Raw genomic sequence first — 72,089 nt, forward strand, 5'->3', positions numbered from 1 at the left:
TCCACAGAAGCTTTCTATCTACTTTATCGAAAGCCTGCGATAGGTCGATGAAAGCTGCGTATACCGTCGGAGCCCCTTGTTTAATTTTTGCCTTCAGGATGTTTAGTATAAAGATGTTAACCGTCGTGCTTCCGTTCTTCTTGAAACCGACTTGAAAGGGATCTCTGCAGGGAGCCGAAAGCGCCCAGCGGCGGAAACGGTCCAGCAGTATGGAGGCAAAGAGTTTTCCCATAATATCCAGCAACGCAATGGGCCGATAGTCGCTTGGTTCTTCTCGGCTTCCTTTTTTGTAGATAGGTATTACTATGGCTTTGGTCCAGGATAGCGGGATTTTCTTGCTGTCAGCACAGTGTTTGAACAGAAGGCTAACGAAGGGAACCCATTCCTTGATATGAGTTTTAAGATCCAAGTTTGAAAGGCCATCGGGGCCCAGGGCTCTAGAGGATTTCAACTTCTGAATGGCCCTGGATATGTCTGCTTTGTCGGATAGATCGGCCCAAGGTGACTGCGTCGGCTCTACTCGGAGGTTTCTTGTAGAGTGCGGGCACGCAAACAGTGCTGTAAAGAATTGAACCCAGGCTGTTTCCGCCACTGCATTAATCATGTTGTTGTCTGTGTTGCTCTGAAAGTGATTTATCAAATTCCAAAAGTCAGCAGTTTTTTTTTAAATGATAACTCTTAGCATTTTTTCTGCGTCGTTTTGATAAATGGCTGCTCTCCTTGATCTTATCCAAGCGTTATAGATTTTCTTGTGGTGATCCCAGACGTCCCACGCTGCCCGTGTATTTTCAGAAGTTGCTCTGCGTTTTTGTTTTCTTAACTCCTTCTTTTTCGCTGCTATGAATTTATCATAGTTATGAGTGAAAGCTGGAGCGATGGTCTTCCCTGGCCCCGACTTGGTTCTATGTTCAATCAGAAGAGGAAGGTAGTTCGGCCTCTGTACCTTTGCGGAAGTGTTAGAAGTATTTGCTGTCTCCGCATAGTGCTGCGTAAAAGACCGCACATTAGCCGCGGTGAGGCGAAGCCTGGTCTGTTGAAAATTTGTCTCGATTGATGGGGAATACTGGTTACACATCTTGACATCTGCTGACCATTCCAGAGTGAGCATTTATGATCACTTGCCTCGGTTTTCACCACCTGGTAATGGCGAGTTTCAGCGATTAAGGCTTGCGAGACAAAGATGTAGTCTAGAGTGGCCATCGACTGGCCTCTTTCCCAAGTTGGGATATGAATGTCTTTGCCCAGAATCCAAGACGCATTGTGGAGCCCTCTGGCAGCCATAAGGTTCATCCATGCTTTGCCTCTGTGTTCTGCTTGGGTCGTGGGAGCATCCGCAAGAGCTTGTTGGTTAGGGTGGATGCAGTTAGCATTAAGGTCTCCACAAATTATTGCAAAGGGGGAGTTCCATTCCAGCATGATTTCATCCATGGTTTCTGCCATGGCTTGGCAGAAGTCTGTTACTGTTGTTCTTTGCAGATTCCAGTATGTAGTTATTAAGGCTAAAGGGTGGTTGGTACGGCTTTTACTGTTTTGACGCGTAGTATCACCTTCATAGTTCCACTCTATAAGGACTGCCAGAACCCCCATACGACTTTTTCATGGTCCTGATGCTTCTCAGGTTCTGCCCTGAACGGACCGCAATTAAAAGACCGGCGGACGGGCGGCCTAGCATGCCCTTGATAGCTGGCGAGATCTCGATTTTGTAGCCGTCCATAGATGGTTTTTCTTGGAGCCAGGTCTCTTGAAGACAGAAAATGTCAAATGATGATAGAACTACAGAAATGGGTTCCACTAAATGGGAGTGTCCTCTCGTATTCCAAGATGCCAGCGTCAAAGTCTTTTGGACACACAAATCGCCGGTCTCGGAAGATGGTTGCTATCTTGGGCGTTTAACACTCAGGGCGCCCTTGATCCAATTCCAGGGACCCCCTGATAGCGATGGTTTTTCCAAGATCTCAGATGTATCTTTGCTGTGCCTGGTTGGTGAGACTTGCCGATGTTTTCTTTGGGTGTCATTTCTTGTAGCCGGTGAATAGGCTCTGGTGGAGTGTCTCAAGCCGTATGGACGCAATTTGTCCATACGTCGTTTGGGCAGGGTATTCCTGTTCTTCTCATAATGGTCTCTTCTATTGGAGAAGTCCGATGCTACTGCCGCATATGTTCGAGCATGATGATCTGTTCGTCGAGATGGTTCCGGAGAGCAGGCATACTTATCTGTCCAGCGAGTTACTTCCGGTGAACGGCGTGTATGTTGATTTTGGCCCCTAGATTGTTTGGTTTTGACCGCTGAGTCGAAGAAATGCGCTTTTAGGACTTCTCTCCGTGCCGAAAGGTTATGGGCCGGAGTTCGGGGTTTGTGACTACTAGTAGCGACCCTGTCTTCTGTCTTAGTAGTGGTGTTTTCCGGATCTATTATTTCTGTTAGCAAAAACCCCATGGATTTTAATTCGTCTCCTGCCTTTTTGGAAAGGTCCTGTAATGGTGCAGCGTGTATGAACAGATAGGCCTTGGCCTTGCTGTCGGAATGGTAAGGCTGAATCCATTTGAAGTCAGCGGATTTCAATTTCTTTAGACAGTCTGTCGAAGATTTAATTTTCAAAATTGTTCTTCTATATAAGATCATGTAATTGTCTTTACTCGAAATTTTTTCGATTTTGAACATGCGGATCTGAAGTTTCCTGTTCACATCTGCCTCTCGAGATTGAACATGGTTGTGTGGGTTGTTCTGATGAACTTCCGGAGATCTGTTTTGACGATTTGTCTTTGCTGAGGTGTCCCTTGGGGCCGGTGAATGAGACACGATTTCCTGCGAGGACGCTCTCTCGGATGTTGAAATACCTCTAGAGTGAGCTTTCCGTGGCGGGGTAGTTAAGACGCTAGGCCGTTTCTGAGCTTCTATAGACTTGAAGTCTGGGGCTGCTGGTGATTCGTCAGGATCAACGTCGATGTTTACTAAAAGGCTTGAGTCCAAGAAGTCTTCTGCTGATTTAGGCGACTGAGTTAGGTCAGTAATGGCGAGAGCCAAATTACCCCTGTCAGACGGTGTGCTTCGTTCTGGAAGAACCTGGGAGGCTGTCCCGTTTGACTCTGGTTGTTTGTAAAAGGGGCTGAGCATTCAACCGTATCGTCTCTTCTTTCCTGTTTATTTTTAGTGTTTTTTTTTCTAATGTTTTTTTCCCCTCAGGCAGAGGGAGCCTCTGACCCAAACCTGATCCCCCCGTCAATACTTCTTTCGGCTCTTTTGCTTCTTTCGCCATGGCTCTGTTTGACAGGGTTGTCGTTGAAGGTTTGCTACGGAACAGAGATGCAAGGTCCTTCCTGTCTGTAAATACAGAGGTCTGTGTGGATTTGTAGCCCACCGCGTCCCATGAGGAACAAGGCCCGGGAGTCTGTGGCGATTCCCTTTTTTGATATTGAATATCATATTTTAAATCAATGGCGGTGATGAAGCCCTCCAGGAAGGTCAGCTTGGCTTGAATAATAGCTAGGGCGGCAGTGTTGTCTTTTAATGTGTCCCCCAGGGCCTCATAGAGTTTACAGAACGGTGCCAATGCTATTGTAATGGCAGACATGATCGTTGTCATGTCCTTCCTCACGGTGGGTGATTCTTTGTGGCTCGAGGATTCGACTTCAGAAGGTCTTCCATTTCTGACTGGTGTGGATTTCAGTTCTGTCGATGTTTAGTTGGCGATTGAGTGTCTGTGTCTCAAAGTAGGTTCCTGTGACGAAGAGGCCGATTTTGGTGTGTTCAAATGGGCTGAGGCCCACGCTTGTGCAGACATCCCTCTTTGAGGTGGGTAGACTTTGGGCTTTAGAAGATCCAAGATCTCTGAAACTCCATTCCGAAGAGGTCTATCTTCCGGTGAAGGGGAGTGCGGCCCTATAGACGGCGGGATGGTAAAGTTGGAAGCCACTAAACGCGGTTGCAGAGATGTGGGTTGAACTGAAGTGGAAGTCATTGAGGTTTGTGGCAGCGGTGTGTACGTCAGTTGGACCGCTGTTGTAGGAAGCCGAGTGTCCGGCGCCTGGGCTGCCTCTGGCTCAGCTATCAATGAGCTCGGTGCTGTCGCCCCTGCTGTTTTCCGACACTTAGGGGCTGGAGGGGTTTGCTCCAAGGCTTCGAGAATCTCAGCATCCGATGGTTCAGAGTCGATAAATACTTTTCATTTCACCTGTGTCTTGAAGAAGTTCAAAAGGGCGTTTGACAACATAGGGGTAGAGAGGAAACTTTTCCCCGAGGGATTTTTTTTCTGGGCTATAGGAGAACCCATAGCGTTCTTTCTTTTAGGAACCGCCTGATTTTGTTGTGGTTTGCTGGCAGGTAAGCTTTTTCTAATAAGGCCTTGAGACGGGACATTTCTCTGGATTGCCTTCCCTTTTTTTTTGTATAGAGGTCTCTTTATGTTAGACTGTAGGGGCAACTTAGGACTCCCCCTGGATGAAGCGGAGAGGTCCGAGATAGAGTCTGAATCAGAGGAGGCTTCTGCAGAGCCTCTCATCATTTGGGGGAGCGGGTGGACCACTCTGTCCTGCTCGTTGATCCTAGAAGAAGGCGGGACCATGGGTGTATCAACCGTAGGAAGATGTGTTAGTTCCTCAAAAGGTGAGGGCAAAGTTGCCGGAACTGCAGAGGACAGCCGAGGTAGAGTTTTCCTTAAGTCATTGGCTTCTATGGACGAGGCCTCCACAGGAACGTGGATCATGGCCGTGATGGTTTGTGTGGGTGGAACTTCTAAAAGTGCTGTTGGTTGGGCGCACCTCCCAGGGGAGGTTCCATCCTGTAATCGCGGCTGCATCTGGGGATACAATTCCGGAGGGTTTATCGCATCCGGCTTGGCACAGGTCAAAGCCGACTGAGGTATTGGTCCAACAGATCTGCCTGCCCGGGCCACTTTCTTCAGGTCTTCCCCCAGGGGTCCTCCGACCCTCACGGAGGTTAGACCACTCGCCGAGGCGGTGTCGAGGCATGTGGCGCTGGCTAACGGCAAAATGTGTTGACCACGGCTGACAGCGGAGCAGGTTAAATGGTCTCTGGGGCCTGTAGCAGTGGCCTGTGACAAAGGCCCATTGAAGACACATTTGGATGCTGTAGAATTTAATGTAGAGGAAACTCCTCCGGAAAGCGTCATCAAGTTAGCCGCATTTGTTCCACTGAGGCCAGTTTGCCCCATGACCAGGTTAGTGATCAAGCTGTGCATCCCTTGGCCTGGGTTAGACAGTGAAGCAGTCAAAACGGCCACCGGCATATCTGTAGTAGGAAACGTAGATGGACCAGCCTGCGTTAGGATTCGATTTTTTTTTGCATCACTTCAGAGAAGGCACTTTTCCGGGTCTTCTTCCATCTCCGAAGGGCGCCAAAGAGAAACGAGAGGTAAGGATGGGCGCGGGAAGGGGGGGAAGAGAGGGTCGAGGGAAGGAAGAGTGCCGCAGGAAGCGGCGATGAGTGAGGGTGAACGAAGGCGGGAGAAAGGGGAAGGGGGGGAGAGGGTCGGGAGAAGGAAGAGTGCCGAAGGAAGCGGAGGTGAATGAAGGTGAACGGAGGCAGGAGAACGGGGAAGGGAGGGGTAGGAAGGGGGGGCAGATGAGCACGGGCCGCCTCAGACAAGGGGGGACACTGTTTCCCCCGTGCTGGAGACAGAACACTAGGACCGTTCAAATAAGACGAGGAGCAGTGGCGTGCAGGCGAGCGGGCGGGCAGGCTCAAAAAGTCACGGTAAGAGTCAAGGGGAAGCGGTGCGTGAAACTGCCTACCTCCTCGCTAGTGTCGACTGACGGCCTCCGCCTCCCTCTTTTTGACCTGCAGCGGACTGCTGCAGACTGGACTCTGCTCACGGACTCCGCGCGTGCTTCGCGCTTTTCAAGGGTTTTTAAGGAAAATTGTGCTTATTTCCTTAAAGGCACACTGAACAAAAAGCAAAGTTTGTGGGTCATAGCTGCAGCTCCTCACTCCTTCTCTCACTGCTGCAGACTGGACTCTGCTCACGGACTCCACGCGCGCTCCGCGCTTTCCAAGGGTTTTTAAGGAAAATTGTGCTTATTTCCTTAAAGGCACACTGAACAAAAAGCAAAGTTCGTGGGTCGTAGCTGCAGCTCCTCACCCCTTCTCTCACTGCTGCAGACTGGACTCTGCTCACGGACTCTGAACTACAAATTAGATGGTAGGCACCCCTAAGATCTAATTTTGTGAATAATACTGCACCTCTTACTGCTTCCAGGATATCCGAGATGAGAGACAATGGGTAGCGGTGCTTGAGAGTACACTGATTAAGGCCACAGTAATCTAGACATGGTCTAAGCTCCTGGGTATCTTTCTTGAGAATGAAAAATAACGAAGCGCCCGCCGGGGACTTGGATGGTCGTATGGTGCCATGTTCCAAGTTAGTATCCAGGTATTCTCAGAGGGCCCTTTTTTCAGGTTCTGATAAAATAAACATTCTCCCGAAAGGGATCACTGCTGAAGGCTCAGTATCGATGGCACAACCCTCAGATCTGTGAGGAAGAAGAACTTGAACTATGGCAGTCGAAAATACATCTGTGTAAGCCTGATAGGCCCTGGGAATTCAGATGATGTTAGAGACAGTGACTGGACTCTGCTGGATTTCTTGCAAGTTTTCAGAGGACTTTGGTAAGGAATCCAAGAATAAGCAGTGGGACATACAGTGTTCAGAACCAAGAAACAAGAGCCTGCTGCCCAATTGATGTAGGGGTTATGCTTCTGTAACCAGGGCATGCCTAGAACCATCGGATAGTGGGCAGATCTTATGATGTCAAATTTGATCCTCTCTTGATGGTGATTTATAGAGAGTTGGATCTCTTAAGTTTGAAGGGTTAAGGGTCCTGAAGATAGGGGTCTTCCATCAATTGCCTCTACTGGTTACATCGTCTCTCGAGTTTCATGTGGAGTGTTGTGAGTAGTGACCCAATCGTGATCTATGAATATACCCATGGCTCCGCAATCCACTAATGCCAGAATGGGGTAAGATTCTTTCTTGGAAGGTGATAGAAAGGCCTGAAGAAGCACGAGCTTGTTTGGTCCAGGATAGTTCAAGGAAGGAATTTATGTGGAGCAGACATCATTCTCCCGAAACTGTGCCCCATCTAGGATCGGGAGCTGGCGTTTCCCGAATGCCGTGGAGGAGCAATAGGGCACTCTCTGACTTGATGTTTATAAGAGGCACAATACATGCAGAGACCAGTGTGAATACGGCGCATCCTTTCTTGTGGGGTAATGGGTCCACGGAATGCCCCAGTTGCATGGGTTCTGGATCTGAGGTCGGAGAAACTGCGGGTTCTGGGCTAGAAGGGTGGTCTATGACAGCTTTTTGGAATGATGATTTCGACTTCTTTTTCTCCGCCTTTCTTTCCTGGATTTGAAAATCAATTTGCAAGGAAAGGTCCAAGAGGGCCTGGAAGGAATTAGGGCGGGCTACCCTGGCTAGCTCGTCCTTTATTTCTTCATTTAAGCCTCTGCGAAAGAGAGTGAAGCTAGACTCTTGGGACCAATCAGCTTCCTTCATAAGTTTTTTGAAACGGGTGACATAGGTAAGCATATCATGGGATCCTTGTCAAAAATCAAGTAGACGTTCCTGAGCGCTGTAAACCTGCTCAGGATGATCAAACATGGCCTTTAGGGCTTCCACGAATCCATTGTAATCATCCAGGAGGGCGTCACCCGAATTGACTAGGGGAGTTGCCCAGGTTAATGCGTTGCCAGTGAGGTGTGATATCATAAACCCCACCTTTGCTCTAGGGGTGGAAAAGTAGTAGGGCTTGAAGGTGAAATGCACCAAGCATGAATCAAGGAAGGCACAAAAGGTCTTTGGATAGCCGTCATATTTGTCCACCACTCCTTCCAATAACACACTTTCCTTGGTAGCAGAATCACAAGACAATACCAGCTGCTTTAAGGCAGCGTTCTCAGCCTTAAGGTTTTGAACTTCTGTGGTGAGTTCCTGCATGCCTCGCATGAGGTCTTCAACCGCAGCTTCCATCCCTGTATCCGTATCGATTTTTAGGCGTCTCAATCTGTCTCAAGTCTCTCCCCTTCTCACCTGTCTTTCCTGTTTGCTTGCGACCTCCTTTTGTGACTTCCTCCGCACGGTCTGGGATTTATATAAGCCCGCGCGCGGGTCTTCGGATTCCAGCATGCTTCGTTCACATTGTCCAGGAGGGAACCAGGAAGGAACAATGTCCGCGAGCGGAGGCACAGAACCCGTGGCTCGAGCGCAGGCGAAAATCCAGGAAAGTTCGGTAATTTTGAGGGATGAAAGGAAAAGGAGGAGGAATCAAGGAACCGGGAATAGAGAGATCAGGAAAAAAGCCCCGAGCGAACTCCGGTAGCACACGTCCAGCTACGGTGAGCAGTAGCGTTGAGACACGCAGAGCCGCAGGGGCATGTCTGTTTTGTAAAATGTAGAGCATGTAACGCAGAGACTGGCAAGCAGCATTTCGCATCAAGCGGACATGTTGGGAGGATTACTGAGTTCAATCCCCTATGTGTCAGGGACCACAAAGTCCAGATGGGACGAAGATGGCGGTTCATGACAACCAACTCCCCAGAAGACTATCCCACCTCCCACCACCAACTTCCCGGCATGGACAATCAGGATCACTGTTGGGGCCTCTTCACCCCCTGCCGGCCCAGGTGATCTCGGGTACAGTAGTTGCTGCGACTGTCGTCATAACTTGCCCTGCTTTGAACCCTCTATGGGCGTGGTGAAGGTGGGTGGAATGGACCCCGCTACAATGTTCCGCTGCCACTGCAATTAATTTCCCTGCAAAAGGCAGAGACTCCCTCTGTCATCACACGGACACATTTGGGGGAGTGTGTGGCTCACTGCATGTTGGTCTTTCATTTGTGTTTAGGGGGGCAGGACGTCCATGCTGGGATAGATGTGGACGGACATGCATGCTTGGGGTCCTTCATAGCCCAGCATCCCCTCCCCGGGTGGCAGTCGCATGGTGGGGTTTGGTGGGTTGGCTTGTTCCATGGCACTGTCATGGCTCTAGGGGGAGCTGCTGTGCAGCTGGCAGGGATGTTCTGTGGTGCACAGAGATTGACAGGCTGGGAACATGTCTGTGTGTGGGACGTGTGATTCCCTGTGGCTTGTCTGCCATGCCCTCATGGGGCAGGCCTACTGGGTCCGCTGCATACTAGGGTGACTGCTACATGGTGCCAAAGTTGCTCATGCACCTCAATCCCGCTGGAACAGGGTGTGCCGGTAGGGGTGAGGTGTACATGCCATTTGTTTGGTTCACTTGCCTGCCCTTCCTGCTGCTGTGACGCTCAGTGGTGCCCTTGGGGCCCTGCCCCATGGCTGCTCTGGGGGTGGCTGATGGGCTGCCCCATCACTCTGTCCTGTCTGCATGCCCATCTTTGGGATCTGCTGGACATGTGTCCCTGTCCACTGACACTTCTTATACTGGGTTGTCATTTGTGCATGCATTCGGGGGTTCCCTCACTTCAAGCCTCCTGGCTGCTTGTTCCCGCATCTGCAAGGCTGACTCCCTCTATCCCCTTAAGGTTCAGCACCGTATTGCATTTTTCCTCCCATGCAGTGAGGACCAGTGGCTCGGCAGTGCCTCCTTCTGTCACTACGGACTCCCAGCGGTGTTAGGACAGCAGTCCCTGCATCCTTACCCTCAGGTCGTTCAACCCTTTTACTGGCAGTCTTCACCATAACGGGGTACACTGGCAACTGCTGTGATCGTCTGGGCAATGTTGTGCCATATTTCTGTCCTCCACTGCCTACTGGTCTTTCTTTGCCTGACTCCATACAGCTCCTCACAAAGGGCCACTACCTCATCTGTGAGAAGAACAGGCTCACCCTCGCTAAATTTGGGTTTTCTGAGGCAATGTTCGTCACCCTGGCCTCTTAGCCTCTCCTGAAACATGTTTGATGTTTTGCAATGCTGGGTGGCTGCAGGAAGTGGAGATATTGTTTAATGGATTGTGTTTTTCAAAATGGCCACTGTGATGCTTCCCGTTCTGGTGGTGATGCAATTTCCGCCAGTGCTAATAGCGCCGGGAATGCCGGCAGTACCGCTATTAGCGCTGGTTTTCCAGCAGTAGCCCTTATTTTGGTGCAATTACCATCATGCGCTAATAGTGTTACCGTCGGAGTCGGGGTGGCGCGTGCACCCCAGGTTGTTATGTGGCGCAGATCCCGTGACACGACCCAGTGGTAACGCTATTTGAGCTTGACAGGAATTGTGCCAATTTAATGCCAAACTTGTTATGAGGCCCACGGTAACAGAAACGTGTACAAGTGTTTGTTACTCAGCACAATGTGTCAAACATTTCTTTTAAGGTTTTTTTCTTCAGTACGTATCCTTTCAGATTATCATTATTATTATTATTATTATTATTATTATTATTATTATTATTATTATTATTATTATTATTATTATTATTATTATATTTATTGAGCACAGACCTAGTTTTGAGAAGAAACAGAACGCTTTACAGAGGTATACAATAATACAGATACATAACGGAGTGCTTCACAGAGGTATACGACAGTACGGTTGCATAACGGAGCACCTTTCAGAGGTTACATCAAAACAGATATACAGTGGGGGGGGTGTGATACAGAGGGCACAGAGGAGGGCTACAGCTGTACAGGGTAGCAGGGAGGAGAAGGGTGGGTATAGTCTAGCAAATCAGGAGGCAGGAGGTGCAATGTGCTGGTCTAGGTGTTGACGCAGAGAGATTCCTTTACGAGGTGGGTCTTGAGTTTTTTCTGAATTGCAGGAGCGTGGGGGCGAGACTGCTGCTGACAGGAAGCAGGTTCCATAATCTTGGGGCGTAAGCAGAGAAGGCTTGTTTTATGGTCCTTTCCTTTCATATGTTCCGTGGGGGTGCTGTGGGCGTTGCAGTGTGCAATTTGGTTTTAATAATCCATACTTGAGGCAATTGAAATTGTCCTCAACATCAAGTCCAGACCGTGCCAACAACGTGATGCCTGGTTGGATGCTTTGGTGCTTTCCATAAATCCCGAACCCTTGGGGCTGAAAAACTTGATGCATATTGCTGCCCTATTTTAGATCTTGCCCTGGCACTTCTCGAATCATTTCTAGAGTGTGGTGATAATACTACACTCAGTCCAGGCAAGCTTGTGATCCTATTTTTAACTTCATAAGTCAAGACCCCCATCACAGCAGTAGCCCCCGCTGAGGAAAACTCTGACGCTGGCCTCAGTATATCTCATGGAATATAGCAGGAATATGAGACAAAATGCTAGATGAGGAGTGGTTAAGCTTTATTAAACAATTAGATATAATTTTCCTTCAGGAAACATGGATGATGGATGAACCCATAATGACAGACTATACCGGTTTCTTCACTCCGGCTAAAAAAAGTAACAAGGGCTATTCAATGGGGCGGCCTGGTAACATGGATCTTTTCATCAACACCATTCATTATCATGAGGGTCTCGACTGACCATGATCAAACAATGGCCCTCCAATTGAAGGGACAGGGATGTGATTTAAGCCTGAGATTAATAAACATCTATTTACCTCTGAGAGGAAGCCCCACTATTGATGGAGAGTTGCTCATTTTATTTGAACAGTTAATAACTTTTTTTTATTTTGGTTGGCTGAAAAAAAGAATTCAACCTTTCAAAAATTCATGACATACAAAAACATATTCACATACAATTTCATCATATGTTACATCATTCATATAGACTATTACAACGGTGTTGTTTTGTTAAAACAATCATTGAATAAAAAAAAACTTGAAGAATAAATATGGCAAAATAAACACCATCTACGTAATAGGCTATTCACAAATTGCATTGCTGTCACATGTATTTGAAATAGATGTTGGCAAAAAAAGCATGTCAAGGAACTGTACCAAAGCAATTTTAACCGACATTCTGTTAGTAGAAAAAAGTCATCACACGTGTAAGTGAAAATCAAAACCAAGAAGTTACTAAAAAACAAGGCCCGTTCTGTCTTTAGTGCGACACACTCTACCACCAAGTGTTGTAACGTTTCTGTGAGCTCAGGTTCCTTACAGAAACAGCAGAAGATCATTCCATTTGAAATTATACCTCTCCTGACAAGTATTTCATTCGTAGGACACAGATTAATTCTCAATCTCATATACTGAAATACACTAAATAGTCTGCCATCTGACCCAGTTTCTTGTAACCAAAAATTAGTACATTAAAATCGCTATAGGTGATGCATTTCTCTCGTGTGCATACCCAATCATGGCTTTGAAGTTTCATCTTGAACTTGTCAGGGTTATCTAATAATTCATCAATTGACAAATCAGCGGAAACAATAATGTCTAACAAAGTGTTACGCCAGACAATTGGGAATTCATCCTTTGAGGCCAATATGTAGCAGGCTAGAGTAGATAGTATAGTGAAGCATTCAACACCCAACATGCATTTTCTAAAAAAGGCACACAAGTGCACAGCTAAGGATGTGAGGCCAAGTTTGAATCTAATTCTGGCCATCGGGACACAGTTAGGTAATCTCAAGATGGCCCTCCAAAATCGAGCCTCAATTCTCTCACATTTTATTGGATTCCAAGGCAACATTGGTCCTACACCATAAAGAATGGTAGGAACCACTTTTTGTTGGTAAAACAATATTATATGGGAATAGGAGAATTTACCAAATGTATGTGCTAGAATCTTGGCTTGTGAGATTAAGCTTTGTAGTTTCAATTCAACCGATGTAAGAAAAGTTGAGCTGGCAGTGTGACCACTAAACATTACTCCCAAATATTTGTATTGTTCTACAACCATTAAGTTGGATTGGTATAGTTTCCATGAAAAAGTATTTGGCTTATTCCCTGGTTTTGCTCCATATATTACGATCTGCTTTTTTTCGATGTTAATCAGCAGATTGTTTTCATTAGTGTATTCTTCCAATTTAGTTAGAAGATTTTGCAATCCTTGTGGTGTCTGTGATAGCAAGACCAGGTCGTCTGCGTAAAGTAACCAAGCCAACTTTTGTGAACCAAGGTTGGGCGCATCTGCTAGGGCTTCATCTAATCTCCACCCAATATCTCTCAAAAATAAGTTGAACGAAGTGGACACCAAAATGCATCCCTGCCGTAGGCCACGGTGTGTTTGAAAAGTTCTGGACAACAGGCCCTGCAGGGTGAGACACACCTGCATGGAAGTATTGGTATGTAGTAGTTTTATTAAAGTTAGGAGTGTAGGGGGGCACTTGTAGTCACTTAGTTTGGTAAACAATTTCTGTCTATCAACTGAATCGAAGGCCACATGAAAGTCTACAAATGTCATGTAAATTGTCTGTTTCCGCTCTGCCCCTTTTGCTCTGACCATGTTTAGCGCTATGATGTTAGGAATAGTACCCAGACCCCCCACAAATACCTCCTGAATGGGATCTCTGTTTTTAGAATCTGAGGTCCATTGATTGAGTTGTTTCAACACAATGCAACTCTAAATCTTCCCTGGTGCATCAAGCAGAGCTATTGGTCTCTAGCTCTGGGGTTTGGAGCGGTCTCCTTTTTTATAGATAGGAATCACAATTGAGTGCTTCCAAGAGGAGGATAGCTGTTGTGTGATGTTTATATAAGTAAAGATCTTAAACAGGATTTCAGCCCAATGTTGTGGATGCTGTTTCAATGTAAAACTAGAGAGACCATCGGGTCCCAGGGCTCTCGATTTGCTCACCTTGTTTATATATTTAAGAATGTCGTATTTGTCAAAATCTACTTTAAGGGGTTGAGATTCCTCAACTTCTGATAAGGAGACCAGGCTACTTGGTTTGGCAAAAAGTTGTTTGAAATTTGTCACACACTGTAGTTCAGATACTCCATTTACCTGGACACTGAGTTGAGACACTGCACCAGCCTGGTTTGGAGTCTCCCACATACGAGCCATATTTTTAGTTTGTATCAGTTCCAACATCCTCTCCCCAACTTGTTGGTACAAGAGAGCCTTATGGGCTCTCATCCAATTTTTGGGATTGGTTTTGATTTTAACTAGAGCATGCGCCCTTACATTTGGTGGCAGCAGCTTGGCTTGTCTCTTGCTTGCACGTAAACATGCTTTTCTTCTCTGAATTTCAGAATTGAACTTGTGAAGTGGCTTTTTCTTATGCGATGTAGAAGATGTGTGATTATGGAACAATAACATTAGATTGTGATAGTTAGTAACGCCTCTGTTAGGATTGCACTTGGATTTTCAAAGAACTGTACCTAATGCAGAGTTAAGATGTTCCAAGGTGTGTTTTGACCATTTTATAGGATTTAGGGCATTGTTTACTTGAATCTCTCCCTTTCCTTGCAATTGTTGTAAGGTAGAATTGCCATTGCTTGCGAGCCAAATCAGCCTAAGCATGTTATGATCGCTTTGTATAGTAGGTATTACTTGGAATTCAATTATCTTAGAAAACAATTTGGCATCTACATAAAGAAAGTCAATGATTGCTTTTGCTTTCCCTGTTTTCCACGTATGTTTGGGTGGAATATCATTTAGACATACTCCATTGACCATATGTAAACCGCAAGATTTTGTGAAGTTTGACCATTGCAACATTCGAGCCTGATTCTGGTTAGTGACAGGATCTAGACAATGGGCCTCATTACACGGAAGGCCTTGGTGGAAAGGGGAATTACCGCCCCATTCCAAGGTTGGCGGGGCGGGAATTCCCCCTTCCACCACTGCCCTTCCCCATTCCCATTTTTGCCCCATAGGGCATAATGGGAATGGGGAAGGTGCTAATTACGGCACCACAATTTTGCGGTGCCGTAATTAGCACCAAGGTCCCTTAGCGGGTTGGTTTTTAACGCCTGCAAAAAGCAGGCGTTAAAGCACCAACCCGCTAAGGGACCTCGTAGCGAGGCGGTAATGGTTAACGGTCACCGTTACCATTAACGGTGACTGTTAACCATTACCGCCTTCCGTGTAATGAGGCCCAATGTAAGTTCAAATCACCAGCAACTATAATGTGTGACACATCAGATGAGAATGCTATTTGATCGGAAACATCATTTAGATTGTTAAAGATTACTTCAACAGAGATCGTTCTAGGGTTCCAGTACAAATTTACTATTGCATAGCTAGTCTGGTGATCTACAATCTTTGTTAGTTGAATGTGCGCATTTGGAGATAGCCAGGAAGAAATGGTTACATTTGAGTTGGTCTTAACATCTTTCAAGAGGCCCGATGTTGGCCGTCCGTTCAGACCCCTCGATGCTGGTATTAACAATACTTCATGATTATCCAAAATGGGGACATTGGTCAGCCATGTTTCTTGGAGAACCACCATATCGTAACTCTCAATGCCACTGTTGGTATTATTTAACAAATGCACAAAACCACAAGTGTTCCAGCAAGCCAATACAATAACCTTTTGGCTTACAGGTAAAGTTAACTATTGTTCTTGGCACAATTACAACCACATGCATTTTGATCTTGCGGCCTTTGGTTTATAAGAGATTTGTGGTTCAAACTTAAGCAGACTGGGCCAGTTGGGAGATTTTTATGTGAGTCTATATTATATCCAAAAGCAGGGCCAGCAAGTACAACAAATCCCATTTCAAAGAGCTGTTGGTTGGCTCGCCAAATTGTGTTTAATACAACTCTTGATCTCAACCATAATTTTACCAGAGTCAATGTTTTATCATTGAGAAATTCAACCTGGTCAATATCCGCGCACCCTATATCTTCTAAGTCCGGGACATCAGAGAATAGTTCTATTATACTCTGGTGATTTAGGTCATACTGTCTGAATGGGGCCTGTCTGCAGACAATGACAATCGAAAAAGGACAACCACTAGATGGAATGATCTTCTTCTCCATATCCACCTCTTTGGGTTTTTACACAATGGGCACTTGTTTAGGTTTATTCAACATTAGTGCTTTCAATATGCCATCTACCTCCCTGGCCATGCCTGTCACATAGCCTGTCACGGAGCTTGGTGTGGGGTGATAGCATTCATTGGGAATATTGTTGGAGACTGCTGTTGCTGAATTGCTAGAGGAGAGCAAACCCAACTCAGCTTGACCACAGGCACCATTGAAATCACCAATTCTCATTGTTTGAGAATACATGTCCCGTGCATTAATTGGTATACAATTCATATTTTTGGGAGCTGAGGATTTGTCCAACTTTTCTACGGCTTTAGCAGATTCCGAAAGTTTAGGCAATTTTTGAGTATTATCAAGTAGTATAGTTCTTAACCCTGCCATATAGGCATCTACTTCTTTTCGTATTTCCTTTCTACGTGCATCCAAGGCAACATTGTCCTTGTTTGTTATTGCTGTGATTTTTTTAATTGGGTTTGCTTTCGGGTCAGAATTTAAAGCAACCGAAGACGAACCTTGCATGCTGTCAGCAGCTTTCACAAGGTCATCCAATGGAGCATAGGATGCTATCACTTGTTGGGTATCAATTATTGATCTGTTATTGTGAGCCAAGTTCAAAGATGCATATTTCTTAGCCACCACACTTGCAGCTAATGTCATACCTTTTCTGTGTGGAAGTTTTACATCTTTAAAAAATTGTTTAATAGCTGAGCTAGTGACGATTTTAATTGCTTTCATCTTCTTTGATTTCTTTTCGCAAACAGGATTTTTCCCCATTTTTAAAGACTGTGACGTCTTGTTGTTTTCACTGTGTTTAGAAAAAATGGTGAAAGCCCGTTTCTCAGCTATGAGAACTTTCAACTCCTTAACATTTACCAATGGTACATTCGAAACAGTAACTTTGTTATTTGGAACACCAATGACAATGGACAAAGTATTGAGAGTTGGTGTGATATTACAACCAGGTTCATGTTTTTTCTGCCAGTCCAAAATGTTGGCCAACTGTGTTGCTTGGAGATATATTTTTGTCTCCAGAGACTCAAATAATTTGACAAGTGTGTTTATTGTTAGGTTTAAAGCATTAAGCGTAATTTGAATAAGAGAGGTTGTGGGTTCCCTTGTTGAAGGCTGACTCCCAAGGTCTCTTCTTCGCGAAGTAGCTGCTATATAAAATGCTTCTAAGTCGGATTCCACCGGAGTGAGGTCTCGAAAAAGCTCTGGGGAGCACGACAGTTTGCCAGAGCTTTGCTGCAGAAAAGAGTCTGACTCATTTGACTCCAGGTCAATGACTGCTATATCCTTGGGAGCAAGTGGTAAATTTGCGTCATTAGAGTCAAGATCACCAATTTGGCTAATAGAATCACCTTGTAGAATGGTATTGTCAGAGAGATATGCATTGGACAGCTTTTTGAGGGGGACGCCACAAGAGTTGTAAGTGCCCATGATTTGAATGGGTTCTCGGAGATTTGTTTTTCCATATGCAATTGTTTTTATGTCAGTATCAAGAGAGCCAACGATGATCAAGGCAGAGGCCCTTTCCTCAGTGCTGAGCTGCTTAGTTGATATATCTTAGCAAAAAGAACGTATATCAGCATTCAGGATTGGTTTGCCATTACCCAATTTTTTGGATTTAGTCACCCGAGGCACAGGAGTAGAAGCAATGTGCACTGAATTTTGCTGATTAGTTTGAAATTCTATATGCTTGCGCTTTAGCCCCATTTGTTGGGCTCTTCCCATCGCCGGCATGTCAGAACAGAGGGTATATACTACCCGATTCATAGTGAGTCAAGGATACAAAGGTCTTTGGCAAGGTCACAGTTTTAAAAGCAGCACAAAGATCAAGTCACAAGGAGCAGCAAATAAGAGGCTGCCTAAGTACAACAGCAAATTTTAGCTTTGAAATAACTCTCCGTTGCAAGAATGGTGTCAAAATTCCATCCAGGTAAAACCTCGGCTAAAACTTCACAGTGTTTGTATACATTTCCTGAACGGACTTGAATTCTGCTGAGGCGGTATCCACCAGGGCTGCCCAGATCAAAGACTCGAGGCCTGCAGTCTCCAGGTGCTGTGGTGAAAGTTAAACCTGGCGAAGAACAGGATTTGGGTGCCGACTCAGTATATACCGTACAAGGAGCTTTCCGATTGTCGCCTGAAGTATAGAACAAGATGTTGCTTAAAAGCTGTGCTTTATATATTCCTAGGCGTGACGTGTGGGAGAGGTTGCTTTGAACATAACGAGCAGACTTTTGTAGCTCTTACCTTGGTCTTAATGGATGTCTGTGCAGCCCCCACAAAGGAGCGTCAAGCTCCCAGTAAACAGCCAAACAGCCGTGATGTGCGAGCACCCTTCACTTGTGCGGGCTTAACGCTGCAAGAGTGATGCAGAGTCCGTTTTAAGCTTCCTCTTCCTGAAGAGGTGGAGCCATGGCTCTTAAGGGCGCAGTGTGTATTTCCATTTCGTAGAGCAGAAATGAAAGCAGAATTCGCCACACGAGTAAGAACAGTCAAATAGCCGTAATGTGCAAGCGCCCTTCTCTTGTGGGACAGGGTTCTGACTTAAGCCTGAGATTAATAAACATCTATTTACCTCTGAGAGGAAGCCACACTATTGATGGAGAGTTGCTCCTTTTATTTGAACAGTTAATACCTACGGAGCATGGGGAACATTGTTTTTTTAGGGCGACCTAGATGCTGAACTGGGGGCACTGCCTGACCCAGGGGATGAGAGCAGACATCTGGAAGAATCATGTGGGATCCACGGTGGTCTTACCCTTAACCTCAAATCTGATGAACAAGGATGTGCTTTTGAGTTCCCTCTTAAGGTAACATGCTCTAATAGAACTCAATGGCAGGTGGGTCCTCGTCAATTATTGAATACAGTGTAGTCGACTGCTATCTATTTTCCCAAATAGTGCTATTTGAAATGTTAAATCGGGCTGAAAGTGATCACTTTCCATTGATACTGAAGGTGCAATACTTATATACGGCAAATAATGTGTTAGAATCCCAAGCACTGAGTGATGGCACCAGTCAAGTAAAATAATTGGCCTTGTTGGAATTTGAAGGCATTATGCACTCTTGAAGCACTTCAATTGTGTATAAGCGCTTTACAAATAAACAATTACAATTACAATGTATATTGTGGAAAGCCTCAACAAGCATATTCTAGGTGAGGCACCGATAGGTAGATTTGTGGTCTCATCTTTCGACATGCTTACAGAAAGCATTAATTTGCAAAGGGAATCTAACAATAGCAAATCATTCCTGTATTCCAACCTAGTTAGGGATGTCCTGTGGTTTGACAGAGAGTGAAGGTGGATAAAGAGCCTAATCTTTAATTTAAGCATTGAAAGGATCATCCATTCATGAACTAAAAGAAACAGAAGCATGACATAAAACAGTGAGATCACTTGAAGTCAGCAGTCTAATCAATGGCAAACAAGTCTGGAAGATGGTGGCCAGGGGATTTGTGGACCAGGGTAAAAGTAGGACTGACCAAATTACACTAGAGAAGTGGCGTTCCCACTTCGAAGGAGTTTTCTTTGATGCAGTCCAGATGGCCTTGGAAACCAATCAGGATCTAAGTCCCAAAAAAATGAGATTCAGTCTTGAGCAGATTGTTTTTGTCCCTGAAAACCCTTGCTTCTGGGAAAGCTGCTGGCTCTGATGGAATGCATTCAGATATCATCAAGGGTTTATTGAATTGGTGGCTTCCAATCCCTTCTAAGCTCTTCAACTCAATTAGTCAGTGTGGCGATTCTCCTTGCACATGGGTGCAAAGCATTACTGTCCCAATTTTTACGAAAGGGGACAATAACGACCCTAACTGTTACAGACCATTTTTTCCTGTTTGACATACCGGGCAAGGTTTTCTCAAAATGCCTGTTATCTAGAAAAGAGGAATGGGCAACTTATTTGAAGTTGTTAAAATTGTCCCAAATAGGATACAGAAGCGAGTATTCCACTATTGGTCACCGTTTTCTTCTGAACACACTGATACATATTGTGCAATCAGAGATGGGAAGCTATACATGGCTTTTATTGATCTAAAAAAGGATTTCAATTCAATCCCAAGGCATATGCTATGGACAAAAATAGGTGCAATAATGTTACCGACTGGGCTTCTGAATCAATTACAACTTTGTTACAAGGGCATATATGCGTCTGTGGGTCACCAGGTACAGGATCACTGTCCAGAATGTTTCTAACAAATGAGTAAAATGGGGCTGTGTTCTTGCCCCGCTCGTATTTATTCCTTTCCTCTCAGATTTCAATCCCGAGGTGCTGGGAGCTAGAGTTAATTCCCCATCATTGCATGGTACTGCCTTTGGAGCACTCCAGTATGCTGACGATACAGCATTGTAGGATTTGTTTCCAGTAGGGTTGCAAGGCGGCCTTTCTTACACTGCAGAGTACTTCTCTGTCCATGGCCTGAAATTGAATATGAGGGGCCGAAATGAATTATCTTGGGCACTTAATGGCTAAAAAATCAAGGTTGTTGAGTCATACTGCTACCGTGGTTTATTTATCGCCAAGAATGGCAAGTGGTCCAGACATATAACAGCCACAGCAATGAAGGCTGCCCCTAGGCTAGAGGGGTTGCTCAGGTTTTATTATATGTATGGTGGCCACATGTTGGATAAATGCCACCATGTTTAAAAAACAAAGGTACGCACACTGCTGTTAAATCAGAGCGAGATGGGGAGGTCATTCAAACTGCTTAGCCTTTGAGAAGATTCAAAATAGAACGCTCAAGAAACTAGTTGGACTCCACCAGGGTGTCAGCAACATTGCACTGTGATTAGAACTTGGGATCTCTAGTAAGAAATTTCAGGCAAAACTTAGACTCACCTGTTATTTCTTGAAAACTTGCCTGGGACATTCGGAAAATCCTAATTTGAAGAAGGTGACAGGGGAAATTGAAGGGTCCCTTGCATCCACCCAATATGTTTGATATAGAGAGGGTTGCAAACTGATGTATTCTAGGGGTATTTCATATAGGAATTCCTCTAATTATCACCCCCTGCTCGGCTTGGTGTCAACAGTGAAACAGAGAGCAATAAGGATGAACTGGGAGAAGAGCATGAGGACAGTAGGGTTATTTTCCTTGCTGGCCCTCTAGGCTGGTTTACATGTCACTCTGTGTGGTGGTAAAATATGTCTTAATAAATCCCCTGATTGGAGGGGACTGGTGCTGCTGGCCATATTGAACTTGCTCCCCTAAAACATAGGAGGATGTGGGAAAAACATGGGCGAGACAGGAATTGTCATTGTAATGTTGGAAGGGTGGAGAACTTGGGCCATTTTGTATTGCTTTGTTGTTGTTATTCTGATTTACGTAAGGAATTTTTAAATCAGTATTTTAAGGGTTTTAATATTACGTTTTATCGAGATGCACTCTTTTTAATAATGAACTGCAATGACACCAATTTCCTGGTCAGTTTATACAATTTTGTTTCAAGAACTCTTTTAAGGCAGGCTATGGCAGTATGCACTCTTAATTTTACTTTTGGGCTTTTATGTGTGATGATTGTTTGTTATTGTTATTTTTTTTTTAATGGAGAAATCCAAATTTAATAACTTGACTCAAATGGTCGTCTCTTACCTGGAAGTTGCTTCAGGCAGCCTTTGAGGCCTTGCTGGGCCACCTAAATTGAACAGGCAAAGAGGTGCTGGAGGAGCCCAAGTGAGGTGCCCTGGGGAGGAGCACTTTGCCATGGCCCTTGGTCGGCTGCCCAGCTAAGGCTGGCCTGAGACTCACTGCTAGGAGTACTTCCTCAGGAGAGGGCCGATCGAGGATAGGGTGAGTGGGGGTGGGCGGAGACATGGGCTGGGGGACAGAAGAAAGGAAGAGGGATGCCGAGAGATGACGCTGAAAAAAACAAACGGCAAGCTGGAACCAAGGTGACTGCTTACCACGGTGGAATCCGGTCAAGGGAGCTGGAAAGCGAGGCGAGTTGTGCTCAATGAAAACAGTCATTAATAATTTTGCATTTATATAGTGCTACGAACCCTCAGGTATCTGAGCGCTGCTTATTATTACCCACGGTGTGTGGTGCTCATTTATCGACCTTGGAAGGATGAAAGGCTGAGTTTGGCCCTGCGCAGATGTCAAAGCGAGCGCTCTACTCGCTGTGCCACCTGACCGGCCACTTGATTGCCTGAAAAAGTTGTGTAAATTGTGTCCTATTTTTAAGTGTAACAAAAGCCTCATTTACTCCACTTTTTGCAGACCGGTGCCATGTGTTCACATCCATTATTTGTGCTATGAGAATGCTTCAGGCTGTTCAGGCTTCCACACTGAAAGGGCAAAGACCAATGATGGTATACCCTAAAATATGTGTGCTTTTTTATCATTCCAGGGTCCACCTGCACCTACTACCTTCTCCATGTCATGCCTCTCCGCTAATATAGTCCCATTACCTATTTTTGCCTCACTCTGACCTGCTGGATCAATGAGGCTCTTTCTTCTACCATGAGTATCATTCTGTTGCCCTGATTACTCTATGGAGCTCATTTTGCTCCAAAGAGTAATTTGGCGGCTTGGAGCAGGTACGTGTAGACATGCACATAGACGGCTCCCCACTGCCAAATGTTGGTCATTTGCATAGCAGAGTGCAAATGTGCAGAGCAAAAGCCTTTTGCCCTGCACATTTGCACTGCACATTTGCCCTGCTCTGTAGAAATGTGTAAAAGCTGCCTGCCATGCTCGCATGGCAGATAGCGTTTACAATTACAAAAAAAACGCTGCCTACCTTGTGCATAAGGTAGGCAGTGTTTCATTGTAAACCCTGCGCGCCATGTGAGAATGGCAGGCAGTGTTTACAATGGATCCTTATGGAGTCTGTCTGCTTTATGCTGGCTCATGGAGCCGGAGGGCTCAATAGGGATCCCCTGCATTTGTATGGTGAAGAGGAAGGGTGGTGGCAGAAACTCAAGTTGCATTCCACCCCTCGTCCCTAACTTACCAATGAACCAAATGGGGTGTGACGCTCCTAGGTGTTTAATGCCGTACCCTTTCCTTGTCGGCGTGAGTAATATGAAAAGCTAAGCAGATTCCTTCTGTGTCTTAAGTCCCTCCTTTCTTGCCCCACCTGACTTCATCTTCCGGCTTTATGTCCCAATCCTCTTTTCGCCTTTGAAGTTTGCAGAAGATCCTTTGTCACAGTCACTTCCTGGGCAGGACAAAGCCTGATATGTAGTGGACATTTCTCATCTCTGAAAGGATGGTGTGCTAAAGACTCTTGTTGAGACTCAAACTCGGGATATAGGCCGGTAGAGAGAAACTCCCAGAACCCCCCCTTACGTATACGTATGTAGTCACTTAGTCAAACATCTTTATCGGAATATCAGTGACCACGTTAGTTTGCAGTTTTTATTTCAGCAATCTTTTAACTACTCTGACATCTTTCTGTATTTCCACAATTTTCTCTCGTTTCTCTTGAGCAGACTCAGCCTCCAAACGCCATTTATGTCGCGACTACTCTTATCGCTGTAATTACGCATGTCAAGAATGCCTTGATTTGTCATTGTGGCCGATTAAACGTTACAAAACCCCTGGTAAATCCATTACTGCCAAACAAGTGGTGGCAAGGGTATTATCGCCACTTTTTTAAATTTTTTTACCACAGCGCCAATCTTGTAATGAGGCCCAGTGTCTGTTTTGACCATACTCGTATTGCTTTTATAAAACTGAAAATCTCGGTTCCCAATATAAACAGAACACATCAGCTAGGAAGTTAGATGCGAGTTTCATTTCCTCATTAACAATGAGCTATGGCGTATGCAGCACAAGGACACCTGTGGACTTTATAACTGAGATGTACCTAACGATAAAACTAACATGCAACTCAGCATTTCCGTGTTAAATCCATTTTCAAACAAATCGGTTCAGTGAAAGCGCTGTTCTGTTTATTAATGTTAAACAAAGATGACGCTGGTCCCTAACCTCGTTGAATATTAACTGTCCTTGATTTTATCGTGCAGAAATATTGTTACAATGATTGCTAATCCAATTTTCTACTCTATGTGGAGGAAACAGACGCGGGGAAGTCAGCTATAAACAGTCTATCTTCCGATATGCATGCTCCTTTTTTAATCATGAGCAAGTGCTGGAACAAATATTTGAATCCAAACAAAATATTAACATGTGCAATAAAATAGATAATGACGAGAAATGTGCTGTTCAGCATGTTTCTGAGAAGAGCATGTACGCAATGGGGCCTGAGATTTTCTGACTAATCAAATAGGCAGCAGCTGGTAAATTCCCAAGGCCTGATGTGCAGGTACAGAAAGGAGTATGCGCTCCTGCCAGCTCTCACTCGAACACACTCTCGCTCTCTTTCACTCTCTCTCGCTCTCTCTCTGTCTTGTGCTCGTTCTCTCCATCTCTCTCACTTTGTTTCTGTAAATTTCTCTTAATTGTTCTCTTTTGTATTATTCTTTAGGCCTTATTGCGATATTGACAGCAATTCTGTTAGAATTACCAACAAAATCGCTTACCGATACCGAAATCTTGTCCTACCAAATTACTGACTGATTATGAGTTGCAGTATGGCAATCTTACTCCTCACAGGAATCAATGGGCATATGGTAGGCAGTGTTTCATTGTAAACCCTGCCTGCCAATGCGAGAATGGCAGGCAGTGTTTACAATGGATCCTTATGGAGTCTGCCTGCTTTATGCTGGCTCATAGAGCCAGAGGGCTCAATAGGGATCCCCTGCATTTGTATGGTGAAGAGGAAGGGTGGCGGCAGAAACTCAAGTTGCATTCTACCCCTCGTCCCCAATATACCAATGAATCAAAATGGGGCGTGACGCTCCTAGGTGTTCAAGGTCGTACCCTTTCCTTACCGGCGTCAGTAATATGAAAAGCTAAACAGATTCCTTTTGTGTCTTATGTCCCTCCTTTCTTGCCCGACCTGACTTCATCTTCCGCCTTTTATGTCACAATCTTCTTTTCGCCTTTTTGGCAGATTTACAATATCTCTACCCAATGTTTGCTCTCTCGCGCTCTCTCTTTCGCTCTATCGGTCTTTCTCTCTCTCTTTTTCTCGACCTCTCTTTTACTCCTAAACTCCCTTTTTCACACTATTACTCTCATGCTTCGTCTCCCTCCCTGCCTTCAATTATTTTTATATCACTGACTCTCTGCCTCTTCCTATACTATATTTCTGTCAAAGGCTCTCATTAGGAATGAGCCGGTCTGGAAAAAAGTGCCGGTAACAACAGTTACCGGCACCTTTTCCGGACCAGCTCACTCTGTCTCTACCGGTAGGGGCTGCAAACTACTGGCAGGCCTGACCTGCTGGTAGTTCAGGCCCCTACCAGCAGAAAAATCACTGAAGCACCGGCATTGTTACTTACGATGCCGGTGCTTCAGTCTTCACATTCCCATGGAGTCCTATGAGACTCCACGGTAATGGGAACTTACCGTTCCTCCCCCGTCCGTAATGTACCGGTATTATCATGATATTGAGCAGCGAAAACAGTAAGTCAAGGTTGCCGATAGGCCACTGGTGCTACTTGCGCCATACTGGCAACTTCCTAATAAGGGCCAAAGTGTCTCCATGAATATCGCTGTATCTCTAAATAGCTCACCTTCTTACTGTGCCTCCATGTCTGTTTGAATCCCTTTCTTTTGAATTCTTCTCACCAGTGCATTATGAAGCAAGGATTAGCATAAATCATTGAGAAGGGACAAAACATTGTAGAAGTAAACAGAGACATCACTGGTGGGGGGGGGGCTGAGAGGGCTATAGCCCCAGGACTTTTGGTTGTTGACCTGGATAGAAGCTCAGGGGCTATAACCAAAAGTCTAGCTAGTCCCGAGTCCCAATAGACCCGACATTAGCACAGCCCCCGATCTTTTCCATACCTAGCGACGCCCCAGAAAGCAAAAATTGTAGAAATGATTAGGAGGCATAGAGGACATTCAAGTAGAATGTGCTCTGTGCAGAAAAATTGAATACTGAATGTGACAGTACAACATTGAATTGTGTAAGGCAGTGAACGATAAGTATGGGTTTGGAATTGAAGTATATGTTTTGATTTGTAAATTATAATTTTGGATGCAAATTGTTCAGGTTTTGCCTTAAAAAAGCCTGGGTTGGGCGAAACACAAGCACGTGCTCCATTGGACAATGTTTGAAGCAGCAATGTACTTGAAATAAAGAACGAGTGCACATTACCTAATCACTTAGGCCTCACAAGACAAAAAAAATGTTCCGAACTGTCTGGTGAAATACAGTCCAGATTAGGTATTTGCAGCCTGTTTACTTCCTGTACGTAATAGCAATTAATAGTCATAATGACATAACAAAGGGCAGGTGCTGAGCTTAATATTCACTCTTCCCTGTTTTAGCAAATAAACTGATTTTAAGCTTTCCTTTTAAAAGCCACTTCACTTTAGAAAGACCCCAAAAGAGTGTTTTGCCAAACACAACCCGTGAAGATAAAAATAGCTGTGGCATGTGTTACTCAATTCAATCACATGTTCAAAGGGCAGGTGCAGTGTAAAAAAACACGTTATGTATGCCTGGCCAGGACTCATGCTGTCTCCGAGCCTTGTAAGCCAACATGCAGCTCGCGGAATCAGTGCCCAAAGGCTCCCTACCAGCAGTGCCTGCCAAGGGACATGTTATTCTACTATTATTTGTATTATTTTCTGAAGGGCTCTCCTACATTTCTTGGCCATGATGTAGTAGAGTGAATATGCACCCTGCTTCCAGACATCCAAGGAATACGCTGAGTTACCAACCACACTCTGGCAGTCGCATAGAAAACATGAGCTTGCCAGTTGACATCCAGTTATTAGTAAAGTAAGCCCTAAAGTGTTCAATTTGTGTAAATGCTAAATTGCAATCTAAAGCCCTATCCAGTAGTTAAGGTGCCCTGCTCCGCTGCTCTCAGTGAGGTTTAACAATTCTACTGCCTTCAAACTGAACTTTCCCGCTCGCTTTGGGACCTGACATCGCTCACATCATGTGGATGATTGTGGTGGAGTCAGATTCAATTTATCTCAGACATTCAAAGATGGCTACATCAATTCAACCCGATGTGAGGGAATATAGATTCCAAGAACGGCAGCCATTTTAGGCAATCTTTCAATGTCTCTGACTCCTCCATCTACGGACAGACTACAAAGGGCCTGATTCATGGAATATTTTGCATGGTGCAAAGTACTTTTCACTGGTACAAAGGGACTTTGCACTGCCAACAAGCACTCTGATTCATGCAACAGTGCAAAGTGTCATTTTGCCGTGCAAAGTGATTTTGCAGGGCAAAAAGACATATGGGGTTCACATCCAATAACAGATAGGGCCTCATTACGAGTCCGGCGGTAACCGCGGCGGTAAAACCGCCTGGTTACCGCCAGACTCGTATTACCATTCCGCCTCCGTGATTCCCGGAATTACCGGGAAATTACAACCCCGGTTTTCTGGGAATCACGGAGGCGGTATGGTGTTAATCCCCATTCCCATCGAGTCCTAAGGGACTCGATGGGAATGGGGATCATGGAAACACCGGCAGCATCTCGTAATGTTGCCGGTGTTTTCTCGGCCGCTTGCAGGCGGGCGGTGTTAAACCCGCCAGGTCAGACCTGGCGGGAACATCACCTCCCGCCTGCAGGAGTCGGGATCAGGCAGTCCGGAAACAACGGTGGCGGCGGGTTTACCGCCACCGTTATTTCTGGACCGCCTCAGTTATAATGAGACCCATAGTCTTTTGTGATTACAGTTATGTTTACTTATCCAAGATCTGTACAACCTTCGTACGCCTTGGTTCCATTGAAGACACATCTATAAAGTTTTTTCCCGTTTTTTACAAAAAATCAGTTTCTTGACATATGACTTCACATCGGCAATCGCGTGGTGACGTCCTCACAACATCCCACTATTTGATGAGTGGCCATTTTGAATACCTAATTGCAGACGGCGGACGCGGCTCACCTCCTCGTGGATGCTCATTATCTAACGTTTCACTGTAAGTCTTGTTTTAGATCTTACACTTCTCCTTTACTCCTCCTGACACGTATGCATAGTTTACAGTGTACAACCCATACTCTCCCCTCTGCTTTACTTTAGCAGAGTGATTCACGGACTTTGCGATCATTGTGAGCTTGGATAGGTTACATCGGTAGCGTTCCTATCCTTCCGTATTTAGCAATTCCAGTTTGCACAATCATTGTAAGTTATCTATCGTCACTTATGTTATGATAACATTTTAGCTCCATTACCTCAGCTAATCAGATGATTTTCTCCCTTGTTCTCGATAGTGCACAGTCCGGGAATCGTGTACTATTTCTTTCTGAGTGTACCTCATTTAGCAACACAACGTGCAACAGCAGACTACTGGTTCCTAGATTACTAAGTAAGCACGCGGTAATCGCACACTCAGACGCTTTTATTATAAGCTTCTAAACCACGTTCCTGTGGGTAATTAAGGCGCAATTTGTCTTTTTACAGTGATTTATCTGAGATGCAAATTTAGCAGCATACCCATTTTTTACGACAAGGAACAGCTTAGACCCTGAATCTTTTCAATCACACTATCTTATTAGGGTAAGACTCTGTCTGGATGCAGGAGGAAATCCTCATTATTTATTTATTTATTGATTTACTGATTTACTCTTGTACATGCAGTCTATGGTTCTTTTGAGTCCCCCAGCACCTTCTTATATCCACACTGAGAATTTGCTTTAGCTAAGGGAGACGACGGTATATTAATCACAATTCTTATTCAGAATATTGTCATTTGGGAGTTAGTTGATTAATTGTTTTTGGATATGATGAGAAACATCCACATATCGAAGCTTTAATATAACATGGTTGTTCTGAAAACCTAGGGCGATAAAATCTCTTTTTGAGAGCATACAGCATAGGACAATTGGGGTCCAGCTAGACAATAGGCTAACCTATTGGTGCACAAGCACAGTCAGTATTCTCTAATTTCTGAAATGATAACCTGTAAATGTAAATATAATATTGCAGTCCCTAATGTACTTGACAAAGCTGATTTGATTTTTGTCTAATTTCCTTTGTAGTGACCTTTTGATAAAAAGCCCCTGATAAAGAGTGTTAACTCGAAACGCGTTGGGCATATTTTTGCATAGCATTTTTATGAAGCCATTGACTAATGTACTGTTTTATGACATTTGATGAATGTTCATTGTATGATATTTCTATTAAATTGACTTCATGTCATATATAAATCCACTGAACTCTAACTAATCCAGGAGTAGCGAAATTGTGTTTCCTCAATAGGAACTGTTTTGACACTTACCTTTCACCACTTGCCTATCCTAGGTAATAAGATAGTGTGCAAGGGACGCAAGTTCCCACATTGGGAACTTTCTCTCTTTTTTCTCTCTTTTTGTTATTAAAACAAACTAGATGCCAGGGTTGTATGTCTCTCCCCTGCACCTGAACTAATACACTATTGAAATTGGTGCAACCTCTTGAGATTCTATTTAAAATCCACTGGCCTAGTAACCACATAATAAGTAGGTGTGCATTGCGTCAATTTGGTGTAGTAAACGAGTAGAGTCCCATCTTGCATACAGTACAGCACTCTCTCTTTTGAACCAGAATATTATTGGGTAAAATATTTCAAAACCTATCAAGAGAAACACACAGAAATGAATTAGCTGTGTATGCTATGTTTACCTCTACTTTCATGTACATTGCCAAGAAGCAGCGTTATAATAATATTCATGAAATAAATAGCAGCATAGGGACTTATTCATGAATAATTCCCAACCCCTTTGGTGGATGACAATTCTTCCAACTAGACAAAAACCTTAGATGGAGCAGGATTTTTAAAAAAAAGTAATCACAGACTGGCCAGGCAGGAAATGGGCAGGGCATCAGGTTTATGCACCCAGTTGTACATTTCCCACGGGGAATACATATGTCTGCAGTGCAGAACGAGGCTCTATGGTGCCATATAAGTACAGGTCTCAACAATTGCCTGGGAAAAAACACACAAATTGAGATTGTTATGATTGGTGTTAATATATATGTGTTCTGGGCAAGCTAACATATCAGTTTGGAAAACTTAAAAGAAGTCGATTGTAGTGGAGCATCATGAAAATGTGTCTCTTTGTAATCAAAGTTCACCAGTGGTATAATTTTTATTGTTGCACGGAACACCCACAAGCATGCGTAATGGGCTGTACGGCCTTCTCCTAGCTAGGCCACACAATCGCAGGGTGTTCCATACAACCTATTTTTGTAAAATGATTTATGAATTTCAAATGTCCCAACACAACAGTACTTTGAGGTGTTATTCATGATAATGGGCCTCATTAGGACCCAGGCGGTAAGGGGTTTACGGCGGCGTAAACAGCGCCGACCCTTACCGCCTGATTCCGAGGTCCCTTAGCGCCATGGAGGATTTAACACCTGGGACTTTGTTGTTAATTACGCCACCGTAATTTACGGTGGCGTAATTAACGCCTTCCCCACTCCCATTATGCCCTATGGGGCAAAAATGGGAATGGGGAAGGGTAAATGGGGATTGGGGACTTACCGCCCCACCAACCTCGGAATGGGGCGGTAAGTCCGCCAACCACCATGGCGTAAACATAGTTTACGCCATGGTGGTAAAGGTACGACCCAGGCGGTAACTTACCGCCTGGGTCGTAATGAGGCCCAATGTGTTTTTTACCTTTTCTGAAGTGAGTAAAATATAACTTGTCTCTCCGTTTTAACTTTACACTGGAAGTATACTTGCTTTTAAGCACTGTTTTACTTGGTTTATTTAAAATAGAATTGTTTATTTTACAATTGGAGTTGATGCATGGTTTTATGACCTTAGCAACATTTGCTTGTTAGTTTTTCATGCACACTCGTGTGGAGTATATCTGTTCCACCTCACTTCCTGGCAGGATAGAGGCGATGCAGGCCTTCCACATCACCTAGAAGTGACTCTTAAGCTTATCAGTCTCATGCCAGTGCAAAGTGCTGATGAAAAGTCTGTTTAGCTTTTTATGCTTGGGGTGACATTGCTCTGCTCTGCTATGATTAGGATGGTTGGGCTCCTGCCCTCTTCTCCCAGTTAAGCGATTTTTGCCAAACTCAGGCTTTCATTATGTTCAAGGATACCCACTTAGCAGCGGTCTATCATAAGCACCTTAAACTGGCTCAAAATGACAGGCACCTAAAATGGATCTAGATCTTTACATTACCACAGAAGCTTTTTTAATCTTCCAATGCTCTTTGCAGCTCGCTGAATATAATCGATAGTCCATTGTAGCCTTAGTCTTCTTAATACCTCTTATCCCAGAGCAAGGGGAACCTGGTCTCTTTGGGCCAATACTGATAAATCCATATTGACTAAGAGAGACACACACTTTCCCTTGTCCCAACAAGGGGTAGGAGTGACCCTTTTGCAGGAAGGTGGAGGTACAGGTCGTCTCAATCATAAAGTCTCCTAAAGGAGGAAGACATGAGTCCCTTAACTCCTTGGCTTCTTAAATGGGCATTCATCAAAGTGAGATACATTCCACGGCATGCAATAGAAATTCATGATCTGATCTTATAGTCTAGTGTGACCTCTTACCTATCGCAGAGAGAATGCATAAAGATCACTCAGACCCTTCTATTGCAGCTGCACTACCCACAGCTTACTCTATCATTAACCACAATAAAACAGAACGTTGGTGGGGGGAGGCTGTCCCTGATCTAACAGGACACACACTCTCACTGTTAAAACACATTCACTTGCCATGATTCACTTGCCCTGAGTGGTTAATGGCCTCAATACAACCATCATACGAAAGACAACCCACTTTTCAGAGATAATGTCATTGATGTAATCCCATCAAACCCAACTCACCCCACACATCTTTGACCCCGCTAAAAAAGCTACCGTTTCAATGTTTCTAGCAATCCGCACCCGCTTCCAAAGCGTGCCATACTTATCTCCCATTGTCAGACATTTACGTTTTAAAATATAAATGATGCCACACGTATGAGGAGTGCTCTTTTGCCCACCATCTCAAGTGCTGGCACCAGCACTTCCAAAGTGACCACCGGGCTAACTCGTAGCACCTTCTTTGCATTAGTCACACCATTGTGAAGGGTGCGCTACATCAGCAATTGTACTCTTCGGTGTTCCTTTGCCTTTCTCGTCTGCATGTAGCCACCTGCCCACCTTTGCATCATTGTTGGATTGTTTCGCTACCTGTGCCTGATTCGGCACCCATGCACCAGCCCCTAGGCCAATCCTCCTTGCTAGCGACCGCTCGCCGGAACCCCTATACAGGCTACCACAACTGTTCTTGACTGCGCTCTACATTGTTGTGCTATTAAGCGCCTGGAAAGTAGAAACAATTATTCTACTAATGTGCATACCCTAGCCTACTCTACTAAGGTGATACACTAGTCTCACGGTGTTATTTCGAAATGGCCTATTCTATTATTGCAATCAATACATTTGCCCCGTTAACTCGAAATAGCCTATTCTATCAATGTTTATTGGTCCTGTTCTGCTAAGTCGATATAGCCTAGTGCACCAATGGTTTACTAGACTTGCTATATTTTATTAAACCTGCTATGTTAATTCGAAATAGCCTATTCTATCAGTGTTTATTGGTCCTGTTCTGCTAAGTCGATATAGCCTATTCCACCAATGTTCTACTAGACTTGCTATGTTTTATTAGACCTTCTATGTTAACTCGAAATAGCCTATTCTATCAGTGTTTATTGGTCCTGTTCTGCTAATTCGAAATGGCCTACATTACCCAATTGCTGATAGTCCTACCTTTGAATCGTAGAATTAGCCCACCCTGCTATTGAACATACGGTATGAGGTAATAATATCGCAGCAAAAATGACGCAGTACAAAAATATCGCGGCAAAAATGCTGTGGTATGACCCGGAAAAAGCGTGCCCCATTATACCATTTAAGGGAAGCGGGGGTTGCAGGGGTGTCCCCCGCTCCCTTTAAATGATATAATGGGTCCGGTGGTTGCGGGGGTGTCCCCCGCATGTTTAACATGGATTGCGGTGCAAAAACAGCGGCATTTTTGCCACAATATTTTGTTACCACAGCATTATTTGCCGCGATTTTATCACATGGAACCGAACATACTGGCGCTGCCAGCCCAGTTGCCCACTTTGTATCAGCTGTACACAATGTTGCTTACCTTGATTGCGAGCCTAGCCCAATTGTAATACTGTATACCCTGATTGTGAGCCTAGCCCATTTGCAATACTGTTGCCCCAACTGTTGCCGCTCCTCAGCCGCACCAGCCCAACTACTAACCAACTACTTGATATATAATCACTTAGCCTATAAGTCCCCACTTCTTATTTGATTCTCGGCCATTACACATACGCCCAGGTGTCGTACATCACATGTACTTCCCAACTACAGCCATCCATATAATTCTGGGCATCCTGACCTCCATTATGTTCCCTTACTGTATAATGCCCCACTACATTCCATGCACAGGAGGATACTATATCATTAGCCAGATTCGGATATCAGCGCCACCACCCCATCCCTTGCCCCACCCCATTCCTACCCTCCCTTCTTTCCTTCCCTACCTTTTCTAGTGACAATATCTCCTCCAAAGCCACAAATAAAGCAGTCCAAACCATCCCCAACCCCACTCATAACACTGCTAAACTCCCCCAACCTAAAGTAACAAACAATAAGACTACACCTACTATAAGTCTTGATAGACTCAAAAGACTCAATTCTAGAACGAAAACCATCCACCCGAGCAATTAAAGAGATAGACATCAAGACTACACCCACCTTGGGTACAGACAAACTCAATAGTCTTAAATCTAGAATTAAAACCATCCACCGAGCTACCACACAAGCCACAACCACTGACACACCTCCCAAATTAGACACCACCTCTAACAATCTCCAACACAAAGATCTCCCCAAAAAAACAAATAAACCCTTAAGAAACTCCAAGACAACCAATCACATGCCCAACCAAGGCAACACACTGCCTTGAGACACCATCTCCCCCATCAAAGGGGCACTTATCAATGTGCACTCCCTCGGAGCACACGCAATAGAAATTCACGACCTCATTGTGGATCAACAACTTGATATCCTGGTAGTCACCGAAACATGGCTAGACCCTGCCACAGGCCCACTCCTAGCTATTGCTATTCCCCCAAGATACAGCATCCTTACGACAGATAGGACCAACACCCAAAGAGGCAGAGTCACCCTAATAGCCAAAACTACTTTGCAAATCAGAACCTGCCCAATAGAACAAATACAGGGGTATGAATTCCTACTAGTTAAATTCACCTCCAATCCCAAAACCACCACCAACTTCATCGTAGTGTATAGATCACTGAAATAAAATGCTCACCCTAACTTAGACATCCCTCTACTACTTAAACCCATCAAAAACTCAACACGTAATGCATCATTCTCGGAGCTATAAACATAGGCTTCAACGATCCCCTAGATCCTTATGCATCAACCTTCCACAAAGCTATGCAAGACATGAAATTCAAGCAGTTGATCAATTAACCCACCCACACCAAATGTAGAACCTTGGAATGGGTCCTAACTCTCAATTCACAACTCACCATTGACTCCATCACACCTGTAAACTGGCCAGACTATTTCGTTATCAGTTTTACACTGAAAAACAACATCACAGATTACACCATCTCCATAAAACCTGATACCTTCGAGTACAGAAACATCAAAAAGCTCTCAGCAGACAACCTCTCCCCTACCCTGTGTGCAACCCTAGCTAATACTACGCAAGACACTAACGCTCCTGCTTCTGCTTCAATGAGGAACTAGTTGCCCTGAGACGTACAAAAAGATCGCTAGAGCACCTCCACAGAAAAATTAACACCCCAGGATCATCGAAAGCCTTTGAAGAATCCAACAAAAACTACAAATCAGCTATAGTCACTCAAAAAGCCAATGCCTTCAACCTTCACATCACCAATGCTACCTCTGATAGCAAAGAACTGGTCCCCATCCTCAGAGAACTAGAGAATCCCTGTTAAGTTATAGCCCTACCAATACCAGTAAAGCCTGGTGCACCACAATACAAGATGCCCTAGCATCTAAAATCCTACTACTACAAAATGAATAGCAAGAAATCTCTTCTAGCGGGAAAAACCCTACCCACCATCTCAGTGAGCCCATCAAACACCTCACCTGGCCCTCCCTTTCACTTCACACCAGTATCACATAAAGAAGTGCTAGATACTATAGCCAAGCTCAAAGTTCCCAAATGCAAAGAAGACCAATTCCCCTCTCAAACAAATTTGTTAATGCCTCCTTCAACACCAATACAGTCCCCACCAGCATCAAAAAAGCTTGGGTGACCTCCCTTCTAAAATAAAAACAACCTTAAATCCCACAATTCCCGACAATCGACAAATTACAACAGTCCCATTTCTCCTGAAAATAATTGACAAAATAGCATACTCCCAAATACAAAACCACATAGAAAACCACCAACTACTGGGGGACCAAAAGTCAGGATTCCGCCCTACGCACAGCACGGAGACAGCCCTTCGCGACCTAAAGATCCAAATGGATGCCACCAGAGAAGCAGGCAAACTCTGTCTCCTAATGCTACTGGACCTGTCGGCAGCATTCGACCTGGTCGACTATGACAAACGTTGCGTCACACTAGCTAATAACTTCAACCTATCCAAGGATGCCACTGACTGGATCAAATCCTTCCTAGCAGACAGGACCTCAAGAGTGTCCATCGGCAAAAAAATCAGCCCACCCCATACCAGCCCCCATAGGTGTCCCGCAAGGGTCATGCCTTTCCCCCACGCTTTATAACGCGTACACTAAGCTGCTATTCGCAGCTCTGGATGCCATGGGTGTCATCTACACTAACTTTGCTGATGACACCCAGATTCTCATTCCATTATCAGGCAACCACAAGCAAGACTTGTTCACCAACCAAATCTACTCACTAATTCAAAACTGGATGGCCAATACTAGCCTATATCTCAACAACGATAAATCAGAGCTAATCATATCAGGTTCAGCCTCAAAATTGAAGCTTTACAGCCTGCCTATACCTCATTCATCATCGATGGCACCACGATCCCAGTCCTATAACAAGTCCTAAGACACTTGATGTCTACTTAGATGCTACCTTAACTATGTCACAACAATTGAAAACCCTTTCCTTGTCCACCTCCTACATGCCCAAACTCATCTCCCTTAGTTGAAAATTCCTCACACCCAACAACTGCGTTACATTAGCAAGAGCGCTAACAGTGTCCAAGCTAGTCTATTGCAATGTCCTCTTCCGAGGTACCTCCAACACCAACATATCCAAACTCATGCAGAACAAAGCTCTCCGAGCTGCACTTGGCATAAAAATGTCTGAACACATCTCCAACATCAGGAGAGACAATCATTGTCTCCCTATCAAAGCTAGGATACTATTCAAAACCCGAAGTATCACACATAAATGAATCACAAATAAAGCCCCTAAATACTTCATTAACACAGTCATGAAAAAAACTCACACTAGTCTCCTCAGATCTAATAATGATGTACACCTTGAAATCCCACGATACAAAAGAGAGAAAGCAGGGGGCAGTAGCTTCAAAGTCCTTGTTCCCAGACACTGGAATGCCCTACCCACCAACATCAAGAACGAAACATCCTTCGCACAATTCAAAAAATCACGGAAAACTTGGCTATTTAACCAATTCTGAACAGAACCACCAAGTATGTATGCAGACCAACCTCCTATTCATACTCCTACCTAATAGTGATATATAAAATGTTTGATAACTCACTATTGTTGTTATTATGTTTTCTCGTATAATATAAAGATTGTTATTACCCAATGTCTGTAACTACGCCGTGCTACCTCCGGGACTGGGTGTATAACAAATGTAATAAATAAATAGATAGATAGATAGATAGATAGATAAATAAATAAATAAATAAATAAATAAATAAATAAATAAAATCACAGTCCAAAATTAAGACTCCGTCATTATTATGGGTGACTTAACCTGGACTTTCATGATTCGGAAGATGCTTTAGCATCTCCTCTTTTAGAAGAAGTAATGGATCTTGGTTTCCCCTAGCTTGACTTCCCTCAAGCTCAGATGAAGGGATGTTAACTTGATTGGGTTTTTTCATTGAATAGCACTATATCAAACACCAAATTCAGACAGGTGGAATGGCCAGATGGTGCAATCCTCCACTTCACATTTCTGGCTTCCTTCCCAATAGAGGCACAATCAAATGAATGGAAAACTATTCACTATAGGATCAAATGCATGATAACAGCCAATGAGTGGAACCTGAGGTTCTGCAATTGTACATTACAGACAGCCATCTTTCTCTGAATAAATAGACATTCCTATTATGGTAGAATCATTGTATAACATTTTAATTAAGTCTGTCAAAGTATTTGGAAAACACATTGTTTGATAGAGATTTAGAAATGATCAAATCACATGTTAAAAGACTAAACCTTAAATGAAGGAGGAACCCAAGCCAACTCAATTGCCTTGAACTAAAATTCCAGAGGGCACACTCAATAGGCGAAACCTATCATGGAAGCTAAAAAAAGGGAATGACAAAGAGGATAGCCAGCATATTCACCCAGTCCGTAAATCTGAGACATCTCTTCACTCTATAAAATGCCATTAAGGAGAGCCTCCCGATTCTGCCTTCTCATTCTGATCCATGTGGGAAGTCATCTTCTGATCAGTTTGAGGTCCAAACAATTAACCCTCTACCATCATCTACTGAGTGTTACAACCTCGGTGCTGAACTAGCTGTCATAGGCAACTCGCTCAGTTCAGTGCTGAGCAGCTCAAAAATGGAATCGCTTTACTTGCGAGAGCTTTTGGATATAGAAACCAAGATTATCATAACAAGCTGAAAACCCACAAATTGCATAGGTGATCCATGCAACTCAAAATTAATCTAGATCTGCGTGGAGGCAATAACATATTAATCGGATCATAAATGAATCCTTGAGAACTGGTCTCATCACAGATTGCCTGAAACTTGTTTAAGGAGTTCCCATTCTTAAAGGAAATCTCAGTAGACCCGGATACTCTTGCCAACTATAGTCCTATTTCCAATGTTCCTTTCTTTGTTAATATCTTGGACAAATCATATTTTGAAAACCATGCTGTTCTAGGTGATATATAGTCAGGTTTCTGCCCTTACGGGAGCACTGAAACAGTGCTTATAGATATTAAGGACATGCTGTTGGAGATTGCAGATGAGACACATATAAGGCATGATTATGCGTTTGGATCCCTGCAGCATTAAGCGCCTTAGATCTTGACATTCTGCTCACGTACTTTAGAGACCCCGCTTCAGTTTTGGACTTAGCTTCCAGGTGGTTTGGCTCCATCCTCTCCAAAAGATTGTCAAGAAATCAAGGTTAATGACGTTTCTACAGATGCTAAAATGTTAATATGTGGCATAAGGCTGGATTTGTGCCTATCTTCTCTTTTGTTTAATGTATATCTGAAACCCCTACTTGAGTTCAACGGCTCGGTGCTGTATCGAACAAAGAAAAATATTTGGGTGTCTTCTTGACTTCACTTAATACATGTACTCTCACATCAGTAGCTTAGTGAGTTAGATTAATTTGGCATTCTCAGACAAGTTCGACCAATGCTGCCCACACCCAATTGCACCTCTATTGTTAGGACTATCATAGGTGCCAATTTGGATTATTGTAACAGCCTCTATTTGGGCATAAACAAACTTCATATTGATCACCTTCAAAGGGTACAGAATATGGCTGTCCATATTCTTTACACCAGTAACCAGCATGATACCCCTTTATGGTGGAAACTTGTAAGAGGATTCAATTCAACACTACAGCTAAGTCAACGCCTAGTCTATAATACTGAATGAAAACCCTTATTGATATATCTTTATGTCCAGTTCATGCGTTCTGGATGACTACCCCTATATAACACCCCTCTCTTGGAATCCCCCTGACCCCACTGAGCCAAGAAGTAGTTCTGTTTTGCAAGTTAAAAGGTTTATTCGATAATTTAAACAATAGATATATATATGTCACACCTTATAATAAATTAATAATTGAATATCACACTTAATCTGATATGATAAAGATTAACAACGGAGAATCTGGCCCTAACACGCTTCTCTATAATCAATAAGGAGTTGACATGAAATGGATAAGGTAGCACAGTGGTAAATAGGTACAGAAGTATAATGTGGTCGAGAATGCTTTATAGGGTTCAAGGAAATGCAAGGTTGAATGAATGAAATGCAGTATAGAAAATACTCAATATGATTTCAACAAAACAATGTAATCACTTTTCTCTGGCAATCCCCTCCCCCCCTTGATACAATGCAAGGAAATGGAAGGAAGCACACAGTTCTCAGAAATGCAATCAACTGTAATTCAGTTCACCCCAGCAAGCTTAGACTACAGAAGTTTGAAAACACAGGCAAAATTGCTTTGATATGTGCTGGCAATGAATTAAAAAAATATGCTAAAATGCTTTTGATTCCCTCTAGAGGTTCAGGGTGAGTGATATCTAGTTAATATTAGCTCAGGCTCACTCTTGCAATGATTCAGGAATGATTAGCAGGTTAAACGAATTTCTGGCAAATGGAAGGCAAGCAGCTATCTTTTTGCACGTGGAGAAATTTGCAAATCGCGGTAAAATTCGCAGATGCGTGTTCCGCGATTGCGGCAAAACTATAGGGGGTAGGAAGGCGGTTCTTAGTGCGATTAAAAGCTTAGATTCTCAACTTTCAGATGAAAGTTACTGCAAGTCTCTAGCACAAACGGTTGCGGAGATATGAGCGATTGAATAAAGGTCGTTTTTCAGATTTGAAATTTTAAAAGCTCAAAAAGACAAGTGCAGCTTGCAACTAGAAAATGACAAGTGACAGATTTGGAGCTATCAGGCAGTTCTACTTAGGTTAAATAGATTGAATTAGATGAATTTAAACTAAGAGCTTTGGTTTGGTACAGTTTGGCGGTACTCAAGAGATTTTAAACAGGAAGGCGGCTTTGTCACGATCTGGTCAACAGGTCTGGACTTCGGACGGTCTCTGGGCACAGCGTCTGGTCTCTGGAACTGCTCACAGCATCGGGGTCAGCACTCTGGATACAATGGCCTGGTCTCTGCTAGGCACCGGTTCTCTGGGTCGGGTCCTGCCTTCTCTTTGGATATTTCTGTCACCGGGTTCTTGCAAAAGTTCTTGGCAAAATTCAGACGGCTCGCCCGGCTGTCTGAAGAGTTCAGTTGCAAAAATATTTTGAGGCCTGCTGACAAATACTCTTGCTGGCAGTGGCCTTTCTGGTTAAGGTTCTGAAGTCTCTGTTTATCTTGGAGTCTAAGTGTTGGCTCTTTGAAGTTTGATGGAGGTAAATATGGATTTTTCCGGCAGAGCTTCCAGCGGCAGATGGAATTGAAGGTCCCTATCTGTCCTGTCTGTCTGCTTTTATGTGTTTTTAAAATGGGTGTGTGTGAGCAGCATCACTAGCCAGCCCCTCTCCACTTATCATTGGTCAAATTTCCATTCCTCACTTGATTGAGGGAGCTACTGTGAGTCAGAGTGATGTCATTTTATGGCTTGCAGATAGGACACTCCTCTGTCAGATTGCACACATTCTATATTTGATAACAAAAGACATATTTCACAGTTACACAGTTGCTTGAAATTACATATACATGGTGTGGCTGAATTTAGCCATGTCTCTGTCCAAATCTGTTGTTTCTAAGAGCTTGCATTCAGAAATGGCACATAATTGACTTTTTAACTGATTTTTCAATTTCTGACATTGACCCAACTTTACATACATGTGCGTAGGGAGTATGGACATTAACTGATGAAGTTTCAGATTTTTAACATGCATACATTTAGAGTAATATCCACTTTTCCGCTAAAACCCCCCTGAACATACCACCGGTTCTAAAAACCTCTTAAACTGTGGGCAGAAAAATCACAAGAATTATGGTATCATTTATAAAATTTTAACATGTCCGCTCTATGAATGATCCATCTTTTTCTAAACAATATTCTGGCTACAAAGGGGTGTGGTTTCCCAGGTCACATGGTGGAAATACTGGTTTATCCAGTTCTGCCAAGCCAGCTTGCTCTCACAGGCAGTGCCCCTCCCAGCTTCTGCCAAGAGGAAGCTACATTTTACGACCGCTGTAATAAAACCTTTGCCTGAGTCAAGACAGGCTTTGTTCAGAGCTCCTGTAGAGCACAGGTAATTCAATTATCAGATAGATGGCATATCCTTAGTGTGGCCAGCAAAAAGGCAGATGGCCTGGGAACACAGTTGTGACTCAAGTTTCACTCCTGATGGGGGTAGCTGTCAAGCAAAATCAAGTTCCTTAAGCCAGACTTTCAGCTAACTGTCATGTTTTTTTTGTGGCTTTTTAAATTAACTTGCAATTTTACACATGCAGCTAGAATGCTGATTCTAAGTGCAAAACTATGACATTTCAACAGTTACAAAGGCATGTGACACCAAACATAGGTCACTCATTTAATCTAAACATTTTCGATTTTAGTGTCTTAAAATCCAGTGCAACTTAAACTGCTGACTCCATAGCAGTTTTGTTATAAGCATTGTTTTGGGCTCTTCATTTCCCAGATTTTGTAAGCACACAAAACTCCATTCCGCCAAATGTCTGCTGGTGTTCAGTGAATATTTTGCACATATTGCAATGTTTGAAAATAGGCATTTTGAGCCTGCCTTCAGAGAAACACAGGGTGGTTTTAAAACGCCGGCTTTTGGATAGTGGTGAGTACTGGTACTGCACCCATTTTTGGGATTTAATAAATGAATTCCCCACAATTCTAGGTTGCATTTGGCAATCAGCATTGCCATTCCCAATGGTTTCAGACTACTGTGCGGGTAGTCCAATGGTGATTCTAAAGCGCTTTGAAGCTAACCGGCGCTACTGTTTTTCCTTTGGCAACCCATTTCCCTCATGGCAACCCGGCCTTTCATTCTCGCACTGGTGGGTGGCAAGTGAGGCAACCATTTTGGTGTGCGCACAAACTGCGCAGCTTTCCTGGATTTCGGCGCACATGTGGGTTTTCCGCCATCTTGAATTTTCTAAGCCCACAGCACCAAATGTTGTAGCATGATAGCTTAAACGTGGGTCAGGACACCCAACAAGCCCCCCCACGCGACTGCACTTTGAATTTGAGTCGATGGGGAGTCGCGTGCCCAAGGGTTTTGACCCACGCACCGGTCTGTCCGCATAATCTTCTTCCTACTCTGTAGATGGCACAGTTCAGCATCTTCTTCTCCATCCGGCACTGATCGATCGGTTCTCCTCGCCAGTCCTGATGGGAGTATTGGGCGGTCCACTGGGCCCATTGGATCTTCGTTCCCGGTCTCCGGATCGTCCTCCTTGGCCAGTCTCAAGGTCTTCTTTCTCCTAGGACGACAAAGGAAGAGCGGCAATACCTACTCATAGACGTTTTTCCACCACTGTTGAGATGGTGGGACAGCATATGCATTTCATCATGACGAAACATTACATTCTTATTTTGATAAAAAACAGTATAACTAAGAGACAGTTTCATGCAAATCACAATATTTTAGAGACTAAATGTGGTATGTTTTATGGTTGGAACTGAATTAGTCTGAGACAGTGCCCGCTAGGATTCCAGAGGATTCCTCCAGTTGTTGCAGAGTGTGCCTGGGATGGCAACATTTCAACTGGTTTATGTGGACCCACTTGTCTTCCCCCGCTGCCAAAGGACCTTTGGGGATGTGGATTTTGTAGGCCACAGGAGAGATCTTGTCGATGATCTCAAAGGGTCCCTTCCATGTAGGCAAAAATGTGCGCTGCTTGGCCTGGTTCCTTTGGAAGTTGTATAGATAGACCCGGTCCCCCACCTGATATTCCTTCCTGGAAGTTTTCAGGTCATAATGGGTCTTCATGCTATCAGCTGATCTTTCTAGATTCCGCTGAGCGTAAGCAAAAGCATGTTGTAGGTGTTTCCTTAAATTCTCCACATACTCATGAGTAGTGGAGGCATTTATTAGTGTCTGCTCTTGGGTCCTGTAGAGCAAATGCTGAGGAAGCACCATCTTGCGCCCAGTCATCAACTCAAATGGTGACATTTTGGTTGCAGATGAAGGGGTAGATCTGATAGCCATTAGGACCAGAGGTAATCGGATATCCCAACTTGGCCCAGAATCTGCCACAAACTTCTTTAATATGCTCACAATTGTCCGGTTATATCTCTCTACTGCCCCAGAAGAAGCTGGTCTATAAGCAAGATGCAGCTTTCTCTTGACCCCCAGTATCTCCCACATCTTTGTCATTACTTCACTGGTGAAGTGGCTACCTCTGTCTGACTCAATCCTTTGAGGTAGACCAAAACGGGAAAAGATGTGGTTAATCATCAAGGCAGCTGCAGTTTCTGCCTTGCAATTTGGGGCTGGGAGACATTCCACCCACTTGGTAAACAAGCATGTCACAGTCAACATGTACTTATTCCCCCTAGCCGAGCGAATCACAGGGCCTACAAAGTCGATTTGTAAATCTGACCATGGCAGTGTCATTCCCCTCTTTTGTAAAGGCGCCCGGTGTGTGAGGGATGTCGGCTGAAATTGTGCACACACAAGACAACCCTTCAAATATTGGTTGAGGTCCTGCCCCATGTGTGGCCAGTATGCAACCTCTCTTAAGATTTCCAATGTTGTGTGAAACCCCCTATGACCGGCGGTGGCCGCATCATGGGCGTGACTTAACATCAGGCTTCGGAATGAGGTAGGAACCACCCACTGATCGTGGCCAGCTTTGGATTTCCTTACCAGCAAACCGTCTTGGATTCGGAACATTTTTGGACATTTCATCAACACTCTTAGGTCCTCTTTCCCATTGTAATCGGTATCCGTCAGGGGAAAGTTCTCAGGGTCCTCAAGGTGCTGGTAAAATTTACCAATAATTGGATCCCCCTTCTGAGCGGTAATCAAATCAGCATCAGGGGTCTCCTTACTCCATTGTACAATTCACAGGTCGTTGTGAGCATTTGTCTGGGACCTAGTGATAGCAGTGACCTGGATTTCCCCCAACAGGGACTCAATCTCAATTAGATCCCCTTGGATGGCCCCGGTTTTGGCCAGCTGATCAGCTAAGTCATTTCCAGTTTTGTCTGGTCCCTCTACTTTGGAATGACCCTTGATCTTTTTCCAATAGATGGTCATCTCATTCGAGGTGACCAAATCATCAATGTTTTGGATCAACTTCCCATGTTTCAAGGGTTTGTTGTTAGAACATAACATGCCTCTGGTTTTCCAATTAACCAGGTGCTCCACGAACCCGTTCCGTACATAATCCGAATCTGTGATTATGACCAGTTCGTGGAGTTGATGCTGGACAGCAGTGAGGATGGCCTGATGCACAGCCATCAATTCTGCCACCTGACTACTTCGGGGACCAATTTTGTATCCAGCGGAGGGTTCTGGGGACTCATTCACCCATGCATTCCCTACGCCGGCCACCAGTTCTTTCTCCCCGTTGTTGTCAACATGGTAAGAGCATCCATCCACATAGACAGTGGGCATTCCCTCACACTTGTCCTCTTCAAAGACTTTGTGTGGGGAATTAAGGTATGCCTCCGTGTTGTCCTTTATTTTTAGACTTTCGTCCTCGAGACAGTTTTCTCTGGCACAATCATGCAAGTCAGCCAGACCTTGCGCGAGGGGACTCTTCTTGTTTTGGCCATATCGGACCTCCACAGGAAAGCCTTGCATTGACAGAATCCAGGAAGTAATTCGGGAATTACTCACATTTCCGGCCCGGATTCTGTCACTTTGGAGATATTGCAGAGGCTGGTGTGGAGTCTCCACTATGATGTGTTCCCCCTGGATAAACGGGCGGTAATTCTTCAATGCCCACACCGTTGCCAGGAGTGCCTTCTCACAATCGTTGAATTTTTCCTCCACAGAGGATAAAGTTTTGCTCGCATAGGAGATTACTTTATTGACCTTGTCATGCTTTTGGTATAATACTGCCGTCAAGCACGTATTAGAGAACCCCGTCTCCAGGAAGAACTCCTTGTTTCTGACAGGGTAAGCTAGGCAAGGCGCTTGTGAGAGGCTTCTCTTGAGTTGTTTTACCGCCTCGGCTTGTTCTGGACCCCATTCCCACTTTACCCCCCCCTTCAGGAGATGAATCAGGGGTCTGGTGATCTCTGCGTAGCCCTCATTGAACTTTCTGCTGTAATTAGTCAGTCCAAGGAGGCTCCTTAGTTCCCGCAGAGTTGTGGGGTCTTTCAGTTTCTGAAGTGCTTCCACTTTCTTTTCTTGGGGACAGAGGCCCTGAGGAGTAATCTCATGCCCCAAGAAATTAACACGGGTTCTACACCACTGTGCTTTCTGAAAGGAAAGTTTTGCTCCGGTGGCCCTCAACTGTGTCAGAACATAACGGATCTCCGCTATGTGTTCCTCCACAGATGAACTTTTGATGAGGACATCATCTACATAAGCCAGGTTACCCCTTGCACCCAAGTCGGGCATGGCCTTGTGTAGAAAAATGTTGAATTCATCGCCGGAGTTGAGGTATCCGAAGGGAGTCCGGGTCCATGTGTACTGCTGGCCCCCAAAGGTAAAAGCCAGTTTGTATTGGTCCTCCCTGCTGACAGGCACGGTCCAGTATCCATTGGTCAGGTCTATTGCAGTGAATACCTGTGACTCCTGAATCTGGGCCAGCCCTTGGTCAATGTAGGGCAGAGGCCATCGGGAAGTATGGACCCGTTTGTTGAGCTCCCTAAGGTCGGCGCAGAGTCTCCACTGGCCGTTTGGCTTCAATATTCCCAGCACCGGATTATTGAAGGTGCTGTGGACGGGACGGATTATTCCCCGGGACTCAAGGTTCTTAATTATTTCGGTAAGGGACTCCATTGATGCGAGAGGCAAGCGATATTGCTTCACAAACACAGGAGTCATGCCAGGGTCCGTGGGGATTGTTGTTGTGTGGATGTCAGTGCGACCACAGTCATATGAGTCTACCGCAAAGAGATCTTGGAAATCCAAGAAAACTTGTTTCAACTTTTGCTTTTGTTCCAGAGTCACACAGGCATCAGCTAGGTTGACTCTCTCTTCCACCATCTGCCTGAAGCCTGGAAAGACTTCTGGTTTGGCTATCTCCGCGGCCTCCTCCAGCTGGGTGGAGAAGTCCCTGGTCAGAGTGCTGATTTGGACCGGAGGCTTCAGGTGGGCAAGGCAGCCTTCATGAACCTGGAAAATCACCTCATCCCTCCTGAAGTCACAAGTCACATCTTCCTTACCATAGGGGCAGGAAGTGTACACCAGGACGTTCCCCCCATGCCGGGTAAAAATCCTGTCTGGTGTTGTATTGTCCTCACTGTCACTGTCAAAACAGTCCTTGGGGATTGGTCCTAACAGTTCATTTACTAAGTCGATGGAAAAATGTCGGTCATCAACCGCCATTCCAATAATGGTGCCTGCGGCTAGAGTAATACTCTTTAAGTCGCTGTTATCCACCTCTATTGGAATGGTGTCATGTTCTATGTTGACTAATGGAGTTGGGTTTACCCCCAACCCTTGCTGTTGGAGAGAAGCATTTAGATGTATGTAAGCATCAGGGTTTTTCAACTCTTGTCCCCTTTTGACTTTCACTTCCAGGGAGAATTGTCGGGTCCTTTCTGGGATGGTGACTTCCTCTTTAACCTGAATTTCAACTGCATAAGGTAGCAATTGAGCTGACCTAAATGCTTTTTCTGGATCATCAAAGCCCATGGGATTATCCGCTAATCGGGACCAGGCTTTGAAGTTTATTAGGTCCAAACTAATGGCAAAGCGATTGAGAATGTCACTGCCTAAGTAAAAGGCGGCAGTGACGTCTCGCACGACCCAACAATTATGGACTATGCTCTTGTTGCCAATGGAGGTTTTGAGCATACACCTGCTTGGCAGGAGATGTTTGGAATTAGGTGCTTCCAGGTCCATTTCCCATTTGTCTATCAGTTTGAAGGTGGGAATGGCTGGATCTTTTGGGAGTTGGCGGAACATGGCTTCGCTGATGAAGCTCTTACCGTTGTTCACACACACTCGAGCGAGAACAGAGTCCTTCCCACCATTTAACTGAACAGGGATGAACAACTGCTCTCCAATTTGCTGAATATCAGCCAGGCTCTGAGCTGATTTCACATCTTTCTGGACTATAGGAGTGGGAGTTTCTGATTGTGGATTAGTATAGAATCTCAGAGTATTTCCTTCCAGCGTGGAATACCACTTTAGACTGGAAGGAAGGTTGATTTTCAGAAATAGAGAGGACCCCCCATCACCAGTCTGTTGTCCTACTGCTATTACTGTCACGTCTGGAATCTGGTTGTTCTGGAAGTGAAATTCTACTTGGTCAGATTTTTGTTCAACCATGTGGCAGGTGCCGTTTAAACTAACATGGTTAACACTGTTTTAATTTTATTGGTCGGCTAGTCTGGGTCCAGAGGACCTTGTTTACACAATCTATTAGGGGTGACAACCTTCTCAGGAGGTCATTCCCTAGTAAACAAGGGGTGCCCTCTGGGGTCACAACTATGACCGGGTGTTTCAACTTATGTCGCCCAATTTTTATGTCCAAATCTGCCGTCCCCTCGACGGGAATTTCCTTCCCGTCAAAGTTCTGCAGTTGTCCAGGAAGAGAGGTGAGAGGAATTTGGTAATTCTCTCCCCTTCCTGCATTCAGTTCGTCAAAGGCCCTTCTGGACAGAAGGGTAGCTTGAGATCCAGTGTCCACCAGTGCCGAGATTGTACCCTGCCCCTGTACTTGTACCGGGGCATAATATCTTCCCTCCTTCTCCTCAAGGGGGCACAGATAATGTACATTTTTGGACAACTGGTGGGCTAATTTTCTGGTTCTGGACATCGCGAGAGAAGAATTTTGGGCAGAATTCTGTGGAGAGCCTTGGGAATCTGAAAGAAAAATTTGGCAACTGGAGATCAGAGCCATTGTGGGTTCCCCTGGTTCCGGTTCTGGGCCGCCCCCCCATTTTTGGAGGCGGTCCCCAGGGTGGGTTTGAACCAGGGGATTTTCTTGCTGTTGGTTCTGGGATGAGATGGTGGGCGGCGGTAGCTCAGTCTCCACATCTCCCCAGTCTGGATTTGCATCCCTAGGGACCCATTTTTCTTTGGGAGGAGCTCCCCCCTCTCTGAAGGAGAAGATCATTTTCCCAGGATCCTCTGAGGATCCCTCTCCCTCAAATTGGAAGATCTGTACTTCCTCCTCAAACTGAGTCTGTTTGGGTCTTTTGTTTCTCCTACCCCCCCTCTGCTCCTTAGGAGGCAGACTTTCCGGGGCAAGAGATTTTGTTTCCGGTTCCTGGGTTTCCAGGGGCTGTTTACAAGTGAGGAAGGAAGCTTCCTCCAAGGCTTTACACCCCCCTTCCCTTTGTGCCTCCTCCCTGGGAACCGGTGAGTTATCGGGGTGCTGCCCCCGTCATTGTTCTGGAGCACCAGGTCCAGAGTTGGGTGCGTTCTGCACCGGCATGCCGATCTGAGGGTTCTGCTGAGCCCTCAGTATGTGACCCAGATCCCGCGCCATGTTTTGAACCTGGTGCTCTAACTGGGAAACCCGCTCAGGCTGATACGGGGCCCTGTTTTCTCCCCTGGGTTGATCCCGGGAAGGGTAGCTATCCCTCCTCTGGTAATACCCCGGGTTGGGAAGATTTGGGTACCCCTCCACCCTTGGCCTCCCCTCTCCCGGATTCAGTGGTCTGGGCTCAGGGAATTGGGGAAAGAAGGATGGATGGTTTTGGGGCTGAAAGTCGGGTGGATATCTGGGGAAAAAGTTCTGCCCAGGGTTTGGTAAATTTCTGCCCTCCTGTGGGAAGTTTGGAGGGAAGTTCCCTGGGTTAGGTGCTTGGCTGGATCCCCCCCCTTGGGCTGGAGGAGTCCACACATAACCCAGGATGGGTCGATTTCCCTTGTAACGGGGACTTACATAATCAGGGGAGCGAGGGACCCCATTTGTGGGGCTGCCTCCTTGGCTCCCTGTCTGTGACTGACCCGAGGACCTCCTGGGCCTAGCATTATTAGGTGCAGGTAGGTTTTTAGGCCCCCCCCATCTCCAAATCCAAAACGGGGGTGACCTTTACCTCTGCCACCTTGGCAGCAGCAGGGGTGCTGTTGGCTTTGGGGTTTTTCTGGGCATTACTTTTGCTATCTATCGGTTTCTGCACCTCATAGATCCGGGTAGCCTGTTCAATGACCCAGTCTAAAGATCTTTTCTCGTGAAAATCCCTCACGAGCTGGGTCATGATATATTTGGGCAAGGCATGGAAAAACGTATTTATAAATTCTCTGCTATCCGTGCGCACCCTTCTTGTGGTCTGTGCAAAAGCACGCTTTAACTCCTGCACAAATTCTTGTGGGGCCTGATCCTCCCCACATTGCAAATTGTAGGCTGCCTTGCGAGCCTCTTGAGGATTTCTGTGAACAGAAAAATGTTTCAAGATGGCCGCCTTATAGGTGGACCATCTTAAATGATTTTGGTCCTCCAGCCCCGCAAAGAAACTGGAGTATTCCGGGGAGAAGGTCCACTTTACATATTGAATACAGCTTTGGCTGTCCTTCAAATGGAAAGTCTCCATCATTTGTTCAAACAACTCTAAGTGCTCCCAAACAGAATACTTAGCGTTCTTATGGTAAGGCGTGATGACGCTCCTGATCGCCTTAATCTGCTTTAAGGGGTCCTTAAGCAAGGCCCTTTTTGCCTTATTGGCCTTTTTGGTTCGGGTAACCCTTGTCCATTCGTCCTCGGACTCAGAGGCACTGCTCCCAGAGGTTCCCGTCTGTTCTTCCAGGTTTTCCCGGATTCTGCGAGCCTGGGAATGGCTGGCAGAATGTGGGGACCTGGTCTCCTGTGTCCTGCGCAGTTCAGAGGAGTCTTCAGATTCCTCCTTGCTGCCAGGATTTGATGGGTACCCCCTCCACTGACCTAACTGGGTAGAGGTTTTCAGGATGCCCTTAATGGGCCTACTCTCCTGGGGTTCCCCATTGAACTGTACTGTACTTGGGTGCCCATACCCAGATGCCCACCCCTCCATTCCTGAGTGGTACTGGCCTATGAGCCCCATGCTTCTGGTTGGATAGTAATCTGCCATCCCTGTGGCCCTGTGCTCGTGTGCGCCAGGGGACATGGGGTGGCAGAGTCCAGGGACTGAGAGGTATGAGGGCCTCTGGTACTAGGGCTCCTGAGGTTATGCTCCGGAGTTTCCATTTCCCAGCGAACCTCATCTCTATCCGCCCCTGCTCCCTGTTGCAATGCAAGAGCCTGCATTTGTGCCTTCAGTTCCTCTGTTAAGGCCTTACTCGACTCTATCAGTTTCTCCTGCATCGCTACCTGTTGCTGGAGCCTCTCATTGTGCTGGCAGAGAGCCTCATTTTCCCTCTGTGCTTCCTGATTGGTCCTGGAGCACTGGGCCAGTCTTTGCTGCAGGAGGGTTACCTCCTGAGCTGTGTCCCTATTGGCCTGCTCCTTTCTTGCTAGAGCATCCTCCACCCTCCTGGTGTGCTCTAACAAGTTCTGGTTTTCTTTTTGGAGGTCACCCAGCCCCTGGAGGGCCAGGTGATTTTCTTCCATTTTCCTTTTTAAATGGCAGACTTCCTGGCCTATGGCGTCTCTTTCCTGACTAAGAGCCTGCATTTGTGCCGCCAGGTCGTCCCTCTGCCTTTGGAAGGCACCAGCTTTCTGGCGCTCCTGATCAAACTCTGCCTGGGTATCCAGGTCTTTCAGAATCAGTTTATTGCTCTCCTCTTTCTCTCTATCTAGCTGGCTTTGCAGGGTGACTACCTGCTCCGCGCATGCCCTGTTGAAATTGATCTGTTGCACCAACTTTTTCTGGTTCTGCAGGAAGGAGTCCAAACTGTCTTGGTGCTCCTTCTGCAGGGCCAGAAATCTGGTATCCTGGTCTGTCTTTTCCTGTTGTAGGATGCCCATATCCTCTTTTATTTTAATGATGTACTGCCTGCTGTCATTTTCTGACTCCTGGCTCCCCTGCAGCCTCTGCTCAGAAGAGACCAGGTCAGATTGGACTTTCTCTAACATCACCTGTTGCCTATTTGCCAGATTTTGGCTTTCAGCACATCTATCCTGCATGTCTCCCATATATAGGTACAGGTATGCTGCTATCCTGGCAATCTTATTGTGTTCCTCTTTGGCTTTAGGAGCCATATATAGTTCACTCAGGGCCACATGTAATGGACCCTGATCTCTCCATAAGTCTGACCCTGTTTCAGTGACCTGTCGCGTGATGGCCTGCAACCAGGCATCCTGGCCCTGCTCAGCCCATTCACCTCTCACAAATAGTTTATGTAAGAAGTGCTCTCTGGCTATTTTCATATCTACCAAGGTCGTCATTCTAGAGATTGGTCTCTGTCCTGACTTACAGAAGTTAGTATTTTATTTTTGCAGAACAGAACTTTTCTTGGAGTGTCCCTTTTGAGGAATGCTTCACAGCGTAATGCAGCGTGGTGATCCGACCGGATGTATGTATCCCGTCAGTTAGCACACTGTATTAAGCTGCACAAGTGGTATTCTAACCCAAACGTCCGGCCGAGCCCCCAGTTACTAAGAGGATTCAATTCAACACTACAGCTAAGTCAATGCCTAGTCTATAATACTGAATGAAAACCCTTATTGATATATCTTTATGTCCAGTTCATGCGTTCTGGATGACTACCCCTATATAACACCCCTCTCTTGGAATCCCCCTGACCCCACTGAGCCAAGAAGTAGTTCTGTTTTGCAAGTTAAAAGGTTTATTCGATAATTTAAACAATAGATATATATATGTCACACCTTATAATAAATTAATAATTGAATATCACACTTAATCTGATATGATAAAGATTAACAACGGAGAATCTGGCACTAACACGCTTCTCTATAATCAATAAGGAGTTGACATGAAATGGATAAGGTAGCACAGTGGTAAATAGGTAAAGAAGTATAATGTGGTCGAGAATGCTTTATAGGGTTCAAGGAAATGCAAGGTTGAATGAATGAAATGCAGTATAGAAAATACTCAATATGATTTCAACAAAACAATGTAATCACTTTTCTCTGGCAATCCCCTCCCCCCCTTGATACAATGCAAGGAAATGGAATGAAGCACACAGTTCTCAGAAATGCAATCAACTGTAATTCAGTTCACCCCAGCAAGCTTAGACTACAGAAGTTTGAAAACACAGGCAAAATTGCTTTGATATGTGCTGGCAATGAATTAAAAAAATATGCTAAAATGCTTTTGATTCCCTCTAGAGGTTCAGGGTGAGTGATATCTAGTTAATATTAGCTCAGGCTCACTCTTGCAATGATTCAGGAATGATTAGCAGGTTAAACGAATTTCTGGCAAATGGAAGGCAAGCAGCTATCTTTTTGCACGTGGAGAAATTTGCAAATCGCGGTAAAATTCGCGGATGCGTGTTCCGCGATTGCGGCAAAACTATAGGGGGTAGGAATGCGGTTCTTAGTGCGATTAAAAGCTTAGATTATCAACTTTCAGATGAAAGTTACTGCAAGTCTCTAGCACAAACGGTTGCGGAGATATGAGCGATTGAATAAAGGTCGTTTTTCAGATTTGAAATTTTAAAAGCTCAAAAAGACAAGTGCAGCTTGCAACTAGAAAATGACAAGTGACAGATTTGGAGCTATCAGGCAGTTCTACTTAGGTTAAATAGATTGAATTAGATGAATTTAAACTAAGAGCTTTGGTTTGGTACAGTTTGGCGGTACTCACAAGAGATTTTAAACAGGAAGGCGGCTTTGTCACGATCTGGTCAACAGGTCTGGACTTCGGACGGTCTCTGGGCACAGCGTCTGGTCTCTGGAACTGCTCACAGCATCGGGGTCAGCACTCTGGATACAATGGCCTGGTCTCTGCTAGGCACCGGTTCTCTGGGTCGGGTCCTGCCTTCTCTTTGGATATTTCTGTCACCGGGTTCTTGCAAAAGTTCTTGGCAAAATTCAGACGGCTCGCCCGGCTGTCTGAAGAGTTCAGTTGCAAAAATATTTTGAGGCCTGCTGACAAATACTCTTGCTGGCAGTGGCCTTTCTGGTTAAGGTTCTGAAGTCTCTGTTTATCTTGGAGTCTAAGTGTTGGCTCTTTGAAGTTTGATGGAGGTAAATATGGATTTTTCCGGCAGAGCTTCCAGCGGCAGATGGAATTGAAGGTCCCTATCTGTCCTGTCTGTCTGCTTTTATGTGTTTTTAAAATGGGTGTGTGTGAGCAGCATCACTAGCCAGCCCCTCTCCACTTATCATTGGTCAAATTTCCATTCCTCACTTGATTGGGGGAGCTACTGTGAGTCAGAGTGATGTCATTTTATGGCTTGCAGATAGGACACTCCTCTGTCAGATTGCACACATTCTATATTTGATAACAAAAGACATATTTCACAGTTACACAGTTGCTTGAAATTACATATACATGGTGTGGCTGAATTTAGCCATGTCTCTGTCCAAATCTGTTGTTTCTAAGAGCTTGCATTCAGAAATGGCACATAATTGACTTTTTAACTGATTTTTCAATTTCTGACATTGACCCAACTTTACATACATGTGCGTAGGGAGTATGGACATTAACTGATGAAGTTTCAGATTTTTAACATGCATACATTTAGAGTAATATCCACTTTTCCGCTAAAACCCCCCTGAACATACCACCGGTTCTAAAAACCTCTTAAACTGTGGGCAGAAAAATCACAAGAATTATGGTATCATTTATAAATTTTTCACATGTCCGCTCTATGAATGATCCATCTTTTTCTAAACAATATTCTGGCTACAAAGGGGTGTGGTTTCCCAGGTCACATGGTGGAAATACTGGTTTATCCAGTTCTGCCAAGCCAGCTTGCTCTCACAGGCAGTGCCCCTCCCAGCTTCTGCCAAGAGGAAGCTACATTTTACGACCGCTGTAATAAAACCTTTGCCTGAGTCAAGACAGGCTTTGTTCAGAGCTCCTGTAGAGCACAGGTAATTCAATTATCAGATAGATGGCATATCCTTAGTGTGGCCAGCAAAAAGGCAGATGGCCTGGGAACACAGTTGTGACTCAAGTTTCACTCCTGATGGGGGTAGCTGTCAAGCAAAATCAAGTTCCTTAAGCCAGACTTTCAGCTAACTGTCATGTTTTTTTTGTGGCTTTTTAAATTAACTTGCAATTTTACACATGCAGCTAGAATGCTGATTCTAAGTGCAAAACTATGACATTTCAACAGTTACAAAGGCATGTGACACCAAACATAGGTCACTCATTTAATCTAAACATTTTCGATTTTAGTGTCTTAAAATCCAGTGCAACTTAAACTGCTGACTCCATAGCAGTTTTGTTATAAGCATTGTTTTGGGCTCTTCATTTCCCAGATTTTGTAAGCACACAAAACTCCATTCCGCCAAATGTCTGCTGGTGTTCAGTGAATATTTTGCACATATTGCAATGTTTGAAAATAGGCATTTTGAGCCTGCCTTCAGAGAAACACAGGGTGGTTTTAAAACGCCGGCTTTTGGATAGTGGTGAGTACTGGTACTGCACCCATTTTTGGGATTTAATAAATGAATTCCCCACAATTCTAGGTTGCATTTGGCAATCAGAATTGCCATTCCTAATGGTTTCAGACTACTGTGCGGGTAGTCCAATGGTGATTCTAAAGCGCTTTGAAGCTAACCGGCGCTACTGTTTTTCCTTTGGCAACCCATTTCCCTCATGGCAACCCGGCCTTTCATTCTCGCACTGGTGGGTGGCAAGTGAGGCAACCATTTTGGTGTGCGCACAAACTGCGCAGCTTTCCTGGATTTCGGCGCACATGTGGGTTTTCCGCCATCTTGAATTTTCTAAGCCCACAGCACCAAATGTTGTAGCATGATAGCTTAAACGTGGGTCAGGACACCCAACAAGCCCCCCCACGCGACTGCACTTTGAATTTGAGTCGATGGGGAGTCGCGTGCCCAAGGGTTTTGACCCACGCACCGGTCTGTCCGCATAATCTTCTTCCTACTCTGTAGATGGCACAGTTCAGCATCTTCTTCTCCATCCGGCACTGATCGATCGGTTCTCCTCGCCAGTCCTGATGGGAGTATTGGGCGGTCCACTGGGCCCATTGGATCTTCGTTCCCGGTCTCCGGATCGTCCTCCTTGGCCAGTCTCAAGGTCTTCTTTCTCCTAGGACGACAAAGGAAGAGCGGCAATACCTACTCATAGACGTTTTTCCACCACTGTTGAGATGGTGGGACAGCATATGCATTTCATCATGACGAAACATTACATTCTTATTTTGATAAAAAACAGTATAACTAAGAGACAGTTTCATGCAAATCACAATATTTTAGAGACTAAATGTGGTATGTTTTATGGTTGGAACTGAATTAGTCTGAGACAGTGCCCGCTAGGATTCCAGAGGATTCCTCCAGTTGTTGCAGAGTGTGCCTGGGATGGCAACATTTCAACTGGTTTATGTGGACCCACTTGTCTTCCCCCGCTGCCAAAGGACCTTTGGGGATGTGGATTTTGTAGGCCACAGGAGAGATCTTGTCGATGATCTCAAAGGGTCCCTTCCATGTAGGCAAAAATGTGCGCTGCTTGGCCTGGTTCCTTTGGAAGTTGTATAGATAGACCCGGTCCCCCACCTGATATTCCTTCCTGGAAGTTTTCAGGTCATAATGGGTCTTCATGCTATCAGCTGATCTTTCTAGATTCCGCTGAGCGTAAGCAAAAGCATGTTGAAGGTGTTTCCTTAAATTCTCCACATACTCATGAGTAGTGGAGGCATTTATTAGTGTCTGCTCTTGGGTCCTGTAGAGCAAATGCTGAGGAAGCACCATCTTGCGCCCAGTCATCAACTCAAATGGTGACATTTTGGTTGCAGATGAAGGGGTAGATCTGATAGCCATTAGGACCAGAGGTAATCGGATATCCCAACTTGGCCCAGAATCTGCCACAAACTTCTTTAATATGCTCACAATTGTCCGGTTATATCTCTCTACTGCCCCAGAAGAAGCTGGTCTATAAGCAAGATGCAGCTTTCTCTTGACCCCCAGTATCTCCCACATCTTTGTCATTACTTCACTGGTGAAGTGGCTACCTCTGTCTGACTCAATCCTTTGAGGTAGACCAAAACGGGAAAAGATGTGGTTAATCATCAAGGCAGCTGCAGTTTCTGCCTTGCAATTTGGGGCTGGGAGACATTCCACCCACTTGGTAAACAAGCATGTCACAGTCAACATGTACTTATTCCCCCTAGCCGAGCGAATCACTGGGCCTACAAAGTCGATTTGTAAAGCTGACCATGGCAGTGTCATTCCCCTCTTTTGTAAAGGCGCCCGGTGTGTGAGGGATGTCGGCTGAAATTGTGCACACACAAGACAACCCTTCAAATATTGGTTGAGGTCCTGCCCCATGTGTGGCCAGTATGCAACCTCTCTTAAGATTTCCAATGTTGTGTGAAACCCCCTATGACCGGCGGTGGCCGCATCATGGGCGTGACTTAACATCAGGCTTCGGAATGAGGTAGGAACCACCCACTGATCGTGGCCAGCTTTGGATTTCCTTACCAGCAAACCGTCTTGGATTCGGAACATTTTTGGACATTTCATCAACACTCTTAGGTCCTCTTTCCCATTGTAATCGGTATCCGTCAGGGGAAAGTTCTCAGGGTCCTCAAGGTGCTGGTAAAATTTACCAATAATTGGATCCCCCTTCTGAGCGGTAATCAAATCAGCATCAGGGGTCTCCTTACTCCATTGTACAATTCACAGGTCGTTGTGAGCATTTGTCTGGGACCTAGTGATAGCAGTGACCTGGATTTCCCCCAACAGGGACTCAATCTCAATTAGATCCCCTTGGATGGCCCCGGTTTTGGCCAGCTGATCAGCTAAGTCATTTCCAGTTTTGTCTGGTCCCTCTACTTTGGAATGACCCTTGATCTTTTTCCAATAGATGGTCATCTCATTCGAGGTGACCAAATCATCAATGTTTTGGATCAACTTCCCATGTTTCAAGGGTTTGTTGTTAGAACATAACATGCCTCTGGTTTTCCAATTAACCAGGTGCTCCACGAACCCGTTCCGTACATAATCCGAATCTGTGATTATGACCAGTTCGTGGAGTTGATGCTGGACAGCAGTGAGGATGGCCTGATGCACAGCCATCAATTCTGCCACCTGACTACTTCGGGGACCAATTTTGTATCCAGCGGAGGGTTCTGGGGACTCATTCACCCATGCATTCCCTACGCCGGCCACCAGTTCTTTCTCCCCGTTGTTGTCAACATGGTAAGAGCATCCATCCACATAGACAGTGGGCATTCCCTCACACTTGTCCTCTTCAAAGACTTTGTGTGGGGAATTAAGGTATGCCTCCGTGTTGTCCTTTATTTTTAGACTTTCGTCCTCGAGACAGTTTTCTCTGGCACAATCATGCAAGTCAGCCAGACCTTGCGCGAGGGGACTCTTCTTGTTTTGGCCATATCGGACCTCCACAGGAAAGCCTTGCATTGACAGAATCCAGGAAGTAATTCGGGAATTACTCACATTTCCGGCCCGGATTCTGTCACTTTGGAGATATTGCAGAGGCTGGTGTGGAGTCTCCACTATGATGTGTTCCCCCTGGATAAACGGGCGGTAATTCTTCAATGCCCACACCGTTGCCAGGAGTGCCTTCTCACAATCGTTGAATTTTTCCTCCACAGAGGATAAAGTTTTGCTCGCATAGGAGATTACTTTATTGACCTTGTCATGCTTTTGGTATAATACTGCCGTCAAGCACGTATTAGAGAACCCCGTCTCCAGGAAGAACTCCTTGTTTCTGACAGGGTAAGCTAGGCAAGGCGCTTGTGAGAGGCTTCTCTTGAGTTGTTTTACCGCCTCGGCTTGTTCTGGACCCCATTCCCACTTTACCCCCCCCTTCAGGAGATGAATCAGGGGTCTGGTGATCTCTGCGTAGCCCTCAATGAACTTTCTGCTGTAATTAGTCAGTCCAAGGAGGCTCCTTAGTTCCCGCAGAGTTGTGGGGTCTTTCAGTTTCTGAAGTGCTTCCACTTTCTTTTCTTGGGGACAGAGGCCCTGAGGAGTAATCTCATGCCCCAAGAAATTAACACGGGTTCTACACCACTGTGCTTTCTGAAAGGAAAGTTTTGCTCCGGTGGCCCTCAACTGTGTCAGAACATAACGGATCTCCGCTATGTGTTCCTCCACAGATGAACTTTTGATGAGGACATCATCTACATAAGCCAGGTTACCCCTTGCACCCAAGTCGGGCATGGCCTTGTGTAGAAAAATGTTGAATTCATCGCCGGAGTTGAGGTATCCGAAGGGAGTCCGGGTCCATGTGTACTGCTGGCCCCCAAAGGTAAAAGCCAGTTTGTATTGGTCCTCCCTGCTGACAGGCACGGTCCAGTATCCATTGGTCAGGTCTATTGCAGTGAATACCTGTGACTCCTGAATCTGGGCCAGCCCTTGGTCAATGTAGGGCAGAGGCCATCGGGAAGTATGGACCCGTTTGTTGAGCTCCCTAAGGTCGGCGCAGAGTCTCCACTGGCCGTTTGGCTTCAATATTCCCAGCACCGGATTATTGAAGGTGCTGTGGACGGGACGGATTATTCCCCGGGACTCAAGGTTCTTAATTATTTCGGTAAGGGACTCCATTGATGCGAGAGGCAAGCGATATTGCTTCACAAACACAGGAGTCATGCCAGGGTCCGTGGGGATTGTTGTTGTGTGGATGTCAGTGCGACCACAGTCATATGAGTCTACCGCAAAGAGATCTTGGAAATCCAAGAAAACTTGTTTCAACTTTTGCTTTTGTTCCAGAGTCACACAGGCATCAGCTAGGTTGACTCTCTCTTCCACCATCTGCCTGAAGCCTGGAAAGACTTCTGGTTTGGCTATCTCCGCGGCCTCCTCCAGCTGGGTGGAGAAGTCCCTGGTCAGAGTGCTGATTTGGACCGGAGGCTTCAGGTGGGCAAGGCAGCCTTCATGAACCTGGAAAATCACCTCATCCCTCCTGAAGTCACAAGTCACATCTTCCTTACCATAGGGGCAGGAAGTGTACACCAGGACGTTCCCCCCATGCCGGGTAAAAATCCTGTCTGGTGTTGTATTGTCCTCACTGTCACTGTCAAAACAGTCCTTGGGGATTGGTCCTAACAGTTCATTTACTAAGTCGATGGAAAAATGTCGGTCATCAACCGCCATTCCAATAATGGTGCCTGCGGCTAGAGTAATACTCTTTAAGTCGCTGTTATCCACCTCTATTGGAATGGTGTCATGTTCTATGTTGACTAATGCAGTTGGGTTTACCCCCAACCCTTGCTGTTGGAGAGAAGCATTTAGATGTATGTAAGCATCAGGGTTTTTCAACTCTTGTCCCCTTTTGACTTTCACTTCCAGGGAGAATTGTCGGGTCCTTTCTGGGATGGTGACTTCCTCTTTAACCTGAATTTCAACTGCATAAGGTAGCAATTGAGCTGACCTAAATGCTTTTTCTGGATCATCAAAGCCCATGGGATTATCCGCTAATCGGGACCAGGCTTTGAAGTTTATTAGGTCCAAACTAATGGCAAAGCGATTGAGAATGTCACTGCCTAAGTAAAAGGCGGCAGTGACGTCTCGCACGACCCAACAATTATGGACTATGCTCTTGTTGCCAATGGAGGTTTTGAGCATACACCTGCTTGGCAGGAGATGTTTGGAATTAGGTGCTTCCAGGTCCATTTCCCATTTGTCTATCAGTTTGAAGGTGGGAATGGCTGGATCTTTTGGGAGTTGGCGGAACATGGCTTCGCTGATGAAGCTCTTACCGTTGTTCACACACACTCGAGCGAGAACAGAGTCCTTCCCACCATTTAACTGAACAGGGATGAACAACTGCTCTCCAATTTGCTGAATATCAGCCAGGCTCTGAGCTGATTTCACATCTTTCTGGACTATAGGAGTGGGAGTTTCTGATTGTGGATTAGTATAGAATCTCAGAGTATTTCCTTCCAGCGTGGAATACCACTTTAGACTGGAAGGAAGGTTGATTTTCAGAAATAGAGAGGACCCCCCATCACCAGTCTGTTGTCCTACTGCTATTACTGTCACGTCTGGAATCTGGTTGTTCTGGAAGTGAAATTCTACTTGGTCAGATTTTTGTTCAACCATGTGGCAGGTGCCGTTTAAACTAACATGGTTAACACTGTTTTAATTTTATTGGTCGGCTAGTCTGGGTCCAGAGGACCTTGTTTACACAATCTATTAGGGGTGACAACCTTCTCAGGAGGTCATTCCCTAGTAAACAAGGGGTGCCCTCTGGGGTCACAACTATGACCGGGTGTTTCAACTTATGTCGCCCAATTTTTATGTCCAAATCTGCCGTCCCCTCGACGGGAATTTCCTTCCCGTCAAAGTTCTGCAGTTGTCCAGGAAGAGAGGTGAGAGGAATTTGGTAATTCTCTCCCCTTCCTGCATTCAGTTCGTCAAAGGCCCTTCTGGACAGAAGGGTAGCTTGAGATCCAGTGTCCACCAGTGCCGAGATTGTACCCTGCCCCTGTACTTGTACCGGGGCATAATATCTTCCCTCCTTCTTCTCAAGGGGGCACAGATAATGTACATTTTTGGACAACTGGTGGGCTAATTTTCTGGTTCTGGACATCGCGAGAGAAGAATTTTGGGCAGAATTCTGTGGAGAGCCTTGGGAATCTGAAAGAAAAATTTGGCAACTGGAGATCAGAGCCATTGTGGGTTCCCCTGGTTCCGGTTCTGGGCCGCCCCCCCATTTTTGGAGGCGGTCCCCAGGGTGGGTTTGAACCAGGGGATTTTCTTGCTGTTGGTTCTGGGATGAGATGGTGGGCGGCGGTAGCTCAGTCTCCACATCTCCCCAGTCTGGATTTGCATCCCTAGGGACCCATTTTTCTTTGGGAGGAGTTCCCCCCTCTCTGAAGGAGAAGATCATTTTCCCAGGATCCTCTGAGGATCCCTCTCCCTCAAATTGGAAGATCTGTACTTCCTCCTCAAACTGAGTCTGTTTGGGTCTTTTGTTTCTCCTACCCCCCCTCTGCTCCTTAGGAGGCAGACTTTCCGGGGCAAGAGATTTTGTTTCCGGTTCCTGGGTTTCCAGGGGCTGTTTACAAGTGAGGAAGGAAGCTTCCTCCAAGGCTTTACACCCCCCTTCCCTTTGTGCCTCCTCCCTGGGAACCGGTGAGTTATCGGGGTGCTGCCCCCGTCATTGTTCTGGAGCACCAGGTCCAGAGTTGGGTGCGTTCTGCACCGGCATGCCGATCTGAGGGTTCTGCTGAGCCCTCAGTATGTGACCCAGATCCCGCGCCATGTTTTGAACCTGGTGCTCTAACTGGGAAACCCGCTCAGGCTGATACGGGGCCCTGTTTTCTCCCCTGGGTTGATCCCGGGAAGGGTAGCTATCCCTCCTCTGGTAATACCCCGGGTTGGGAAGATTTGGGTACCCCTCCACCCTTGGCCTCCCCTCTCCCGGATTCAGTGGTCTGGGCTCAGGGAATTGGGGAAAGAAGGATGGATGGTTTTGGGGCTGAAAGTCGGGTGGATATCTGGGGAAAAAGTTCTGCCCAGGGTTTGGTAAATTTCTGCCCTCCTGTGGGAAGTTTGGAGGGAAGTTCCCTGGGTTAGGTGCTTGGCTGGATCACCCCCCTTGGGCTGGAGGAGTCCACACATAACCCAGGATGGGTCGATTTCCCTTGTAACGGGGACTTACATAATCAGGGGAGCGAGGGACCCCATTTGTGGGGCTGCCTCCTTGGCTCCCTGTCTGTGACTGACCCGAGGACCTCCTGGGCCTAGCATTATTAGGTGCAGGTAGGTTTTTAGGCCCCCCCCATCTCCAAATCCAAAACGGGGGTGACCTTTACCTCTGCCACCTTGGCAGCAGCAGGGGTGCTGTTGGCTTTGGGGTTTTTCTGGGCATTACTTTTGCTATCTATCGGTTTCTGCACCTCATAGATCCGGGTAGCCTGTTCAATGACCCAGTCTAAAGATCTTTTCTCGTGAAAATCCCTCACGAGCTGGGTCATGATATATTTGGGCAAGGCATGGAAAAACGTATTTATAAATTCTCTGCTATCCGTGCGCACCCTTCTTGTGGTCTGTGCAAAAGCATGCTTTAACTCCTGCACAAATTCTTGTGGGGCCTGATCCTCCCCACATTGCAAATTGTAGGCTGCCTTGCGAGCCTCTTGAGGATTTCTGTGAACAGAAAAATGTTTCAAGATGGCCGCCTTATAGGTGGACCATCTTAAATGATTTTGGTCCTCCAGCCCCGCAAAGAAACTGGAGTATTCCGGGGAGAAGGTCCACTTTACATATTGAATACAGCTTTGGCTGTCCTTCAAATGGAAAGTCTCCATCATTTGTTCAAACAACTCTAAGTGCTCCCAAACAGAATACTTAGCGTTCTTATGGTAAGGCGTGATGACGCTCCTGATCGCCTTAATCTGCTTTAAGGGGTCCTTAAGCAAGGCCCTTTTTGCCTTATTGGCCTTTTTGGTTCGGGTAACCCTTGTCCATTCGTCCTCGGACTCAGAGGCACTGCTCCCAGAGGTTCCCGTCTGTTCTTCCAGGTTTTCCCGGATTCTGCGAGCCTGGGAATGGCTGGCAGAATGTGGGGACCTGGTCTCCTGTGTCCTGCGCAGTTCAGAGGAGTCTTCAGATTCCTCCTTGCTGCCAGGATTTGATGGGTACCCCCTCCACTGACCTAACTGGGTAGAGGTTTTCAGGATGCCCTTAATGGGCCTACTCTCCTGGGGTTCCCCATTGAACTGTACTGTACTTGGGTGCCCATACCCAGATGCCCACCCCTCCATTCCTGAGTGGTACTGGCCTATGAGCCCCATGCTTCTGGTTGGATAGTAATCTGCCATCCCTGTGGCCCTGTGCTCGTGTGCGCCAGGGGACATGGGGTGGCAGAGTCCAGGGACTGAGAGGTATGAGGGCCTCTGGTACTAGGGCTCCTGAGGTTATGCTCCGGAGTTTCCATTTCCCAGCGAACCTCATCTCTATCCGCCCCTGCTCCCTGTTGCAATGCAAGAGCCTGCATTTGTGCCTTCAGTTCCTCTGTTAAGGCCTTACTCGACTCTATCAGTTTCTCCTGCATCGCTACCTGTTGCTGGAGCCTCTCATTGTGCTGGCAGAGAGCCTCATTTTCCCTCTGTGCTTCCTGATTGGTCCTGGAGCACTGGGCCAGTCTTTGCTGCAGGAGGGTTACCTCCTGAGCTGTGTCCCTATTGGCCTGCTCCTTTCTTGCTAGAGCATCCTCCACCCTCCTGGTGTGCTCTAACAAGTTCTGGTTTTCTTTTTGGAGGTCACCCAGCCCCTGGAGGGCCAGGTGATTTTCTTCCATTTTCCTTTTTAAATGGCAGACTTCCTGGCCTATGGCGTCTCTTTCCTGACTAAGAGCCTGCATTTGTGCCGCCAGGTCGTCCCTCTGCCTTTGGAAGGCACCAGCTTTCTGGCGCTCCTGATCAAACTCTGCCTGGGTATCCAGGTCTTTCAGAATCAGTTTATTGCTCTCCTCTTTCTCTCTATCTAGCTGGCTTTGCAGGGTGACTACCTGCTCCGCGCATGCCCTGTTGAAATTGATCTGTTGCTCCAACTTTTTCTGGTTCTGCAGGAAGGAGTCCAAACTGTCTTGGTGCTCCTTCTGCAGGGCCAGAAATCTGGTATCCTGGTCTGTCTTTTCCTGTTGTAGGATGCCCATATCCTCTTTTATTTTAATGATGTACTGCCTGCTGTCATTTTCTGACTCCTGGCTCCCCTGCAGCCTCTGCTCAGAAGAGACCAGGTCAGATTGGACTTTCTCTAACATCACCTGTTGCCTATTTGCCAGATTTTGGCTTTCAGCACATCTATCCTGCATGTCTCCCATATATAGGTACAGGTATGCTGCTATCCTGGCAATCTTATTGTGTTCCTCTTTGGCTTTAGGAGCCATATATAGTTCACTCAGGGCCACATGTAATGGACCCTGATCTCTCCATAAGTCTGACCCTGTTTCAGTGACCTGTCGCGTGATGGCCTGCAACCAGGCATCCTGGCCCTGCTCAGCCCATTCACCTCTCACAAATAGTTTATGTAAGAAGTGCTCTCTGGCTATTTTCATATCTACCAAGGTCGTCATTCTAGAGATTGGTCTCTGTCCTGACTTACAGAAGTTAGTATTTTATTTTTGCAGAACAGAACTTTTCTTGGAGTGTCCCTTTTGAGGAATGCTTCACAGCGTAATGCAGCGTGGTGATCCGACCGGATGTATGTATCCCGTCAGTTAGCACACTGTATTAAGCTGCACAAGTGGTATTCTAACCCAAACGTCCGGCCGAGCCCCCAGTTTGTAAGAGGATTCAATTCAACACTACAGCTAAGTCAACGCCTAGTCTATAATACTGAATGAAAACCCTTATTGATATATCTTTATGTCCAGTTCATGCGTTCTGGATGACTACCCCTATATAACACCCCTCTCTTGGAATCCCCCTGACCCCACTGAGCCAAGAAGTAGTTCTGTTTTGCAAGTTAAAAGGTTTATTCGATAATTTAAACAATAGATATATATATGTCACACCTTATAATAAATTAATAATTGAATATCACACTTAATCTGATATGATAAAGATTAACAACGGAGAATCTGGCACTAACACGCTTCTCTATAATCAATAAGGAGTTGACATGAAATGGATAAGGTAGCACAGTGGTAAATAGGTAAAGAAGTATAATGTGGTCGAGAATGCTTTATAGGGTTCAAGGAAATGCAAGGTTGAATGAATGAAATGCAGTATAGAAAATACTCAATATGATTTCAACAAAACAATGTAATCACTTTTCTCTGGCAATCCCCTCCCCCCCTTGATACAATGCAAGGAAATGGAATGAAGCACACAGTTCTCAGAAATGCAATCAACTGTAATTCAGTTCACCCCAGCAAGCTTAGACTACAGAAGTTTGAAAACACAGGCAAAATTGCTTTGATATGTGCTGGCAATGAATTAAAAAAATATGCTAAAATGCTTTTGATTCCCTCTAGAGGTTCAGGGTGAGTGATATCTAGTTAATATTAGCTCAGGCTCACTCTTGCAATGATTCAGGAATGATTAGCAGGTTAAACGAATTTCTGGCAAATGGAAGGCAAGCAGCTATCTTTTTGCACGTGGAGAAATGTGCAAATCGCGGTAAAATTCGCGGATGCGTGTTCCGCGATTGCGGCAAAACTATAGGGGGTAGGAATGCGTTTCTTAGTGCGATTAAAAGCTTAGATTCTCAACTTTCAGATGAAAGTTACTGCAAGTCTCTAGCACAAACGGTTGCGGAGATATGAGCGATTGAATAAAGGTCGTTTTTCAGATTTGAAATTTTAAAAGCTCAAAAAGACAAGTGCAGCTTGCAACTAGAAAATGACAAGTGACAGATTTGGAGCTATCAGGCAGTTCTACTTAGGTTAAATAGATTGAATTAGATGAATTTAAACTAAGAGCTTTGGTTTGGTACAGTTTGGCGGTACTCACAAGAGATTTTAAACAGGAAGGCGGCTTTGTCACGATCTGGTCAACAGGTCTGGACTTCGGACGGTCTCTGGGCACAGCGTCTGGTCTCTGGAACTGCTCACAGCATCGGGGTCAGCACTCTGGATACAATGGCCTGGTCTCTGCTAGGCACCGGTTCTCTGGGTCGGGTCCTGCCTTCTCTTTGGATATTTCTGTCACCGGGTTCTTGCAAAAGTTCTTGGCAAAATTCAGACGGCTCGCCCGGCTGTCTGAAGAGTTCAGTTGCAAAAATATTTTGAGGCCTGCTGACAAATACTCTTGCTGGCAGTGGCCTTTCTGGTTAAGGTTCTGAAGTCTCTGTTTATCTTGGAGTCTAAGTGTTGGCTCTTTGAAGTTTGATGGAGGTAAATATGGATTTTTCCGGCAGAGCTTCCAGCGGCAGATGGAATTGAAGGTCCCTATCTGTCCTGTCTGTCTGCTTTTATGTGTTTTTAAAATGGGTGTGTGTGAGCAGCATCACTAGCCAGCCCCTCTCCACTTATCATTGGTCAAATTTCCATTCCTCACTTGATTGGGGGAGCTACTGTGAGTCAGAGTGATGTCATTTTATGGCTTGCAGATAGGACACTCCTCTGTCAGATTGCACACATTCTATATTTGATAACAAAAGACATATTTCACAGTTACACAGTTGCTTGAAATTACATATACATGGTGTGGCTGAATTTAGCCATGTCTCTGTCCAAATCTGTTGTTTCTAAGAGCTTGCATTCAGAAATGGCACATAATTGACTTTTTAACTGATTTTTCAATTTCTGACATTGACCCAACTTTACATACATGTGCGTAGGGAGTATGGACATTAACTGATGAAGTTTCAGATTTTTAACATGCATACATTTAGAGTAATATCCACTTTTCCGCTAAAACCCCCCTGAACATACCACCGGTTCTAAAAACCTCTTAAACTGTGGGCAGAAAAATCACAAGAATTATGGTATCATTTATAAAATTTTCACATGTCCGCTCTATGAATGATCCATCTTTTTCTAAACAATATTCTGGCTACAAAGGGGTGTGGTTTCCCAGGTCACATGGTGGAAATACTGGTTTATCCAGTTCTGCCAAGCCAGCTTGCTCTCACAGGCAGTGCCCCTCCCAGCTTCTGCCAAGAGGAAGCTACATTTTACGACCGCTGTAATAAAACCTTTGCCTGAGTCAAGACAGGCTTTGTTCAGAGCTCCTGTAGAGCACAGGTAATTCAATTATCAGATAGATGGCATATCCTTAGTGTGGCCAGCAAAAAGGCAGATGGCCTGGGAACACAGTTGTGACTCAAGTTTCACTCCTGATGGGGGTAGCTGTCAAGCAAAATCAAGTTCCTTAGCCAGACTTTCAGCTAACTGTCATGTTTTTTTTGTGGCTTTTTAAATTAACTTGCAATTTTACACATGCAGCTAGAATGCTGATTCTAAGTGCAAAACTATGACATTTCAACAGTTACAAAGGCATGTGACACCAAACATAGGTCACTCATTTAATCTAAACATTTTCGATTTTAGTGTCTTTAAATCCAGTGCAACTTAAACTGCTGACTCCATAGCAGTTTTGTTATAAGCATTGTTTTGGGCTCTTCATTTCCCAGATTTTGTAAGCACACAAAACTCCATTCCGCCAAATGTCTGCTGGTGTTCAGTGAATATTTTGCACATATTGCAATGTTTGAAAATAGGCATTTTGAGCCTGCCTTCAGAGAAACACAGGGTGGTTTTAAAACGCCGGCTTTTGGATAGTGGTGAGTACTGGTACTGCACCCATTTTTGGGATTTAATAAATGAATTCCCCACAATTCTAGGTTGCATTTGGCAATCAGCATTGCCATTCCCAATGGTTTCAGACTACTGTGCGGGTAGTCCAATGGTGATTCTAAAGCGCTTTGAAGCTAACCGGCGCTACTGTTTTTCCTTTGGCAACCCATTTCCCTCATGGCAACCCGGCCTTTCATTCTCGCACTGGTGGGTGGCAAGTGAGGCAACCATTTTGGTGTGCGCACAAACTGTGCAGCTTTCCTGGATTTCGGCGCACATGTGGGTTTTCCGCCATCTTGAATTTTCTAAGCCCACAGCACCAAATGTTGTAGCATGATAGCTTAAACGTGGGTCAGGACACCCAACAAACTGCATTGGCTTTAGATTCAGTCCAGAATCAATTTCAAGATTTTTACTTTGATACACAAAAACATATATGGTTTCACCCTGTAATATATGAAAACACTGTTTGGCTAGTACAATTCTGTCGCTAAGATCAACACTAGACCTGGAAATCCAAGTTCCCAGGATCTGGAAAACCAGTGCATTCAGGAGATCTGGCATGGTGGCTGGAAGCAAATTGTGGAACAGACTGCCTAGGGACATCAAAGTAATTCCACATCTTCAACAATTCAGAAAGACACTGCAACCCCATCTCTTTCAGGCTTAGTGGTTTCTCTGCTACCTCTTTGTTTACATACCATATTGATGTTTCCTCTCTAGACAGCCTTCCCCTCAGGACTTTGCTGATGAGCATTGTGAACCCATTCTGACAGTAGAAATAGAAATAGAAATATCTTCTACCTACCAAGGTAAATAAAGTGGCAAAACATACATGCACCAAGTGTGATTCAAGTGAAGGAGACTTTCTTAATAAAATATTTACTTTCTGGTGATTTGGCAAATACTGGTCAAAAGTAGAAGAGAAATAAGCATTTATATTGAGAAAATTGTTTGGAATCAGATCTTCCCTCATCTGCTGCTGATTGCCGGATCCAGCCTCTGCCCCCTCCAGGAGCAACAAAACTGCAACCAGCCCCCCAAGTGGGATAAAGCCCATGGGGGAAAGGGTGAGGGTATTTGCTCTATGTTCATTTCTGTAAGTTGAGCTGAATAGCTTGTTTGTTACAAAGTGCTTGCATACGGTTTATAGTCAAAAAACCGAATAAAAAAATCTCGAAAAAAAAATATCGAATTGAAAATCTCAAAAAAAAAATCTTGAATTTTTTTTTAATACGTTTTTATTTTGAAATGGGGGGGTTCCCTCCCCAACCCCCCTTTTTTCATTTTTTTTTATTTTACCCTTTTTTTATACTTACCTGAACCCACAAATACATATAAATAAATAAATAAATAAATAATTTGAGATTTTTTTTTTCGAGATTTTAAATTCGAGATTTTGGTAAATCGATATTTTTTTTCGGTTTTTTGACCGACCACCCTTGCATACATTTATGTTTTTTGTACTTACAATGTTGTTTGGATGTGTAATCCATCCCTTCGAAATCGGCTTGTTCTGTTTGAATAGTTTCGGTCTTAAATGTTCATATTGCTGTGTAACAAATAAACTATTTTTGTGGGGCTATAGTTGTATTGGGGCTATTATTATAGCAGATCAGTCAATATTTTGTATATTGCCTCAGGAATATACTTACTTCAATTAGCTATAGTGCCTTTGCTTCCTGCTGTGTTCGGCAGAAACTGGCATCCCACGTGTTTCTTGTGGTGCCATTTTGGGAACTGTATTGAAATGTGGTTCATGACATCATCACATTCAGCGTGTGATGTTAAACGTGATGATGTCATATTTAAATAGTGTAGCTGTTGATATCCAGAATCTTAGAGGTTTGGGCTTATGTGTCACTAATCTTGATGGGTAGTCTCATCCCTTGTAATTGCCTTATTAATATATCTGCTAGAGAGTTATATGTATTCTACTATTCATATGTGTGCAATAACGTCTGATTAGATTAAAATTTAGCTATTGAAGTTAAATGGATGGTGCACTGGTGCATGCTGTATTCCCCTATCCTGCAACAAAAAGCATCTCTATTGGGATGATCATTTATATCCCTAATTATGACAATCATTAATGGGCATTTTATCTGTGCAGTGTATGTAGAATCATATATGTTGTAGTGATTCTACAAGTGATTAACATCCAATTATTTGAATATGAGCCATAGTATTTCTCAGTTGCATAGGTGATATCCTAGTATCACTTGTCACATTTCATCTGAAATAATACTCTTCTCTGATATGACGCTTATACATAATTAGATCACTTGTATAGGTTAAAGAATATCTTGTTTTCTAAATTTGGCTCAAACATTATAAGGGCAACGTGTTTGAATTTGCCAATTAATATCATTCAACGTATCTACACAATAAAATGGCTCATCTTATACTTTCAGTTTATATATATTGTGCTGAACTAATTGCTTGCATTGTTCTTCTACGTGCTTATCTCTAATGGAATTAGATGCAATTCGAAATATAACTGTCGATCATATAGGAAATGAGTTACATGTTTTGGATGTCCTCATATCCTATTGTTACTCTGTTCAGAGAAAAACACATAGTTCATTGCCTGTATTAAGTTCTTGGGGCGTGGTTCATAGTTTACAGGTATACTTAGATTCTAGCTTTGTTAGCAGAGTTTCTCTCTTGTTGCCCCTCATTGATTGTTTGACATGATCAATGACCAGGAATTGAATGTCTTTCATATTGTGCATTTGGTGAACTTCGTTCCAATGCAATGGCAGTGGTAGTCTTGGGCCTTGGTGCCAATTGTGCTCTTGTATTCAGATGCAAAGCTCCCATATTGCACTGCCTATAGAAAATGTCTTACATAAACAGGTAATTCCATAAATAACATATTTGCTCTGACATTTCATCAAATGTTTAATATCAATTGTGCACAGAATAATGGCAGGAAAGTTGTGTGTGTGTTGTCAAGTGTGTGTGTGCACATTCTGAAATGTCCATATTTTAAAAGAAAATGTATTTGCTGTGCTGATTCCAACCAGTTTCTAACAGGTTCTTGTGTCTTCATAATGCTAGGGCACAGTTTGTTTTGTAGCGTAGGGCTGCTACGATAGGAAATATTAGGTCTGAATCCAATGTATATCCTAAGTGGCTGGTCCATTGTTAATAGATGTAAGTGATAGTTAAGTGTTTTATATAGCTGATGGCTCTCTAACATAACTTGTGATGAATTGAACTGTGGAGTATTTTTATCCATGCCAATGCGCCACACTGCACCCCTTTGCCAATGGGGAAAGAAAACTGCCAAAAATGGAGGCAATAACCCCGGTGCGCACCAAATCTGCAAGACTGTGCAGAGTTCATAAACCACCAAAAGAGCTGCACACCCCACCATACACACAGGTAAAGTTGGTGTAAAAACAGGAATCACTGATGTCACCTGTCATCTGTCATCTGTTACTTGTAATCTGTCATATGTCACCTGTCACCTGAAACAAAGACACAGAAGGGCCTAATCCAAAAATGCCCTTAAACATTCTGTCATTTCCCCCGAGAATTATGGAAAGGAGAGAGTGCTGGAATCATGGATTCTCCAGGCAGTCAGAAGAATCCAGACCTCCCTGTCTGGCAGCTGCTTAAGGACATTAGCTGTCAAACCCATTTAAAGGTGTTTCTTTTTCTGGAAGAAATTGCAAAATGCACTATTTAAAGCTTGTTTGTGAAGGGCTTATTCTTTTAAAATGTTTAAATCCTTTATAATCTGTGCTTATATTTTATATGTGAAAATAAAGGACTTTAATGTCAAGGAGCCCAGTCTGGGGCCAATCCACTATTTAATTCTGATCTGAAAGCCTGGCCTGGGAATATTGACATCTCCGTTTGACACTTCCTTGAGAACAGGAAGGCTAATGGCTGCTAATGGTTCCCGCATAAGGCCAGCAAGCAACACAATGGGGTTGCATTAGACATTCATCTTCTGGCTGACCAAAGAACAAAGGACAGGCTGAGCATTGACCTCTGCCAGGAGGAGCAGGATGTGGAGGAGGTTTATCTGTGAACTTCAAAGGACTGGACAGCTGCTGCCTGGAAAATTTGATGTGAAAACCTTATTTGGGATTAAAGTTTAAAACTCTTTAACTGAGCAACCTAAAGAGGGATACATCTGAAATTTGGTAGACATTACATTAATTTCAGCCTTATGATTTGAAGACATTGATGAAACTTGTACCATTTTAGGAACCAAAGTTATGAAAAATGTATGATTGTGGCAAAACTATTAATGTTGCAAACTTACGATTGGATGTATATGATCCACTGATAAGCGCCCAGGGATGTACCAAATTATAAATGATTAATCCAAAGTGTTATGGGTCAAATTGATAAAAATCCATAGAATGACCAAGACAGCTCTCACAAAGATAGGAAGTGCATGTAAATGTAGACAATCGAATATAAAATATATGTGTCCAATTTTATAAAGGTACATAATGTTAGAAATGTACATTTGTGCAAAAGTATGTTTTGGGTAAAAATCCAGGTGGGAGTTCCTAAATCCTGTCATAAAATGACAGTTCTGTTCAGACTGCCAACCAAACACATGCCTGTAGCCACTCACAACCATTGAGGTGTTTTTGAAGTTCTGCCCACACCATAAACTTGGTAATGGACAAATATAGGAGTGGCACTATACATAGACAGACTGCTTCCAGGAGACTGCTTCCAGAACACACTGTTTCCAGAACCCATCCAGATGTCTGTGCAGCACGTTATTCCAGAACTCTTCATCTTGTAGCTGACTCCAGAATTCTTTGACCATTTATTTCAGTCTACTCGTGTTACCATTGCACGGTGTAGACACGAGTAGACTGAAACAAACGGTCATTGAGCTTTCCGCAACTGGGAGGCATATCGAGAACTGTATCTGGCATTGTGCTACTCTAAATGTAGGAGTTCTTATTGCTGCAACCTAAGCCTCTGATGAAAAGCTGTACACAGCTTGAAACA

Source organism: Ambystoma mexicanum, chromosome 7q (assembly GCF_040938575.1).
Source record: "Ambystoma mexicanum isolate Mex_15411 chromosome 7q, UKY_AmexF1_1, whole genome shotgun sequence".
NCBI lineage: Eukaryota > Metazoa > Chordata > Amphibia > Caudata > Ambystomatidae > Ambystoma > Ambystoma mexicanum.